The sequence below is a fragment of the Onychomys torridus genome, chromosome 7 (assembly GCF_903995425.1).
Source record: "Onychomys torridus chromosome 7, mOncTor1.1, whole genome shotgun sequence".
In the NCBI taxonomy this organism is placed as follows: Eukaryota; Metazoa; Chordata; class Mammalia; order Rodentia; family Cricetidae; genus Onychomys; species Onychomys torridus.
This window is the reverse complement of record NC_050449.1, coordinates 116542484-116614572: the sequence shown is the minus strand read 5'-3', so window position 1 is coordinate 116614572 and position 72089 is coordinate 116542484. Positions and strand designations below refer to the sequence as shown.

Here is a 72089-nt window from a genome sequence, read left to right as displayed (position 1 = left end):
AAATAAAATTCTGGCAAAGATGCTGTGAAACTGATTTGTGCAGAACTAAGAACATGTTTGCAGTGTGTGTTGTCAACTCAACACAAGTCACGTTAGAAGAAGAAACCTCAGTTGAAGAGTTGCACGGATCAGATTGGCCTATGGCCAATGAGGAATTGTCTTGATTGTTGGCTGATTGTGGTGAGCACAATGTGGGCTATGCCATCACTGAGCAGGTTGTATAAGAAAGCAGGCTGAGCATGAGCCAGTGAGTGAGCCAGTAAGCGATGTTCCTCTGTTATTTCTGTTTCAAACGTTTGCCTTAGCTCCTGCTCTGACTTCCCTCAATGATGGATTGTGACCTGAAAGTATAAGCTGAAATAAACATTTTACTTCCCTAAGTTGCTTTGGGTCATGGTTTTACCACAAGAACAGAATGAAAACTAGGGTAATGTAACCTATACATTTCATTCCTTGGAAATTGATTTTTTTTTTAATGTGTGTGTGTTTGTATCCTAGGTGGAGTGTAGAGATAACACCCGTGCTACCACCACCCGTTCACCATGTCTAAGCGAGGGGCTGTGGATCGAAAAACAGAGACAAGAGACAGCAGGTCATTTGCCTCAGCAAAATGCCAAAAGCCATTCGCTATGGATGTTTACAATCTTACATCTAAGCTGTTAACGCCCAATATGCAGGATACACAAACAGGGAAATTCCCTTAAGCATTCAGGAGGGGAGAGACCGGCAAGGAATCAGCATAGGGAGGACATCAAGGTCAAGGTCAGCAAGCAAGGCAACAGCTACCCAAACGGGGGCCAGGTATCTTCCTTGGAAGCTCTCAATCTGTTAGTTTTGTGGTTTTTTCTGTTTGTTTATTTTATTATAGCTTTTATTTTATTTTTTAACATAATTCTTTGATTCTTTGGAAATATGACATCATGTACCCCAATCCCACTCACCTCCCAGTCCTTCCATATCTGCCCCTCACCACTACAGCATGGCCCCCAAATTAACTCAAAACAAAACAAAAAACCCAAAAATCCACTGTACTTTACCATCCCTCCAATACCTTTTCTTTCATCCTAGTGGCATCAGGAGTGTGTCAAGCAGTATATCCTTTTGTCCAGTCAGTCCCACTTGAAAAATATTCATTTCAATAATGAAATGTGCTTTTTTTCATTTTCTATTTTTTATTTATTTTATTTATTTTTTATATATTTTTTAAACTTTTTAAAATTATATTTGTGTTTTAATTTTACACATCAGCCACGGGTTCCCCTGTCCTCCCGACCCCCACCCTCCTCCCAGGCCCTCCCCTCCATTCCCACCTCCTCCAGGGCCAAGACTCCCCTGGGGATTCATTTAAACCTGGTGGATTCAGTACAGGCAGGTCCAGTCCCCTCCTTCCAGGCTGAGCAAAGTGTCCCTGTGTAAGCCCAAGGTTCCAAACAGCCAGCTCATGCACTAAGGACAGGTCCCAGTCCCACAGCCTGGGTGCCTCCCAAACAGTTGAAGCTATTCAATTACCTCACTTATCCAGAGGGCCTGATCCAGCTGGGGGCTCCACAGCCTTTGGTTCATAATTCATGTGCTTCCATTCATTTGGCTATTTGTCCCTGTGCTTTTTGCAATCTTGGTCTCAACAATTCACGCTCTTACACTCCCTCGTCTTTCACGACAGTTGGACTCCTGGAGCTCCACCTGGAGCCTGGCTGAGGATCTCTGCATCTACTTCCATCAGTTATTGGATGAGAGTTCCAGCACGACCATTAGGGTGTTTGGCCATCTGATTACCAGACTAGGTCAGATCAGGCTTTCTCTCCACCATTGCCAGCCATCTACAGAGGATGTATCATTTTGGATTTCTGGGGACCTCTCCAGCACTCTGCCCATTCCTGTTCTCATGTGGTCATCATTTATCATGGTCTGTTATTCCTTGTTCTCCCTTTCCGTTCTTGATCCAGCTGGGATCTCCTGCTCCCCTAAGCTTTCTTTCCCTCAAATCTTGCCCTTCATTACTCCCACTGTCATCCAGGTTGTTCATATAAATCTCATCCTTTCTCCGTCATTGGGCGATCCCTGTGTCTTTCCTAGGGTCCCGTTTTCTAGATAGCCTCCCTGGAGTTGTGTAGCAGTCTAGTCATCTTTGTTTTACATCTAGTATCCTCCTATGAGTGAGTACATAACCATGTTTGTCCTTCTGAGTCTGGGTTACCTCACTCAGGATGATTTTTTCTAGATCCATCCATTTGCCTGCAAACCTCATGATGTCATTACTTTTCTCTGCAGAGTAGCCAGAACCTGGAAACAACCGAGATGCCCTTCAACTGAAGAATGGATAAAGAAAATATGGACTGAAATGTGATTTTATTTGTATGTTAATAAATAAAGTTGCCTGGGGGTCAGAGCTAATAGCAAGCCATAGCAGAAGGGGGGGGGGGGGGTGTGTGTGTGTGTGTGTGTGTGTGTGTGTGTGTGTGTGTGTGTGCACACCTTTAATCCCGATCACATGACAGACAGATCTCTGTGTGTTCAAGGATACAGCCAGCATGGAGACACATGCCTTTAATCCCAATACTAACCATAGAAGACCTGGAGGTTTGTATAGACAGGCAGCAACGAGGAGGTCATGTGGTTGGGTTTACAACCAAAGAGAAGGCAGAACAGAAAGTCAATAAAAAGACAGATACACAGGAAGTAGGGCTCTTTCTGAGGGGAAGGATGACAGCGCCAGTGAAGAGTAAGAAGGGGTTTTTAGTATAAGTTCTTAGCTACTGCTCTGACCTCTTGGGCTTTTAACTCTGTATTTGGCTCTGTGTTTCTTATTTAATAAGACTGTTACATCTACACTATTGGTATGGTTTAAGGCCTCTGTCATACCATCATCATTGGGTCTTCAAACTCTTCTCAGATATCCTATTGTTGCCCTGAGTCATGGAGATCCTGTGGTCCCTTTGCACATTCCAGCAGGTCATGGATGAGGCATATGTTAGGGTAGGTCAACCCAAGGCCCAGGATGTGGGTCTAGGTGATAGCTAGGCTGGTCAGTCTGGACCACTGGGACCACACCCTCAGGCAAGAGGCAGAGCCATGCCATTGGTGGGCAAGCCTTTGATGAGGGATGGGGCCATCTCTCCCATGGTGGGAGGATCAGCTCTCCCATGGGGTGAGTGGGACCAGTTCCCCAACTGCAGTGTCCAGAGAGGAGTGGGGCCAGTGAGGGGCAGGGCTGGCTCAGCATGGCCCTTGGATTTTAACACACATAGTTCCTGTGAACCCCTATAGTAACATGAGCCATGGACATCAGTCCAGACCCTGTCTGCTGTTGGGCCACAGACTCAGACATGGCCCACAGCAACAACTTGGGCCTGGATTTGTGTGGCTGCACAAGCCACTCAGATTGGCATGACCCCTGTAGCAGCAAGGCTCTCAGGCACCAACATGGCCCCAGGTGGTGGCCCAGACCTCTGGCATTGGCATTGTCTTTGATAGTACCAAGAGCCATGATTGTCAACACATACCCTGGCTGAGGTAGGGCCATGGACCCAGACAAGGTAGCAGCCCTGGCCCAGACAACATTTGCTTTGTCTTTTGAAACAGCATCTGTAAATGAAACTGGTGCTCACCAATTTAGCTAGGCTACCTGGCCAGTGAGCTTCAGGAACCATCCTGTCTCATCTCCCCAACACTGGAATTACAGATACATGTTGATGTACTCCCCCCCACCAATTGTTATGTAGGTTATAGGGATCTGAACCCAGGTACTCATGCTTGCTTGGTAAGTACTTAGCTGCCATGACCGCCTCGATCAGCAAGGAAGACACGACACCAGGCTCTTCTTTCAGCAGTTTATTCAGGACCTTGTTACAAGCGATGTCTCTCTCTCCCCAGGCGAGCCTCTCCCAGCCCTTAAGTAGGCATGGGCTGCCAACCCTGAGCAGCACGTGGGCACTACAAATAGGTCCAGGTGCATGTAAGCAAGCCAGATTCTCAGCCTTAGCCAATTAAGGAGTGGTTTATCTCAGAGGGCACTCACCATCCAGAAGGTGGAAGGCGGAAGCCGGCGCCATCTTTGAGGTGCGGCTGTACGCAGCTCTCTACACTTAGCCAAATGAACCATCTCCACAGCCCTAAAATTTTTACATTGAAATTTAGCATTCCTATAGTAAAAGAACTAAAATGCATTTTACTAATATTAAGATTTTTTTACATATGCTCATATCCATATAACCCCAAGCCAGGACATTGCCAGAACCTTAGAACATGCCTTAGTTTTTCTTCTCTATCACTATACATAGAAGTTGCTGCTATTTTACTTCTATCACCATAGATAAGCTTTGACAAATATAAAGAAGCTCATAAGATGCATGTGATGGTAGTATTTTATTTTTCTTGTACAATATTCCATCACACTAATAAAGCACAATCTCTTTTATTATCAATGTCCTTTCTTGCTCAGAAAGTGCAAAGATGGCCTAAGGCCTTACATGGCAAGAAAGTGAGAATGCTTTTGCATCTCTGTCTCTTCTGGACTTTCTTCTTTTTACTAAGCCAGTAGGATTTGATTATTAGGTCTTCCTATTTTTTTTTTTTTTAGCTATTCTTAATGATCCAATGACTCCACTTTCATAAGACTGACTTGTAGGCAAATCTGTGGGTTATTGTCTTAATTAATGATTTGATGTTGGAAGGCCCCATTCACTGTGGTCTATGCCACCTCTGGGCAGATTATCTTGGATTATATAAGAAAACATGTTGAGTAAGACATGAGGATTAAGCTAGTAAGCAGCATTCCTTCTTGGCTTCTACCTCAGTTCATGCCATCCCCCTCCTTTCTCTCTCTTTCTGTCTCTCTCAGTCTCTCTGTCTCCCTGTCTTTCTCTCTCCTTCTCTTCCCTCCCTCTCCCTTTCTCTCCCTCTTTCCTGCTCTATGTTCCTTTCTCTCTCTGTCTCTCATACACACATGGAGCTCCATGCTGGATATAAAAGATTAGAAATGGGCCCAGCTGGAAAGGAGTTTACAATACACTGGGAAAGAAAAACATAATACAAATGGCATGATGTAATAAAACATAGCATATTAACTAGTACAAAGATAAGTGTAGAATCAAGAGTTTTAAAGTATGACATGCAGCATTGATAAGTGTTAACTTGAACTGAACCAAGAGGAGAAATTTCTAGACCACTTCCTTGAGATACTGTCTCCTTCCTCTTTTCAGCATGAGGGTTTCTTGGCAGCTTTATTGAACATTGAAGGCACTTAACAGATAACTACAGGTTTGACTGAGGCTTGGGGTGAGGAAATAAATAGATGCATAGTTCCTATTCAATGAGCACCTTATAAGTGTAAGACATATGTATTAAACTGCATTTAATTCTTGCAACAACTCTGAAGAGGAACTATTATGGGCTGTAGGGAAACTGAAGCTCAAGAAAGCAGCAAAGGAAACTGCCCAGAGTCATATGACCAGCATCTGAGGGAACCATGAGTTAGTCACATACTGGTGTACTAGAGTGCATGCAGCATGCTGCAAGATGCCAATTTTTCTCTTTGCTTTCACAAAGGGCCATGGAAAAGGCCTGGACACTCAAGAAACAAGGCTGAGAGCCAGGACCTAAGGCACCAGACCACTAGTGCAAGACCCAAGTGGCAATAATAAGGAGGCAAATCTGAGGAGATGGAATGATATAACCAGGTTTTTAGTCAGTCCCAAGGTATGATATGGACTCCATCACAAGCTCAATGTAGCTGAATATTCATCTATTTCAGTAAATTCTTACCTGTCTAGTTCCACATTGCATCCAGAAATACTCTAAACAAGCCAAACTCTGAGCACCAGCAGAGATGAGATTACATGTTGATGTGAACTAGTGGTACTGTCATGACCCATTGTCCTTCTGTTTCAATGGCCCTTCAACTTGGAGAATTCTAACCTCCATTATTCTAGGGAGTCAGACTGGAAAGTCTGCTGGTGTGACTTAGAGGCTCCTACTAGAAGCCAACAGGAATTCTTGATATTATGCTACATGTATAAAGCCATTACTTTCTCTGGGTTGAGGTGAGGGGGGTGTCATGAAGGACACTGGTGATTGTGGTCTTTTGAATCATCCTCTCATCCCTATATCCCAAGATGGCTTTCCACTGACTGTCTCTTCTATGATCTGTGGTCATTCTTTCAGTGGTCAGAATCTCAGTGAGCTATTCTAGAAACTCTCCCACCTTAGGCTCCTACATGAAGGACTTGGTCTCTTTGTCCCTTTTCCATTGCCCAAGAAGGAAAGACCTAGAACAAGAATGTTCCACCAATCTCCAATCTCAGAACTACCCAACTTGAGAAACACTCCTCCTAACCAAAACCTTTATAAAGACTCTGGGACCCTGTAGAGAACACACAAAAGTGTGTACCCAATAGCTCCTGGATGCAGGAAGGAGCTTATCATAGGAATTAATATTTAAAAGGGAGGGGAGTGAAAGAGATGGCTTGTTGCAGAATATTTTTTTACAATGTGTGAAAATGTGCCACTGTGACAGGTTTAATAAAGAGCTGGCAATAGCTAGGAAGGTGAAAAATAGGTAGGACTTTCAGGCAGAGAGAGGAAATTGGGATGAATCTAGGTGCATGAGAGACAACTGGCCAGACACTGAAGAAGCCAGATATACAGTACAAAGGAGAGGTAACCAAGCCATGTGGCAGAATGTAGATTTATAAATATGGGTTAATTCCAACGTATATTAAGGAGCAGCTGAGACATCCAGCCTTGTGAACTGAACAATTACAGGATTCTAGGACTTTCTGTTCACAGCAGCTATTGTTGTATTGCTGAATTAGCTGGACTGCAGCCTGTAAGTCATTCTAATATATATATATATATATGACTAATATAGTGCTTAAGAGCACATATTTCTCTTGTACAGGATCAGAGTTCAGTTCACAGAAGTCTCCTATGTGTAACTCCAACTCCAGGGAATTCAGTGCTTTTTTTCTGGCCTCTGTGGTCACTATACCACATGCACAAACCCACACCCAAATATATACAAATACATACAATTGAAAATAAAAATAAAATCCTGTTTAAAGGGAGGGAGGGAGAAGTCCTAAAGCAGGGAAGGCAGGCAAAGATAAGCATCAGAAAATGGCCAGATCAGCGCCCAGGAATACATACATATCCCTTCATGATGCCATGGCTTCTTTATCTATGTGCCTTGGTTAGCAAGCATTACACACACAGGATTATCTTCTGGGAGATCTAAACACATTTCAATGATGGGGACACAGTCAGGAGGGAGCTAAAGGAGATGTAAAGCTTGAAACAAAGGCCTGAAAATAAAATAACATATCTATGCCCCCTCTATAGCAAAACCCCACAAAAGGAGAAAGAGAACATGATCAAGAATACACAATCCAGAAACCCATAGATTTAGCATAAAATGCCTCAACTGAAGACACAGCAAATAGTTTAAATGTAAGGGCTTGAAATTGAGCCCAGCCAGGAGACAGAAAAGCAAGCTAATACCTCATCCCATGAAGAATCACTAGGCTGTGGTAAGCATACAAATAAGTGGTTTCAGCATGTGAGGGAATTGGAAAATACATATACTCAAGTAAAAGCAAGGTTCTTTCCAAACTCAGCAGCCAAAGATGTTATTATCATCAGATCCTCTGCCCAGAGATAATCAGGCAAATGCAAAAATCTTCCTTGCATAGGCAGGACCTGGAAAAATCCTGTAGAAGTGTACTGCAAGCATTTTAATTCTGGCTTTCTCTAGAAAGGACAAAAAAAAGAATAACTTATAAATAAATTATGTGTATGTGTTATCCTCCAAGGATCCTTTGAACACATTTTGAAAACTGTAGTTAGATAATAGCTACACCTGGTTCCAAAGTCATATAGTACAAAATAATAAACAAGCCTTTATCTCTCTCTTTCCCACTCATCAGATACCATGGGTACTAGTAGTTTATTGGGTTTTCTTCAAGAGATACCAGAGACACCTCAAAGTGGAACTCTACTCAGGAACTTGCTGAAGAATCACTTTGCATTTGTTCACTTTTCTGATCTTCTATCCTATTTTGAGTCTGAACAAAAGATTGTGTAGTGTTTCAAGTAAAACTAGCCAACATTTACACACCCCCAGCAAACATCCTTTCCTCATAACCTGTAATTTGCAAGATAAATTACTAAAGATTTAACTGTTGGAGCTAAATATATACCCACTGCATCATAGATATAGTCAAATAGCCCTTGTGGGAACTTAATTTCCACTTCACCAGCAAAAGGAAGATATGACATTTTCTGCATGCAAGTGCATACTCACATGTACACACACACACACACACACACACACACACACACACACACACACATACACACACCACTCAAAATTCATAACTGACTCCAGGACTCCAGTGGCCCTCAGTAAGCATAAGAATAGGCCCTAGAAGTAAATATCTATCTGTACCGTATAGTGGGTCTGTCCTTAGGTCCCACACCCAATAATAAATTATTAATAAACATCCATATATGACTCTACCTAACTCCCTATTCAGAGTCTGTGGCTATCTCCTGCCCCTAGATCATCTAGCTGACTCCAACATGTCTTACTAGACCCTGAATGAGTGCTTTCTACAATGTACATTTTACTCCAGCCATCTCTCTCCTAGGTGTCTTGAACTCTATGCAGACTTATACCTCACTTGACCATGATATATTCACATAGCAATGTGTAAACAGGTCCCCAGGGGATCAGGTGAAAGTGCAGACTTCCATTTAGTAGCCTGTAGGACAGCCTTTGTTTCTGATTGGCCCTCAGGTCTTGCCATTACGGAATAGCAAAGGTTTAACAAAAGATTCTCAAAATCTAACATAAATAAGAAGCAATCAGTGAGTTTATTAAGACAGCTCCTCCCCCTGAGAGGGGCTGGACCTAGAAGCCTATATGTCCAGCTAGCTCCTAATGACACTGTTGCACCACAACGTCACCTGGAGTAACACTAGTTCCTGGCTTTGTCTGATTCATACTTCCCAGGACTCCGTGGAGGACACATGCACTTCAGAGACATGACATGCTTGTCATAAAGGGGAGCAGATACAAGATACAGCAGGATCCAGCTATATCACAGATAGTTTTCAGGTATGTGCACTGGACTGTCTGAAGCTTGAGCTTGGGGTAGAAAGGACTTTTATCATTTTATCAGTCTCCTTTTTCTTCCCTGTCCCCTCACTAGGCTCAGACCACAATGTGCTGCTGTTCTAGTAGGCAGCCTCTTTGTAGCTTTGTGGTCCTACTCCGTGGCCTTTGTCAATAGCAGCCATCATACAAAGCACAAAGGACACAGGAAAGGAAAGGAGCTGGGAGCCAGAGCTGTGCTCTTCCTGTATTCATAAGCTCTCAAATCCTGCCCCCCTGTGTCTGTTTTGTGCATTTTGCTGTGGCTGAAGGCTTGAAAGGAGGAATTTGTCCCATACTCCACACTGCCCTGCAGTGGGCATAGCCAGGGCAGATGCAGCTTAGCATATGTATACAGTGGAGTGGTACTAACTAGATGAAAGAGAAACCTGTAATGAGCAATGCCTATTCATCTATTTTCTTAGTTGGGTAGGTAATTGTAGAGCTCAGGCTACGCCCTGCTCTAAATTACTCTGAGGGACTAGAGGCTATACAAATCATTGACAGGCAAACAACTAAGGGGAGTGCTCACAAATAGCTAATAAATATGGCAAATTTCTGGCTTCTTCCTAGTCCTTTTATTCCAATCTGATTCCCTCTTTCATTTTGTGCAGGATCCCAGCCTATTCATCCATTCAAGACCACAATCTAACTTTTTTTTTCTGTCTTGCTACTTTAAAAAATGTTGTAATGCAGTGATTCTCAACCTTCCTAGAACTGCAACCCTTTAATATAGTTCTTCATGTTGTAGAGACCCCCAACCATAAAATTATTTTTGTTGCTACTTCATAACCATAATTTTCAACATTTGTGATATAAATATCTGATATGCAGGATATCTGATATGCAACCCCCATGAAAGGATCATTTGATCCCCAAAGGAGTCATGACCCACAGGTTGAGAACTCTTGCTCTAATGGATGATTCCTGAGTATACATACATATACTTCTGTCTTACTTACATCTATCTAGGAAATTCCCTTCAAAGTGACTGTTTTCCCACAGTATCTACCCAGGATATCTCATGTCTACCAACTGATAAGAGAAGTCCTTTCTCTGTTGGGTTTTATCACACCTGGGTATGAACTCCACTAGCAGCTATCTGGTTGCCCCAAGTGAACCTGGGCTGAACAGGGCAAGGCAGAAAGACTGCATAAGGAGAATATGGGTTCCAAATGGAGCTGCTCAGTTAACCAGCTGCCGTGCAGCCGAATCTCTAACTTGGGACTTTTTTTTTTTATCATTTAAATGTTCCTATTGAACACATATCATGTGAGTTATATCCATGAACAGAAGAGAGACTATTCCGGCTTCTCATAGTTCATGTTCATTGGAGAACAGTAAACAAGTAACTAAATTATATTTTTCTATGTTAGGTAGTGATAAGTAAAGCAAGCAAAGGGCCACAATTTCTACTTTAAATAAGATGGTTAAAGACTACCTTACTGAGAAAATACCATATACTTACAAATGAAGGAAGTAAGAGAGCACAGACTCAAGGACTGTGCCTGAGCACACAAGGCTTCAAGTTAAGACATTAAACAGGAACCAGCAGCAGAAACTCAGTTTAAGAAAGAACAGTGAACAAAAATAAAGACAACTCTTTCAAGTAACTATTGTGATGAAGAGTGAGGGAAAGGAATGCCTGGACATGGAAGTAGCATCAAGAGAGAATTTCTTTCTTTGATGTTTGCTTGCTTGCTTGCTTGCTTGCTTGCTTGCTTGCTTGCTTAATACAGAAGCGTGTGTGTGTGTGTGTGTGTGTGTGTGTGTGTGTGTGTGTGTGTGTGTGTGTACTAGGAGAAATAATCCAGCGGGGCATTGTAAAAACTAACAAGACAAAAAAAAAAGTTGGGTTGTGGTCATAAACAGGTAAAATAGGCCAGAACCCTGCACAAAATGAAGGTGAATTAGATTGGGGTTATAGAATTTGTTTATTTAACAGGACTGAATGAAGAGTTAAAGTATACAGTAAAGAGGAACAGAGAAGAAGCTGAAAGTTTAGATCGTATTTTATCAGTGGAATAGGAAGCAAGGTTGTCAGAGGTGATGGTGGAGAATTAAGATAAAGGCAGAAGATTCTATAGACATTAAATATGGGTTTTTAATAGACCCTTTTAAATATGTCTCATCCATAGAGTGACACCAGTTCTTATGATTGTGTGACTTTTCCCAGTAATATCAAATTTCATTGGTAAAGGAAGTTAGATCTAATGAAGTCTGAGATTTTGCTAATTGAGCATGACAAGAACATAAAAAGGTAAGGCAGTTGAGAATTTATGTAGGACATTTGTTTTATTGTCTGTTCTTGGGTTTTAGAATGATGGATTAGAAATATATGGGGAGACTGAAAGTCTATGGAAATTCTGAACATCTGTTCATTCAGGTCCTACTAGTGCCAAAGGCCTTTGGCATCAAGGTGCTACAAAATATGGACAGTGAAGGGAGTGGTCAGGGGCCACAGTTCTGGGAACAGAGACTCTGAAATGCTGCAGATATTGGAAATAGAAAGATCCAGGAGATGATCATGAGGATGGATGAGTTCAGGAAATTCCTTGGCTAGGGACCTGAAATAAACTTGAGCATTGGGGTAGAAGGTAGATAGTGGTCTTAAATCTTCTCATCCTTGTACAGACTTGTAAATGGTGACTCTATAGCTTTTCCTTGAGTGTGGATTGGTTATATGAGTTTTTCTGGTATTAGAATGCAGAAGAAGTGATAGTGACATGTAAGAAGTGTACCTTCAGAGACTCGTACGCTAGCCTGAGGCCACTATGTAACAAAACCCTAAATTCAATATCCACAAAGAGTTAAATTTAGGAACCCCACACACAGCAGAGCAGAAAGGACACCTCAAAAAATGGAAAGAAGATCTGGAGACATTCACTGGAGGGATGGGAATTACAAGCATTTTGGGTGACTTGGGATGTCCATACATGTTGGATTGGTCAGCTTGAACAAAGAAAGGGAGCTGATAGATCATCAACTTCAGACACACATATTCATGAATGGCTTTATAATATCTGACCAATCTGGACCAGTCAGTGAGAAGTAAGTACCTGCTGGCCATTGTCTCAGATCAGAACGGTGAGGAAGAAACCAGAAATTTATCATATTTATTACCTGTTAGCCCTTTACTTACCTGTTTGCCTGTCATGGATCTGTCTAGCCTCTAGTCCCTCAGAGTAACTTACAGCAGGGCACAGCCTGAGCTCTACAATTACCTAACTAACAAAGAAAAATATATGGGTAGGTATTGCCATTTACATGCTTCTCTCATCTAATAGACAACTCTCAACTATATACATATGTCATGGCAAAACTAAGGACTGTACATGTGTATATATACATGTAGGATGGGGTCTGTTCCACCCTCTTGAAATGTCATGGATGATACTTGATAGGGGTTTGGAAAAGAAAGAAGTAACACTACCCAAGCAAAAAGCCAAGGGGCAAAGTCTTTTTTGACCATATCTGGATATTCTTGGAAAAGAGTGCATGAGACACAGGGGCAAAGGCTCATAGAAAGTATATATTTGTGATAACTAAATATAGGCATGCCTTAGAAGTCTTTGGAGGGAGTGCTAGATTTTTCAAAGAAGAAATAGAAGTTTTCATAGACAACATTTATTGCTCCTGTAGTTCCCACATTAGGATGCATGACAGCTCTGGGTTATTCAATCAAAAAGACCTGGGTAGTGAGTTGATAGGAAATACACAAAACTGGCCTCTCCCTGAAATAGAGAGCCCTGGTTGGTAATGTTTGTTGATTTCTATGGTGGCCAGTTACAAGTTGTCCACATGCTGTGTGGAGATGGAACAGATGCACACAACTGACTCTTACGAGCCACAATAAGCATCTGGCATCATCCTGGGCCTGGATACTTCTCATCATCTCTTCCCAGGCACTTCACAAATGAGCAAGCTACAGGACACTATTACTAGAAGATTCCAGGATCTAGAGATATACCTGAGCACTGTGAAAGGGCCCTGGGGCAGACTTCTACAAGCAGCTATTCTCAGGCATGGGAGAGTCAATGGGCCTTCTGTTTCTCCTCCAACCTCAGCCAGGGTCATGTCTCCTTAGCAGCAGTGTGCCCTGGAACTGTTGCAACCTAACAACTTAGAGAGAGCAGATAAAGCTGGGGTCCCTCAGTAGGCAGATGGTGCTGAATATGGCACTTGACAGTGCTGAACTCAACCTGCCTTCACCTTGGTGAGAATGCACAAAGATCTGGGCTCCTGAGGACCACTTTGCTCCAGATGATATTGCTCCCCAACTTTTGTTTACTCTGCTGTAAATCTGCCAACCTAGCTACAAGTCCTGATTGCCAAGCTGAGTGTCTTTCCCCTTCGCACCAGCAGGAGCAGCAGAAAGCAGAAATCTCTGCCTCAGTCATCCCTGACTGCCAGCTGAGTTTCCCAGTGAGGGCTGACAGTGAAGAGGTGAAGTGGGGACCACAGGGACAGAGCTGATAGGAAATGAAGGGCCCCCTCTTGACACTTCAGCAGAATAGTTTCCCTTTTTCTGCCATGTGCCTTAATGTCCAAAGACCACTCACTGTTCAGGTATGGATTTTATAATCAGGAAACATTCTCTAAGGACCCCAGAAGGGAGAGAAATAGAAGCCCAGGGTGACGCAGGATTGATGGAGCAGGTGCAGCATGCTTTACTGATAGGTATTTGGGTCAAATACTAAAACTCTGGTCAGTAACAACTTACTGAAGTGTTTATTTATTTTCTAAGTTTTTAGGTTCTATTTGACATGTGCCATCTCTGCATATTTAAAGGATACAGGGGACATTTCAGTACATGTGCACAGCGTGTAATGGTCAGCCGGAGTAATGGGATGTCTCTGGGTACCTGGATACCTCAATAATCCTCTTTAGCTATTTTGAAACATTCAAGAATGTGTTATCAACCATAGTCACCTTATTGTGCTATAGAGCATGAGACTAGTCCTGCTGTCCAGTTTCAGGACTCAAGCTCACTATCCTTTCTCCACCCTTCCCCCAAACTCTCCTCAGACTCTGTAGCCACAACTTGACTTTCTAATTCTTTAAGTCCAGCTTTCTAGAGACTCCATACCATGATTCATATGGAAGAACTGTCATTGACAATCAAGAAACATCACTTTCTATGTTACCTATGAAGAAACCTGGTAGGGAGAGGAGGAATACAAACATTGTGTTCAGAATATCTGATAATCACAGACTTTAGAGCAGGACCACTGCATGACAGCCAGGTCCCTGATATTCACTGTCTGGGGATGAAGGGACATTTTTCACATAGCTAGCTGCATGACATCTTTGCAAGGTATGCATTCATTAATCTTCCTGGTGTCAGATTAGGAATTTAGGCTCAAAGAAACAGGTTAATTCATCCAAGGTCACAGAACTAGTATGTTTCAACAAAGCCCATATCCCTGTTGGAGGATTCTTCAAAAATCTAACTGTAAAGAATTCAAAATGCACACAATCATACATGGTGTAGAAGAAGTTTCTACGGTGGTAAGCTATCTATTGGGTCTTTTGTTTCTCTCAAGGCAATCCAGGTTAAAAAAATAATACCTCAGATCTCATTTCATTAGAATCCCATCTTCCATCTAGCTCCTATGAGGTGTCACCTTTTGGATCTCAGCATCTCTTCCTCCTTGAGACCATGTTTCATTTCTGTCTCCAGGTCATGCCCTCCTTCTAGCCTTCTCATGGTGCTCACAGAGGGATACTGAGTCAACTGTAAAGCTACCTATACAAATAAAGGTCATGTGATATGAATCAGACTAAGTTAAACAACCAACCTGGTACCTTGAGTCTCAATCTATAAAGGGATAGGTTGTTCTAGTAGGAATTCACTCTCTCAGCTGTAATAGAGTCAGAGAGGGGAAATTTCTTCATTGCAGAACATTCATGGCCCTGTCTATCAAATGATAGTTGTAGCCTGATTTTTAGGCAACAGTAATGGAAGCAAGGTAGGTAGGTGGGTATGAAGCAAGCAAGGAAGGAAGGGAGAGAGAGAGGGAGAGAGGGAGAGAGAGGGAGGGAGGGGAGAGGAAGGGAGGGAAGGGAAGGAAAGGGAAGGGAAGGGAAACCTTTCCAAGTGCTGACAAGGCCATTGCTCCTCTCATTGAGAACCTTTATACAATGGAATCCATGAAGCTGTTAAGGTTTTTTAACTTTTTGCCAAGACTGTCCCTCTTCCTAGAACCTTTGTAGAGACTCCAGGAGCAGAGCCAGCACTTTGATTAGAGGTAGGAAAGTCCAACAGTTGCAGAGCTGATTTTGAGCATCCCAGGTTTCAACCCAGCTCTCATTCTCACCATTCTGTGTCCTGGGTCACAGTTCCCACACTCTGCACCTCTGGGTCATCATCTCTAAAATGAGGATTAAGTGGAGCCTCTAGAGATTTGAATACTAAGTCCAATGTCTAAGCCCTCAGGGTGGGGGGTCACTTAGGAATCCTTAGTTTGCACAATGTGATAATGTCCCCTTTTGTGTTCTTATATACTCACAGCTGAAATCATTGAGTAAATTATTTACACACTTATTTGTTTGTTCTGTAACTCTCTTAGATTACTGGATTAATGTGGGCAGAAAGACACTGGAGTCCCTTTTTGACCATTTCAAATTCAGATTTTGATAAACTCTAGGTACTAGTAAACAGTTCAATTGGTTGAAGAAATGTAACCATTTTCTTGTCTTTGTTTTCCAGAGCCCTATGCATTTGAAAGTGAAGTAAATATAGAGGCCATTTTTCTTGATCTGTAGAAGAGTTTACAATGGATATTTCAGCCATTACAGAGTCCTACTACAACACAGTCACCAAGAATGACTACATTCCCGGTATCTTATGCGTGAGCATGGACGTGCGGGCATTTGGAGTCACAGTGCTGACCCCCCTATACTCGCTGGTGTTCATCATTGGAGTGATAGGCAACATCCTGGTGGTTCTAGTGCTCATGCAGCATAAGAGGCTTCGGAGCATGACCAGCATCTACCTACTCAACCTGGCCATCTCTGATCTGGTCTTCCTCTTCACATTACCTTTTTGGATTGACTATATAATAAAAGGAGACTGGATTTTTGGTAATGCCATGTGTAAGTTCCTCTCTGGGTTTTATTACCTGGGCTTATACAGTGACATGTTTTTCATCACCCTGCTTACAATTGATAGGTACCTAGCTGTCGTCCATGCTGTGTTTGCCCTGCGGGCCAGGACTGTCACTTTTGGCATCATCACCAGCATCATCACCTGGGTCCTGGCCATCTTGGCTTCCATTCCTTGTTTGTATTTTTTCAAGGCCCAGTTGGAGTTCACCTACCATACTTGCAGAGCAGCTTTGCCCCAGGAGAGTCTGAAACATTTTTTGAGGTTTCAGGCTCTAACAATGAACCTCCTTGGACTTATTTTACCTCTCTTGGCCATGATCTTCTGCTACACAAGGATCATCAATGTTCTACACAGAAGACCCAATAAGAAGAAGGCCAAAGCTATGCGTCTAATTTTTGTTATCACACTTCTCTTCTTCCTCCTCTGGACCCCCTACTACCTGGCTGCATTTGTTTCGGCTTTTGAAGACTTCCTATTCACCAGCGGGTGTGAGAGAAGCCAGCAGCTGGACCTGGCCTTGATGGTAACTGAAGCAATTGCTTACACTCACTGCTGTGTCAACCCAGTCATTTATGTCTTTGTGGGTGAGCGGTTCCGGAAGTATCTCCGGCAGCTGTTTCAAAGGCATACGGCCATATCCCTGGCAAAATGGCTACCCTTCCTCTCTATGGACCGTTCACAGAGGGCCAATGCCATGTCTCTATCTACAGGGGAGAATGAGGTTTCTGCTGGCTTCTAATTCAGACCCCTGCATACCAACAAAGATCCATGAGAGAGTGAAAAGAGAGTGTAACTCTCTAAGACAGATACTGTCTGAGGATTCATCATCTTGTAGATCCGAGGGACCTTGTAGATAGCTTAGATATAAGTCAACTCTTTAATGTTTGCCTTGATCTTCTTCCTGTCAGAAAGAAGATTTATGAACAAATTGTGACATTCCAAAGACCGGGTCAATAGGTTCCAGGGAAGGACTTAGGCCCCACAAGAGGTAGAGTTTGTGGCTATTAGGATTATCAAACAAATTAAACATTACTCTCAATAATTGTGGAACCAGTTAAGCCTACAACTGTTCAATGGCAGATCACAGATGCCTCCTCCACTACACCCCCACTGCAGGACTTGAACTCTTGAAAACCCTGGAATTCAAGCTCAAAGTACTTGAGATCTATTGAGGCACTGCTTTATCATTTGGGTAGGAAAGTCCTTAGAGAGAACTTTATATTTGTTAAGGCCAAAGACTTATGATGTGGATATCTCTCTGTATAAATAAAATGCTGATTGGCCAGTAGTCAGGCAGGAAGTATAGGTGGGACAAGCAGAGAAGAGAATTGTGGGAATAGAAAGGCTGAGTCAGGAGATGCTGCCAGCCACCACCATGAGTACCAACATGTAAGATATTGGTAAGCCACAAGCCATGTGGCAAGGTATAGATTTATAGAAATGGGTTAATTTAAGATGTAAGAACTAGATAACAAGAAGCCTGCTGTGGCCATACAGTTTGTAAGCAATATAAGTCTCTGTGTGTTTACTTGGTTGGGTCTAAGCAGCTGTGGGACTGGTGGGTGAGAGAGATTTGTCCTGACCATGGGCCAGGGAGGACTGGAGAAAAATTCAGCTACAAATGATGCCCAACGGGTTGGCAAGAGTTTCCACCTAAAACCTGACAAACAAGATTGTAAAACAGAGATAAAAACAGCTTCCTATTTCTCTTTCTCAAGTTAGTGGCAGCCTACAGGTTTGACCTACTATGGCAGGTTCATGGCATGAGAGCTTGACCTGCAGTGTGGTGGGAAGGAGGCGTCTCCAAGCCACACATTACACTGCTGCTGTGTGGTGGATTTAGCCTTTGCTAATACAAAAAAAAAAAAAAAAAAAAAAAAAGAGGTTTCTGGACTACACGCTGCTTTGATAGAAGCATAGACCCACTATTTCATTGAATTGATGGCTCCCAGAGCTGGCAGTAAATGTACCACCACCATGTTGGGAAGCTGAGGTGGGCAGAGCCACAAGCCACCAGCCACAGCGGCCATTTTGGTCTTACAAATGCTGCAGTTTAAAGCAATAGATTCACAATAAGACAGATTCAGATGGGATAAACTTCTAAACAGTTTACAATGTATGTAAAAATGTACATATGCTGTGGATATAGCTCTGTATAAATAAAATGCTGCTTGGCCAGTGGCCAGGCAGGAAGTATAGGTGGGACAAGAGAGAAGAGAATTCTGGGAAGTGGAAGGTTGGGGGAGAGACACTGCCAGCCGCTGCCATGAGAAGCAACATGTAAAGACACCGGTAAGCCACAAGCCATGTGGTAAAGTATAGACTAACAGAAATGGGTTAATTTAAGATAGAAGAAGTAGATAACAAGAAGCCTGCCACGGCCATACAGTTTGTAAGCAATATAAGTTTCTGTGTGTTTACTTGGTTGGTTCTGAGCAGCTATGGGCCTGGCAGGTGAGACATTTGTCCTGACTGTGGGCCAGGCAGGAAAACTCTACCTACATATGTAGGCTTGAAAGAAAATACATGCAGTTATATAAAGAAATAGATAGTTTTTAAAAATCAAGTCTTTAAAGGGAAATTAAAGGTAGTATAAAAAATAAGCCACATAAAGATGGATATTACACAGAGAATCTGGATTCTGTTTTCTTTGGGATTTTTTTTTACTGCAGAAAGACATTTGATTTTAAAAAACTGTTAAGCCAATATGTATATTTTAAAGACACCTTGACTTCAAAATTTGGATCTAAGGATATGTTGCTTTGGAAAGGAGGCTCTGCCTTTGTTTCCACAGAAATCCAGAGGCTATGGATTTGTTCCAGATTAAGATACATCAGGTTTGACCAGACAAGACCCCCTGAAAGGCCTCTGGTGACACCCTGGCCCAGATGATCCAACATCCAGAACAGTTTCAAGGCAACTGGCTCAGACAATACACCCTCACGAACTACTCCATAATCCTAAAATTTTCTTTATGTCCCCATAAGATACAGAATCCCCCTCCTGCAGGAAGTAGTAAAAGAATCTATGCCCAAATTCCCAAATATACCAAGCTGGCTTTGGAGATGGAATTGTCTCACTCCTTCTCTAAACCCAAGCATATTATTTAAATAAATAAATAAATAAGTAAATAAGGTTAAAAGGTTCTTGTGTCCCATATCAGAAGAGCCCTCTGGTGTGGGACAGAAAAAAGTCAATATTTTTATAAATGCAATCTCTTTCTAAAGAAAAAAAAAGTATAATATAGATAATGATAGGATAAAAGGGTAGATTGTTGAACCTACTTTTAAAGAGCAACAACTTGTTTGCAATATATATATTCTTGTTTGAGGTATTATGTTTATGTAACTCATTTAGATTGTAGTGGATAATTAAGAAATATAGATTAATAATTAGTCTTCTATAATAGTTAAACTTATAGTCATATTGTTTTCTAGGTATATATAGATATAATTCAATTAGGTAGCTAATCTTCAAACACTTCAAACACCTACAGAATATGTCATTTAAAATGTTTTGAAAAATTTTTTGGACTATTTGTTTATTTATTGGTTCTTGAGATGTTCACATAATATATTTTGGTTATTTTTACTCCACCCCAACTGCTTCCAGATATACCCTTTCCCTATCCACACAAATTTGTATCCTTTTTTTTCATTTTTTTAATTATTATGTGTTTTAATTTTATACATCAGCCATGGGTTCCCCTGTCCTCCCCCTCCCGCCCCCATCTCCACCTTCCCGACAGCCCCTCCCCTCCATTCCCATGTCCTCCAGGGCCAAGACTCCCCTGGGGACTCATTTAAACCTGGTGGATACAGTACAGGCAGGTCCAGTCCCCTCCTTCCAGGCTGAGCATGTGTCCCTGTGTAAGCCCAAGGTTCCAAACAGCCAGCTCATGCACTTTTTCTAGATCCATCCATTTGCCTGCAAACCTCATGATGTCATTGTTTTTCTCTGCTGAGTAGTACTCCATTGTGTATATGTACCATATTTTCTTATCCATTCTTCAGTTGAAGGGCATCTAGGTTGTTTCCAGGTTCTGGCTATTACAAACAATGCTGATATGAACATAGCTGAGCAAATGCCTTTGTGGTAATGATTGAGCATTCCTTGGGTATATGCCCAAGAGTGCTGCAGCTGGGTCTTGGAGGAGATGGATTCCCAATTTTCTAAGGAAGCGCCATATTGATTTCCAAAGTGGCTGTACAAGCTTGCATTCCCACCAGAAGTGGAGGAGAGTTCCCCTTGCTCCACATCCTCTCCAGCATAAGCTGTCTTCTGTGTTTTTGATCTTAGCCACTCTGACAGGTGTAAGGTGGTATCTCAGAGTCGTTTTGATTTGCATTTCCCAGATAATTAGGGATGTTGAGCAATTCCTTAAATGTCTTTCAGTCATTTGAACTTCCTCTGTGGAGAATTCTCTGTTTAGTTCTATAGCCCATTTCTTAATTGGACTGTTGGGCATTTTGATGTCTAATTTCTTGAGTTCTTTATATATTCTGGATATCAGCCCTCTGTCAGATGTGGGGTTGGTAAAGACCTTTTCCCATTTTCCCATTCTGTAGGCTGTCGCTTTGGCTTGTTGACTATGTCCTTTGCTCTACAAAAGCTTCTCAGTTTCAACAGGTCCCATTGATTGATTGTTTCTCTCAGTGTCTGTGCTATTGGTGTTATATTTAGAAAGTGATCTCCGGTGCCAATGTGTTCAAGGCTACTTCCTACTTTCTCTTCTATCAGGTTCAGAGTAACTAGATTTATATTGAGGTCTTTGATCTACTTGGGCTTAAGTTTTGTGCATGTGACAGATATGGATCTATTTGCAGCCTTCTACATGTTGACATCCAGTTATGCCAGCACCATTTGTTGAAGATGCTTTCTTTTTTCCATTGTACATTTTTGGCTTTTTTGTCAAAAATTATATGTTCATAGGTGTGCCGGTTAATGTCAAGGTCTTCAATTCGATTCCATTGGTCCACATGTCGGTTTTTATGCCAGTACCAAGCTGTTTTTATTATGGTGGCTCTATAGTAGAGCTTGAGGTTGGGGATTGTGATGCCTCCAGAGGTTGTTTTATTGTAGAGGATTCTTTTGGCTATACTGGGATTTTGTTTTTCCATATGAAGTTGAGTTTTATTCTTTCCAGATCTGTGAAGAATTGTGTTGGTAATCTGATGGGGATTGTGTTGAATCTGTAGATTGCTTTTGGTAAGATTGCCACTTTTACTATATTAATCCTGCCTATCCATGAGCATGGGAGATCTTTCCATTTTCTGACATCTTCTTCAATTTCTTTTTTCAGGGACTTAAAGTTCTTGTCATATAGGTCCTTCACATGCTTAGTTAGAGTAACCCCAAGGTATTTTATATCATTTGTTGCTATTATAAAGGGTGATATATCTCTGATTTCCTTCTCAGCCTGTTTGTCTATTTTATTTAGGAGGGCTACTGATTTTTTTTGAGTTGATCTTGTATCCTGCTATGTTGCTGAAGGTTTTTATTAGCTGTATCAGTTCCTTGGTTGAATTTTTGGGGTCATTCATGTATACTATCATGTCATCTGCAAATAGGGAGAGCTTGACTTCTTCCTTTCCAATTTGTATCCCCTTAATCTCTTTATGTTGTCTTATAGCTCTGGCTAGAACTTCAAGTATTATATTGAATAAGTATGGGGAGAGGGGACAGCCTTGCCTTGTTCCTGATTTTAGTGGTATTGCTTTGAGTTTCTCTCCATTTAATTTGATGTTGGCTGTTGGCTTGCTGTAGATTGCCTTTATTATGTTTAGGTATGTTCCCTGTATTCCTGATCTCTCCAAGACCTTTATCATGAAGGGGTGTTGGATTTTGTCAAATGCCTTTTCTGCATCTAGTGAGATGATCATGTGGTTTTTTTCTTTGAGTTTGTTTATATGGTGTATTACATTGATGGACTTTCGTATGTTGAACCACCCTTGCATCCCTGGGATGAAGCCTACTTGATCATGGTGGATAATTGTTTTGATGTGTTCTTGGTGTCTGTTCGCCAGAATTTTGTTGAGTATTTTTGCATCAATGTTCATGAGAGAGATCGGTCTGTAGTTCTCTTTCTTTGTTGCATCATTGTTTGGTTTAGGAATCAGGGTAATTGTAGCCTCATAGAAGGAGTTTGGTAATATACCTTCTGCTTCTATTGTGTGGAACAATTTAAAGAGTATTGGTATTAAGTCTTCTTTGAAGATCTGGTAGAATTCTGCAGTGAAACCATCTGGTCCAGGGCTTTTTTTGGTTGGGAGACTTTTAATACTGATTCTATTTCCTTAGGGGTTATTGGACTATTTAAATGGTTTATCTGGTCTTGATTTAACTTAGGTATGTGGTACCTATCCAGAAAATTATCCATTTCTTTTAGATTTTCCAGTTTTGTGGAGTAGAGGCTTTTGAAGTAGGACCTGATGATTCTCTGGATTTCCTCATTGTCTGTTGTTATATCCCTCTTTTCATTTCTGATTTTGTTAATTTGGATGCTCTCTCTCTGTCTTTTGATTAGTTTGGATAAGGGCTTGTCTATCTTGTTGATCTTCTCAAAGAACCAACTCTTTGTTTCATTAACCCTTTGTATTGTTCTCTTTATTTCTATTTTATTGATTTCAGCTCTCAATTTGATAATTTCCTGGCATCTGTTCCTCCTGGGAGACTTTGCTTCTTCCTGTTCAAGGGCTTTCAGGTGTTCTGTCAAGTCACTAGCGTGAGATTTCTCCAGCTTCTTTATGTGGGCATTTAGTGCTATGAATTTCCCTCTTAGCACTGCTTTCATAGTGTCCCATAAGTTTGGGTATGTGATGCATTCATTTTCATTGATCTCTAGGAAGTCTTTAATTTCTTTCTTTATTTCTTCCTTAACCCATTGTTGATTCAGTTGAGCATTATGCAGTTTCCATGAGATTGTAGGATTTCTGTAGTTTTTTCTGTTGTTGAAATCTAACTTTAAACTATGGTGGTTTGATAGAACATAGGAGGTTATTCCAATTGTTTTGTATCTGTTGAGATTTGCTTTGTGGCCAAGTATGTGGTCGATTTTAGAGAAGGTTCCATGGGGTGCTGAGAAGAAGGTATATTCCTTTTTGTTTTGGTGGAAAATTTAGACTTTCTGGACAGTGAGTCATGTCTGCTCCTGGCAGCACTGATTTACTTCAGAGAGGAGGATGGGCATCAAAGACGCTCTATATGGATTTTATCTTCTTCTTAGCAAAAATAGCTGTTTGGGCAAGAAACTGTTCTTGCCTGGACTGCTTGACTGACTGGACATGCAGGACCCATGGGAAGGTGACCACTGAACTTTGCTTGGCAAAATGGTGCTTCAGGTTCCTGCTTTCGAGAGGAAACTGCCAGACATTCTACAGGACACAGAAAAATGACTGGGAGACTCTAGATCTGTGGACTGAAGACAGATGCCCCAACTTTACAGAGGAACTTTAGATTATTGTCCAGCTGCCAGCTGTCTCTATCTACTGTCGCAAGACTCCCGAAAGTTGCTTGCATCCTTTTCCCATTTCTCAGGTAGTATTATATCCTTCTGAGATCTTTGATGTAGTTGAAGACTAGTTAGTTATAATTTCCTTAGTTAGGATAAGAGATAAGTTAGATATGAAATCTTAGACTCACAAATATAAGATAGATAGGATATCTTCTTTAATTTTCCCAAATACAAATAGACTAGATATTATAAATAGACTAGATATTGTAACTGCAATTCTTGCTTGATAATTGTTTTGTTATATGTAATTTTACTATGTGAAAGTTAAAACCTTCCTTTAAAAAAAAAAGAAAAGGGGAAGTTCTGTGGATATTGCTCTGTATAAACAAAATGCTGATTGGCCAGTAGCCAGGCAGGAAGTATAGGCGGGACAAGCAGAGAAGAGAATTGTGGGAACAGGAAGGCTGAGTTAGGAGATGCTACAAGCTGCTGCCATGAGTACCAACATGTAAGGTACTGGTACCATGAGCCATGTGTCAAGGTGTAGATTTATAGAAATGGGTTAATTTAAGATGTAAGAACTAGATAGCTAGAAGCCTGAACCATTAGGCCAAACAATTTAATAAATATAAGAGTCTGAATGTTTATTTTATAAGTGGGTTGCAGGACTGGCTAGGCTTGGTGGGAGCTGGAGAGAAACACTCCAGCTACAGACTTATGGCAAGTAAATAGGAAAGGACATTCACCTTCCCTGTTTATATTCTTCTCCCTAAGGGAAGAGGCCTCTTAGTATATATTATAACATAATATAATTAACATAATATAGTATGTGTACTGTATATTAACCTCTATGTTACCCTTTCTAATTCTGCAAGTCCTCTGTATCTAGTCTAGAAAAATACTTCAAAGTGCTTTGTCTTTGCTTAACAGCAGGGCCAATATGTGTGACGTGAGAAGCACTCTGGAATAATTTTACCATGCTTAACCATGAAACTCGGTTCACCTAGTGGTTCCATTTTCAGTGGCTGCCTCCTGCTTTCCCCAGGAGACCTCCTTTGGTGTGATAACTTCATTTACAACTCTTATCTCATAATGGAAAAGAGATAGACTTTCATTTTGTAATGCTTTATTCATCACAAATGACTTTTTATCAACTTATTACTTCATTAATTTTTACACTATATTGAATAGGAATCCCTAAAATTTTGGAGAGTTTTGTTTGTTTGGTTTTGGGTGGGGGATTATTTTTGTTTGGTTGGTTGGTTCATTGGTTTAGGTAGCTTCAGCTGTCCTGAAATACATTCAGAAGACCAGGCTGGCCTTGAACTCATAGAGATCCACCTGCCTCTTCAGTGTTGGGATTCAAGGAGTATACCACTACTGTCTGGCTACAAATACCTAATTTTGATGTAATAAATTTCATCTTTTTAAAAAAATTTGCTTCTACTATTTAAACATTGTGTAAAGGTTTCATAAGCCCATCTTTTCTAATTTGTCCTATATTTTTTTATGTTACTACAATATTTCATTTCTTTTTAGGTCTTTAATCTGACAGGTAACTATGATATGCTACTCAACTTCTCAGAAATTTATTCCAATCTTTGAAGAGTAGATGATAGTGGCATTTACCTGATGGAGATGGCATCAGAATAACTGACAGTATACACAAAGTCCTGATGTGAGTGTCTGCTACATAGTATCATGCAAATGACTTTGACTATATAGTTAAAATATTTAGTTATAATATTTCTGTAAGTTGTAGAGTATGTGAAGATGTACCAAAAAAATAAAGATTATTCTAATTTTAATTAATGTTTCAGAAACATCAACCAGAAAAAAATGAAACTTTACTTTTACATAATTAGAAGGCAGTGTCAGCAAGGGCATTAAAAAGTCTGGACATAGACTAATTTTGTTTCTTCTCTGTATAGTTTCTATGCAGTGCATGGATTTGGTCTTTACAGCTTTGTGTACTCTAAAATTGCCCAATATTTGTTTTTAGTCTTTTTACTTCCCATTCTCACTTTCTAGAGTAAAAGCTAATTGTCTAAAAAGAGCTGGTAGACTGTTGCTCTGTGCCACATCTGGATGCTATCTTCCTAAAAGCATTTCTCAGGATGTTGCTTGTCCCCTGCCATACCTCCATAATGAGGAATCCATCAAGCATCACCTTAACTAGAGTGACACACCAGCTCTCTTGCCCACCTGGAGCATCTTGGTCCCTTCATTTTCATGGGCAAATATTCTTTGCCCTGTGTATTAGTGGCTTTTATAATCACTATGACAGAATATCCAAAAAAAAGAAACTTAAGAAAGGAAGGGTGTATTTGGTTCACAATTTGAACTCACAGTTCTTCATGATAAATGTGTGAGGTGGCTGGTCATAATGCATCCAAATAAAAATCAAATAGAAGAATGCTAATGTTACAACTGCCTTCTCCTTTATATTTAGCCTTGAACCATAGCCCATGGAATAGTTCAACCAATATTCAGGAGTGCTTTCCCACCTCGGTTAAATCTCTTTAGAAATGGCCTCATAAACATGTCCAGAATGTTGTATTTAAAGTGACTCTAAATCTCATTGGGGTGGAAAGATTAGACAGCACAAGTCTATCCCTTATCAAATTGACAACCTTGGGCCCTAAAGTCTCATATTGAACTCATAATATACAGTGAACTTTCCATATCCACAAGTCTCCAGCATCTTAACAAATAGAAAATTGTTCAAAACTGTAAATTCAGAGTCTCTTATATGTCTTAGTCTACCTCTTATGTGTAAGCCCCCTGTAAAATAAAAAAGTGAGTTATACCTTTCTTACAAAAAACTTTATATTACATATAGAAATATAAATTATATATTAAATTATACTATAATACACAGGTAAAGTTTTTGTAAGGCCTACTGGCTCCCCAATAAGCACACAGAGACTTATTATTAATTATAATTGCTCAGCTAATAGTTTAGGCTTGTTGCTAACTAATTCTTACAATTTAAATTAACCCATATTTCTTATCTACACTCTACCATGTGGTGGTATCTTTTTTCAGCATGGCATTATCATCTTGCTTCTCTCTGAGTCTTGCTGGCAACCCACCCTCTTTCTTTCCCATGCTCTCTTTTCATCCACAAGTCCTGGCTAACCTTTTCCTGCCTAGCTATTAGCCAGTCAGCTCTTTATTAAATCAATGAGAGTAACAAATATTCACAGTGAACAAAAAGATTGTTCTACAGCAATAGAAAGGCTTGATATGGTTTTAAGTAGAAGAAGAAAGGGGGAAATTTTGGATTATAAAATCACTCCCCCCAAAAACATATTTTTATCACTTTTTCAAAATTGGTTGATGTATCTTCCAATATACAATGGTATAAAGTAAACATTCCAATTCCAAAAGTTTAGGAAAAGAGAATAAGGAGAGAAGACCAGACCAAAGCAAGACTGAAACCCAGAAGGGAAAACACCAAACGCTGCAGCTCCATATCTGGTACCTAAAACACATGATGGAATCAACTGATCTCTAACAGCCCTGGGAATCCCCAGTTCTATAACTTCTGGGCTGCCTCTGCCCTATGCCTATAGTTTTCCTCAGTGCACATACCACAGTACTGACATTGCCGTCTTCCTGAGGTCTACACTGAAACTCAGGTTTCACTTGCATAGTTTAGTATATGACTTCTCAAGGACTCCTTTCAGGAAATCTGATCCTTTCACATATTACCTGGCCTCACAAGCCTATGTAAGGCATTATAAGGAGCCAGAAACACAGGGACCTTGTTTGCTTCTTTGGGGGTGAACTGAGTGATGACAGTTTTATAGATAAGGAACTGAATCATGAAGATGAATCAGGCTAAGAACGCAAGGAAATTCAAGAGAATGTGGGGAGGAAAAATGGCCTGTTACTATTGTGGGCTAAGATTCAGGAAAATCTATGTTTACAACCCAAACGTACCCTAAGTTCCTTGTGATCTATGTACAGCAAGAATTTATTTGATGACCTTTTATCTATGTTTTATCTTATTTGCTTATAAAACTGTACTTTAGAAACCACCTCAGGATTTCATTTACTAAAGGAAAGTTCCTGAACTGATGAGATAGTTTCATGAGTAAAAGCACTTGTTACACAAACCTGAGTTAGGTTCCAGAACTCATGATAGAAGGATAGAACAAACTCGTGGAAGTTGTCCTTACATATACTGTGACATATATACACCACTCCCACACAAACACATAACATAAATATATGACATTTTTTAATGTATAAGGAGAAAGTTTCTTAGATGAGAATAAGTATACTGAAACATTTTTACTTAATTTTTTCCATCCCCTGAACAATGTGACTCTAAAAGCTACTACAAACCCTATAGACAGCTAATGGCAAGACACTTATGGGGCTAAGGATATAGCTGAATTGAGTACTTGTCTAGTATGTACAAAGCCGTTGGTTTGATCCTTAGAACCACATAAACATGACATGGTATCACATGCTAATAATCCCAAAACTCAGGAGGCAGAGGCAGGAAGATAAGGAATTCAAAGTCAACCTAAGCTATGTGCAAATGTCTCAAAACACAAGATTGAGATGAATCCCTGGATAAAATGCTTGCAGCACAAGCATGAGAACCTGAGTTCTGATCCTGAGAACCCATATAAGTCCATGTAAGTCCCATATAAGTAATGTGCATCTATGATCCCAGTTCTCCTACAGAAGGACAGGAGACAGAGACAGAATCTCTGGAAGCTTCTGAGTCAGTTAGCTTGGTATATCCAGCAGTGAACAACAAAGAGACACTGTCTAAAGCAAGGTGGAAGTCAAGGACCAACATTCAAGGTTGCCCCCTGATGCCGTGCCCTGGTCATATCCACACTCACACACATGCCTGTACATGTATATGTGTGCTTAAACATGTGCATGCACACACACACAGAAAGAGATTAAAAAACTAATAATAACACATTTTCCACAGTGATTGCTAACCTGACTGAGCATACAAAACACACCTATGATTCCATAATCCCAGAAATTGGGAGGATCAGGCATGAATATCATGAGTGTGAAACTGGCCTGAGCTATATTGCAAAATACTGTCTCAAAAATGTTTCTTTAAAAGACAATTTAATGTGATTATTCCCTTCTGTTGAGCAGTCATGCCCACTATAGGGCATGTCCTATTGTCCTATTACATGTCTGTCCTCCTCTGTGTTTAATTCTATATACCATGAGCATGTTATGTCAGGAATAAAACGACATACCTGTGTCTCTCCAAAATGTCAAAATTTATTTAATAAGCAATAAAGTTGTAAGTCATATCAGTTTGTTGACTATAATTTGCCAAATAACCCCAATATTGCTTTGAAAGCTGATGTTATCAATAACAATAATACCAATAACTCCTTCATCCCAACAATGTATGTGTTCATACGTATACAGTTACTTGTGTGTTTATGTATGCACATGTGCATACACACATGTGGAGGCTAAAAGACAGCCTCAATATCCTCAAATACCATCCACCTTTTCAAAAATTCCTTTTATTTTATGTATGTGAATGCCATGGGGTGAGGGGCATGGAGACCAGAATAGAGTTTAGCATTGCTTGGAGCTAGATTTACAGGTGGTTGGTTGTAAGCCACCCGTTGTGGGTTCTGAGAACTGAAGAACAGCAAGCGCTTTTAACAACTGAGATGTTTTTTGAGACAGGGTCTCTCATTAACCTGGATCTCACTAACTAAACTAAGCTAGCTAGCCAGTGAGCCATAGGGATCTGTCTCCTCCTCCCCAGCACTAGGATCACAAACTCATGCCAATACTCCCAGCTTTTTTAAAGTGTGAGTTCTGAGGGATCAACTCATGTCCTCATGCTTGCAAGGTGAGCACTTTACTAACTGAGCTCTCACCCCAGCATTTTAATTCCATGTTAATTATTAAGATCAGCTCTCAGATCACACATTAACACAACACAACAATATACAAATATTCAGTTACAGAACAGAGAAGAAAGTGTTAAAGAGGCTTCAGAGTTCAGACAGGCTATCCTGAAGTGTGAGGTAGAGAACTAATACAAGTACAAGGAAAAGTCTAAAGGGACCAGATAAAAAGCCTTCACTGTAGTCTCATGCTGTGGATGTCACTCTGAGTAAATAAAGTTCTGATTGGCCAGTGGCCAGGCAGGAGGTATAGGCAGGACAAGAGAGAAGAGAATTCGGGGAGGTGGAAGGCTGGGGAAAAGAGACACTGCCAGCCGCTGTCATGAGAAGCAACATGTAAAGACACTACTGGTAAGACATAGCCATGTGGCAAAGTATAGACTAACAGAAATGGGTTAATTTAAGATAGAAAAAGTAGATAACAAGCAGCCTGCCACGGCCATACAGTTTATAAGCAATGTAAGTTTCTCTGTGTTTACTTGGTTGGGTCTGAGTGGCTGTGGGACTGACTGGTAAGAGAGATTTGTCCTGACTGTGGGCCGGGCAGGAAAACTCCAACTACAGTCTCATACCTGTTCAAGGGCAGAAATACCAAATGGAGGTCTAAATGGCAAGCCATTTGAGATTCAGATTAAAGTGGACTGTGTCACTAAGCTTAAATTGGAATGAGAACAGAATTAGGGGTCCTTTACTGTGGCAATCTTCTTGGACCAAGCTCAAGATGACTGGCTAGGTAATTAGTCAGCATGCTTGCCATATATCAGACTCAGGGTGTTCTTTCTTTTATTGTACAAGGTAAAGGGATTCCGTCTACTGTGGCTGATAAGCTCATGTGTCTGGTATTTTTGATATGATGTGGTATGTTCTCAAGTTGTTATTTATTGGTACAAATAAACAATAAGTTTGTGCAGCCTGGTATGCTGGCAAATAGTGATTGCTTACTTATATAAACATGATGTGGAGTCATTCTTTCTTGGTATTTATGCTCAAAATGGAGTAACTCCAGCCAAGGCTGTGCTGTATAAAATGACATCCTGAAAGTTGATACAACATAGAGAAACCAGAACAGGCTCAGCCTGTTCTCACTATATGAAACATTTTTGTTCTTAAATTCAAACTCTGCTTCAAACCAGCTCATGCTGAAGTCCTTTTCTGTAAGTTATTCAAGATCTCAGTCTCACCTGAATAGAGGTCTCTGAAAAAACTCTTTAGCCTGCATAACCTACAGTGTGCAGCTATAATCTCACTGACCAGTGAACATTTTCAAAGCACTTTCTAAAATCTTGCTTTGCAGTGAGGAAGGGAAGAATAATTCCCACTTCAAAGACACACAAACAAATGAGAAAAATGATGGTTGCTGTGTAGAATAGTGCTGTGATGGAAGCACTATTGTTCAGAATTTATTCTTTTTTATTGAAAATAGATTTTTTTCATACAATATATTCTGATTACAGTTTCCCCTACACGAACTCCTCGCAGTTCTTCCCCACCTCCACTCCTATGCAGATCCACATTCTTTCTGTCTTTCAGTAGTAAACAAATAAGCCTCTAAGGAATAATAATAAAATAAAGTAAGATAGAAAAAAAAACAAACAAGTCAGAATAGGACAAAACAAACTAACAGAAGAAAAAAAAGCCAAAGAAAAAGCACAAGAAACATATAGATACAGAGACACACATGTTACACATAAAGGAATCCCATAAAAACACAAAACCAGAAGCAGTAATGTATATGCAAAGGGCCTACAAGGTAAATAAATGATTAAACAAATGCCCTCCAAAGATGTCACTGAGATCATTTTGAGTTTCAGCATGTGATCCTACCCTTCAGGATCTGTTTCTCCTGTGAGACTCTTTTTTCATTTCCAAGTTTTGTTTTTGGTTGGAGATAGATTCCAGGTTAGGAAGGGGGTTGTGCGTTCACTTCTCCTTTTGCCTCTAGGACCCCATCTGGTGAAGACATGTGTAGGCCCTGTGCATGTTACCACAGTCTCTGAAAGTTCATATGTGTGTTGGTCATTCTGTGGTTAGAAAGCCTTGTTTACTTGGGGGTCTTCCAATCCTTCTGGCTCTTACATTTGTGCTTCCTCTGCCACAGAGTTCCCTGAGCCCTGAGGAGAGGTAGTTGATGGAAATGTTCCATTTAAGGCTGAGTGTTCCAAGATCTCTCATTCTCTTCACATTATCTGGCTGTGAGTCTCTGTATTTGTTCCTGTAAGCTGCAAGAAGAAGTTTCTCTGATAGTGGCTGAGTCATTTTATTGCTTTGTTCCTTCACCACAGTGGTTCTCAACCTTCCTAATGCTGTGGCCCTTTAATACAGTTCTTTATATTATGGTGTCCCCAATCATAAAATTATTTTGTTGCTATTTCATAACTGTAATTTTGCTACTATTATGAATTGCAATGTAAATATCTGATATGCAGGATATTGGATATGCATCCCCTGTGAAAGGGTCAATGGACCCCAAAAAGGGTCACAACACACATGTTGAGAACCACTGCTTTGACAAAATAGTAGTATTTTGTTTTCCCCTTCATCCCTGTACAGGTTCTTGGCTACCAGAGCAGTGTTAGAAATGGGTTTCATCTCATACACTAGCCTTAAATCAAAGCAGATCTTGTTTGGTTACTTCCACAAGCTTTGTGCCACTATTGCACCAGCGTATCTTGTAGATGGGTCACCATTGCAGACTAAAAGTTTTGTAGCAGTGTTGGTTTTTACCTTTCTCCTCTGTTAGCATATAGAGTACCTTCCAGTACTATGAACATTAGTCCATAGGGGTGAAGACTCTAAGTAGACACCAGCCATGTTCAATGAGTTGTGTAGGTGTTGTCTTCAGCAATAGGGTCTTACTACCAGTTTGTGGAGAACAACCAAAGCTTTGGCAATAGACTGGGTTGTTTGGGAGTACCAATGGGAGCTCTTTGCCCAACAACTCAATTATATGCAAACCTTCCAGGTACTGGAAACTTCATTTGGTGACAAGAGATGTCCAGCTGTGATTCCGTCTTCCCTTTATTTGGTGATTTCATTTAGATCAACTTCACATGTATATATTTTAGGAATTTTCTACTGTATTATGTTTCCATGTGATCCCTTGAATGGCCCTTAGTTTTTGATGTCCCTCTACATATTCCCCCAATAATTCCCTCTTCCCTCCCCTTCCACATTTGATCCTCCCAGCCCAGCCCAGCCATCATCTATCCATAACTATCTATTCTTATTCCCATTCCCAGGGAGAGTGTTGTCTTCCCCTAGTCCTTTACTCTATACATAACCTCTGTGGTTATGTTGATTGTAACTTGCTTATCTGCCAGTGGCCATGTCAGAGTAGCAGCAGGTGGTAGTTGAGGTTCAGAGAGTCAGCCCATCAGGAAGCAAAGCTCCAATAGGTGACTCTCAGATAGTCAAGACCCCAAGAGCCCCAGAATGTCTTGCTACTGCTGTGTCTTTACATGTTTGCCAATGCCATTTTTCTCTGGTATCTGGTGGCATGGTGTGAACGGGTGTGGAGAGATCCCCACTGCCTTTAAAGTAGTGTGATTATCTCATAGAAATAGCCCATTCTACTAGGCATTTTTTACCTGTGGAGTATTATGAAGATTTCCTCTAAGCTGTACTGTTTAACTGAAGCAATGATTTTATACAATAATAGTGTTAGTTTAAATAGGGCTTTGATGATTAAAGGTCTTTAATAAATATAATGCTGTATTATGATAGAGGTTAGCTCAGTGAGGAAACTAATATAGGTAAAAGCAAGATATAGTGTTGCCTCCCACCCCTGATAGAGCAAGGGCTACAGACAATAGAAAATAACAATGAAGTGTCATACAGCTGGTTTCCCATGAGGAGTTATATAGACTAGCTTAGGTTAATGATTATTAAAGACAATTGAGTTCCAGAAGCCCAGCTAGCTCAAGTTCTTTCAATCTTAATGTTGAGAGAGGTGTTCACAGAGTTTGGTGTTCATTATAGCTAAAACGAAGCTTTAAAATATAACTTAAGGTTAGATTGAGATGTTTCTGTTAATAGCTTTAAGGTAAAAACCCTAAAGAAATGATTAAAAGTTTAGAAGGGCACATAATTGAGTAAGAGAATCCTTGAGGTCAAATAATAAGAACAAAGTAGCCCAATTATTAGATGATGTACCTTTCTTACTAGGATTGGTTGGTGATCAAAGATGATAATTAACTCCTTGTACCCATTCTGCCCACAGCTTCCTGATATTAAAAAAACAAAAACAAAAACTGTTGACAAATGGGTATGAACCCTGTGGATTTAAAGTAGAGAAGACTGATTGTTTTTCATATATAAAAGTTTAGGTTTGTGCTGTGGGATGTTCAAGTATGTCAAATATGTTGCTCTGATTGGTTAAAATAAAACACTGATTGGCCAGTAGCTAGACAAGAAGTATAGGTGGGACAGGCAGAGAAGAGAAGTTTGGGAAGTGGAAGGTGGAGGCAGAGAGAGCTGCCAGCTACCTCCATGACAAGCAAGATGTAAGGTACAGGTAAGCCACGAGCCATGTGACAACTTATAGGTTAATAGAAATGGGTTAATTTAAGAGTAAGAGCTAGACAATGGTAGGCCTGAGCTAATGGCCAAGCAGTTTAAATAATGTAAGCGTTTATGTGTTTATTTTATAAGTGGGCTGTCGGACCAACAGGGCTTGGCGGGGGCTGGAGAGAAGGTCTCCAGCTACAGGTTTGTGATTCTTTTAAGATTCATTATAAGATTACCTTTTGAGATAAGTAATAAAATAATTGATCCTTTCTTTGTAACCACAAAATGAATGAAGCCTTCCAGCAAAAGAACTAGCTGAGAAAAACGCCTTGCTTGCTTGCTTACACTCTGTTAATCTATTACAAGTTGCTTGGATCTGAATGTGTGTGGGTTCTTGGGACAACTTGTTTTTCAATTGTTTAATCATGTAAGGGATGTAGAAAAACATTTTCTACCTGTATTCATTATAATCTTTCACCTGAAAAACAGAATGTAACCACACTGTAATTTTTATATTGCCTGAAAGATTTTGCATATATAAGCTATAAGGGAAAAAATAAAATTAGTTAGAAGGAAGACATCAAGAGAGAGACAGGAGGGCAACATCTGGAAAAAGATAGGAAAAAAATAAAGAGTAGGAGAGAGAACACAGAAAAACCATAGAAGTAAATGTGTATGTTTTCCCTATTTTTGGTGGCCCTGGAGAGTTAAATTTAGGTCCCCTCATAAGCTCCTGAGAATTAAATTTTACTCCTTCAGTTAGAAAATTCAAGTTGAGTGATAGTCTGCTGATTCTGTTGGCTCCCCCTCAAACCCTGAGCTACTGAAGGCTAGTGGTAATTACCAATGTCTTAATAGCTAACATCCATATAGAAGTGAAAACATACCATTTTTCTTTCTGGGTCTGAGTTATCTCACTCAGGATGATTTTTTTCCTAGCTCCATCCATTTACCTGCAAATTTCATTTTTCTAACAGCAAAGTGATACCCTATTGTGTAAATATACCACATTTCCTTTGTTCATTCATCTGTTGATGGACATCTAGGTTGTTTCCAATTTCTAGCTATTATGAATAGAGCATCAGTGAACATGGTTGAGCAATTATCTCTGTAGTTTATATAGAGTCCTTTAGGTATATTCCCAAGAGTGGTATAGCTGGATCTTGAGGTATATTGATCCCCAGCTTTCTGGGAATGCACCACTCTGATTTCCATAGTGCGTGTACAAGTTTGCACTTCCACCAGCAATAGATGAATGTTTTCCTTACTCCACATCCTCATCAGCATGAGTTGTTTTATTAATCTTGACCATTATAACTGGTATAAGATGAAATCTCAAAGAAGTTTTGATTTGCCTTTCCCTGGTGGCTAAGGATGAATATTCCTTTAAGTGATTTTCAGCCATTTGAGATTCTGTTGGTGAAATTATTAAGGCAACTCCATGTAGTTAAAACGGAGGTTTATTTTTTTTATTTTTTTTTTTTTATTTTCAGTTTCTACATGCTTACCAACACAGGATGCTTTATTTATTATGTTTGCATCAAAATGTCTTTCCCTAGAAGACATTGCAAATAATTCAACACTAAAATATTTTGAATCATCCATGGTCTCTTCAAGTAAACTGATCTGTTAGACATTCAGATAAGCCAGCTAGTCTTCCAGAGAAGGAGTGAATGCATGTGTACATTTTACAAAGAAAGCTAGTTTTTAGGACCTAAGAAATACAATAGCCTCTTCTAGAAGAGAAAAAATAGATAATATTGATTAAAACAGGTTTAAATTCTTGAAATTCATTTCTACAGAGAACATCTTTCTGCTCATTACTGATAACAGGGAGCTGATATTAATTAAATCTTACCCAAATAAGATAACCAGCCAAGCAGGTGAAAAGAAAGTTAAAAGGGAATAAAAATGAAAGAACATTCTATAAAGAATCTATTCCTCAGTTTGTCAGTGATGATAGGAGCACATGTGGCAGAATAGCCTTGTCACAAATTAGAAGTTGTAACTGTGTTACAGTTTTGACATTGGAAAAGGCACATTATTCTCTAATAAAGGCTAGACTGTGATAATTTACCATTTGAAGGAATATACCGGGTTCAAGTCTAATTGTTACTCAGTGAACACCTTTTTTAAAGAAAGGCATACAAATACAGATCACATCAAACACTTTCATTGAGAGGTTGACTCATACAAGTTATGGTGGATGGTCTCAGAAGAAGCTTTCCTGTGTATGAGAAACAGAACTACAGGCCTTTTTGTATAAGTTCCTATATATCTTGTCCATGCTGTTTTCAAAGATGGGTTGGTGGGATTTCCCCTTAAAAGAGCCTGCTCTGTTGGGCCAGTATTCGCCATCATCCAAATGGAGAGAGCTGGAAGGAGCTATTTATTCAGGGTCACTGTCATAGGCAGAGTCTCTATATAAAAGACCTCTTTTCAATTCCAGTTCTTCCTCTTTCTCTGGGTCTCTCTCATCACATATATGTCTTGCATGAGCCTGATGTGATTACAAGATACCTTTTACCTGGTCATGGATCTCATCACAGTTTGAAGGTGAACACCAATCAGAGTGGAATCTTTCCCTGAGAGAGGCTCTATTTAGCACAGGGCTTGGACAATGCCTTGGTGTTGTTGAAGGTGCTGAATGATCTAGTAAGGTCCTTGCAGAATGCTGGGGCTTACTACATGTCCTTGGGCTCAGATATTCCTCACATCTTTCAAAGGGATCCTCAAAGTCTCTCCCATGTGGTGTCCTGATAACCTTATAATCCTTAGATCTGCAGCAAAAGTGAGGGTGATGACTGTGCATCCAGGCCCATCCGTCTCATTCACAGTCTCTGCCAGGTGAGCCAAAAAAAAGTATCAGCCCTGGGACTTGGGGGATAAACATGTCTAATCACAAATGAAGGCTTATCTGTTTCCTTTTTGAATTCATAGGGTCACAGATTTAAATAGGCCAGCTGCCGCCTGGTGTCTTTGGAGAGCTCACACATCCGTCTCTTTGTGTGGGGAGGAGAGTGCGACTTTGAAGATATTGTAGGCTGTTCGTAGTTCTTGGTGTTTATAGAGTATTTATTCCTTTCAGGTGACTTGGACTTTCTCTTCTGTGATCTTGATGATCTGCATTATGGTCTGCCATGAGATTTTTCAACTGGTGCTGAATGGTAAGTAAATTTATCCTGAGTGCGGCACTTCCTTGAACTTATCAGACATTCTGTGATCACTGATGTTGTAGAAAATTCCAGCTGTGGAGCAATTCCTTAGTCCAGAAATCCTCCTCATGGTAACCTGGCAGTTTGAATCATGGTGTCCAGAAACTTGGTTTGGACTCGGGAACATGAAATCTTGTATATTTTCATCATAGGTAGACAGTGTTTCTCCCACTGGTGGAACTAGTTGTATCAACTCAACACTGCTGTATCATACTCAAGATGTGAAACCACATCTCCAGGGTCTATTTCTTTGGAGAACACCTTTTCAAACACCATTCTGGCATTGAAGACCAGTGGAAAAGTGGCTGGGACACATTGTGTCTTCTTGTATTGGCCAAACACACAGATGCTAAGATAGATGTCCTCCTTGTCTTTCAGCACCACTCCTGGACAAGCTACAGAGCAGATCTCCAGTGCCAGGGAGCATCTGCACAGGGTGGTGCTGTGGGGAAGGACCCCCAGCCTCCAGCCAGAGTGCAGTGGGAAGACATTGGGCAGGACGGGGACAGGGAGAAGATGAAGTGGCAGTGACAGCTGTGGCCCCCAGGCCAGGGTCTGCGGTCTAGCCTGGGTCCCACCCAAGCAGCAGCCAATGGAGGTTTATTTTGTGGGGTAATTTACAAGTGAAGGGATAGGTATTAGAGTCTAGGAAAGGTATAGCACAGTCCGGTGGTGTTCTCTGGAGAACACTGCTTGGTCTACCTCCAGTGTCCAGGGCCCAGGAACCAAGAGTGCTTCCCCATCTGGATCTTGGGTCTTCAGGGGTCCTCTCTCGGCTCTGCCTACACCCCGAAGCCTCAAAGGGGTTGGTATTTCCAGGTCAAAGCTGGAATGGCTCCCCTTTTGAGAATTCTGTTTAGATCTGTACCCCATTTTTAAACTGGGTTATTTGTTTCCTTCATGTCCTGTTCTTTGAGTTTTTATATATGTTGGATATTGGCTCTCTATATGATGTATAGTTAGCTATAATCTTTTCTTATTTTATAGACTGCCATGTTGCACAAATGATTGTGTCCTTTGCTATACAGAAGTTTTTCTTTCATGAGGTCCCATTTGATAATTGTTGTTCTTTGTGTCTGTGTGCAAGTGCCTGTGCTTACTTACAGGTTAAGGTCACCTGAAATGGCATTGAGGAATGAAACCAGGCTCAGATGGAGTGACCACAGCATAACTGAAGCTGTGACAATTCTATGAAGAGCAATGAAACTTTTATACCTTTATCAGAAACAGAATATAATGGTAATTCCCAGGATCAATACAGTTGTAGTTGCCAGGATACAATGAAGTTTGCAAGCTATACAGGGTATACAAGATTAATGTCTAAAACCAATTGTCCTGTCAAGTTTCCATGCTTGCTTGACTACTAAGGGAACATACAGAGAAACACAAAGAGGCCTGAATGCTTTGCTGCCTGAGGGAGTGCATCAGTCTCTCAGGAACTGGAAGGCACATTGTGCCCCAGGAGCCATGGACTCTGACCTGAAAAAAAAATATGACAAATGCCTCTCAAGGCAGCTAGGCTAGGCCAACTCCATGGTTCCTAGCATCTGTACAATCAGTTCTCTGTTCAAAAAGTTTTTTCCTGTGCCAGTGAGTTCAACTTATACCCCACTTCTCTCTTCTATCAGATTCAGCAAATTTGGTCTTATGTTTAGCAGATCTGGTCTTTGATATATTTGGAGTTGAGCTTTTACAGGGTGATAAGTATGAATCTATTTGCATTCTTCTATATGCAGCCATCCAGTTTGACTAGCACCTTTTGTTGATGATGCTGTCTTTTTCCAGTATATATTTCTGGCTTTTTATCATTGTGCCAAAGCCTCTGATGTTCTTCATGTACCCTTTCACCTCCTGCCCCTGCTATGAGCCTAAGTGCTCAAAGTTCTCATTTGTCAGAATGGGACCTAAGACTCAGAGAGGTGTAGGTACTTGCAGGGCTTTGCATTTGGACCATGTTTGGCCAATGCATACATAAATCAAGAGTATCATGAAGGGAAGAGGAGACTATAGCCATACCACCTTGAACATATCCAATGTTCAGGATATGTTCATGTGTGGTTCTTTAAGACAGAGTCTCTCTATGTAGTCGCTGCTATCCTGGAACTCACTATGTAGATCAAACTGGCCTGGAACCCACAGAAATTCTCCTACCTCTGCCTTCTGAGTGCTGAGATTAAAGGTATGCACCACCACACCTGTCAGAAAAGGAGGGGGAAACAGCCTATACGCTCATGCCAGATATCCTAGAGAGGAAATCATTCTGTGAGGTTTGGTTGGGAAGAGATTTGGGAGCAGAGGAGAGGTATGGGGAGCAGTTAGAGTACAAATAGAAATAATATCAGTATAGAACCCCAAAGAGAAGGGGATGCCTTTCTAGGTCCTCATTCTTCAGCCAGATGATTTTGAGGAACAAGACATGGGGTTCTGGTTTAGACCTTTCCATTTGCAGTGTTAAAAAAAAAAAAAAAAAAAAAAAAGGCTCCTCACTGACCACAAGAACTCTGTGACCAGCCCCCACATTTACACGCCCACACTTACGCATTCAATTGCTCCATGAGTCCTGGGAAACAGCTCACTGTCACTCACATAGTCCAACTCAACTCCACCCAACCACACACTACACAAACCTTGTAGGGCAGAGCTCCTTCTGAGAAGTCTAAAACTTTACTGGAATGGTAGCAGAGAGGACAGAGAAAGTACCTATAGTGAACCAGGACCCCAGGAATTGGCCACTGGTGGACATCGTGGTGCTTCATAGGCAGCCAACCATACAAAAAGAAGAACTTTACATCCTTCTTGTCATTTTGAAAGACTGTAAAACCAGAGTCAAATCTTCATCATCTCACAGGAAGCCAAGAACGTACTTGTTCAGGACCTTGAACAATGAATTCATAAAGACTCTCAAAGGCCCAGAAACAAAGTCTGTGCAGACAAAATCCTTTGGAAGCAGAGTAAGTAATGCTTGTCTTTTCTATGCTGTTAGTGACCATGAAGGGCAATCTTAAAGGCATGAATAGGTGTAGCTCAGGGATCCTCAGCAGTGGGCAAGGCTTTGAGAACCAGACATATCCTATTTAGCCTATTGCTGTATCTGTGCAGTTAATACTCAAGAAATGCTGAATATGGTGGATGTATCCCTAAGGCTGGATGTTCAGATATAAAATTTTTTTCTAGAAAGTGATCTTGACAATTTGTTGTTGATAATTAAGAAAGTAAACCTGTATAAAGAGACAAGAAGTGCCTTTCATGGAAGGTTATTTTAAAAGATACCCTTGCCAAACTTCCTGACATAAAGACCAACAAAATATGGTATATGAAGAAATGGCAGCAATAGAATATAAATTAGAAAAATCATTGCAAATGCAAAAGTGACAAAATTCTGAACCAATTTTTTAATATTAGAACTAAAATCACAAAACTAGGACAACTATCTTAGAGGAGATAGAAAGTCACCACCCAGAGGTAGCAGATGGACAAATGGAATCTTGTTGTATTCTACATCTGCTGTCTTCTAACATGATGTGAGTTGGTTTTATGCAGAAGAGAAATGGGTAGGACTGGTACTAGCAAATTCATATTTTGCCTTTCCTTCCATGGGTTGGGAAAAGGTGGGACAGCTACAGATTTTTCAAAGAATAAGAAACCCTTAGGTTTTGAAAGCCATTCCTTTCTGATCTTAAAGTTCTTTACATACCACACAGCAAAAAAAAAACCTCTGGAATCCCTAAACCATTGAGACCATGAACTGCTAGAAAATAAGGTGCAATGGCCTGACATTAGGATGCATGACAGCTCTGGGTTATTCAATCAAAAAGACCTGGGTAGTGAGTTGATAGGAAATACACAAAACTGGCCTCTCCCTGAAATAGAGAGCCCTGGTTGGTAATGTTTGTTGATTTCTATGGTGGCCAGTTACAAGTTGTCCACATGCTGTGTGGAGATGGAACAGATGCACACAACTGACTCTTACAAGCCACAGTAAGCATCTGGCATCATCCTGGGCCTGGATACTTCTCATCATCTCTTCCCAGGCACTTCACAAATGAGCAAGCTACAGGACACTATTACTAGAAGATTCCAGGATCTAGAGATATACCTGAACACTGTGAAAGGGCCCTGGGGCAGACTTCTACAAGCAGCTATTCTCAGGCATGGGAGAGTCAATGGGCCTTCTGTTTCTCCTCCAACCTCAGCCAGGGTCATGTCTCCTTAGCAGCAGTGTGCCCTGGAACTGTTGCAACCTAACAACTTAGAGAGAGCAGATAAAGCTGGGGTCCCTCAGTAGGCAGATGGTGCTGAATATGGCACTTGACAGTGCTGAACTCAACCTGCCTTCACCTTGGTGAGAATGCACAAAGATCTGGGCTCCTGAGGACCACTTTGCTCCAGATGATATTGCTCCCCAACTTTTGTTTACTCTGCTGTAAATCTGCCAACCTAGCTACAAGTCCTGATTGCCAAGCTGAGTGTCTTTCCCCTTCGCACCAGCAGGAGCAGCAGAAAGCAGAAATCTCTGCCTCAGTCATCCCTGACTGCCAGCTGAGTTTCCCAGTGAGGGCTGACAGTGAAGAGGTGAAGTGGGGACCACAGGGACAGAGCTGATAGGAAATGAAGGGCCCCCTCTTGACACTTCAGCAGAATAGTTTCCCTTTTTCTGCCATGTGCCTTAATGTCCAAAGACCACTCACTGTTCAGGTATGGATTTTATAATCAGGAAACATTCTCTAAGGACCCCAGAAGGGAGAGAAATAGAAGCCCAGGGTGACGCAGGATTGATGGAGCAGGTGCAGCATGCTTTACTGATAGGTATTTGGGTCAAATACTAAAACTCTGGTCAGTAACAACTTACTGAAGTGTTTATTTATTTTCTAAGTTTTTAGGTTCTATTTGACATGTGCCATCTCTGCATATTTAAAGGATACAGGGGACATTTCAGTACATGTGCACAGCGTGTAATGGTCAGCCGGAGTAATGGGATGTCTCTGGGTACCTGGATACCTCAATAATCCTCTTTAGCTATTTTGAAACATTCAAGAATGTGTTATCAACCATAGTCACCTTATTGTGCTATAGAGCATGAGACTAGTCCTGCTGTCCAGTTTCAGGACTCAAGCTCACTATCCTTTCTCCACCCTTCCCCCAAACTCTCCTCAGACTCTGTAGCCACAACTTGACTTTCTAATTCTTTAAGTCCAGCTTTCTAGAGACTCCATACCATGATTCATATGGAAGAACTGTCATTGACAATCAAGAAACATCACTTTCTATGTTACCTATGAAGAAACCTGGTAGGGAGAGGAGGAATACAAACATTGTGTTCAGAATATCTGATAATCACAGACTTTAGAGCAGGACCACTGCATGACAGCCAGGTCCCTGATATTCACTGTCTGGGGATGAAGGGACATTTTTCACATAGCTAGCTGCATGACATCTTTGCAAGGTATGCATTCATTAATCTTCCTGGTGTCAGATTAGGAATTTAGGCTCAAAGAAACAGGTTAATTCATCCAAGGTCACAGAACTAGTATGTTTCAACAAAGCCCATATCCCTGTTGGAGGATTCTTCAAAAATCTAACTGTAAAGAATTCAAAATGCACACAATCATACATGGTGTAGAAGAAGTTTCTACGGTGGTAAGCTATCTATTGGGTCTTTTGTTTCTCTCAAGGCAATCCAGGTTAAAAAAATAATACCTCAGATCTCATTTCATTAGAATCCCATCTTCCATCTAGCTCCTATGAGGTGTCACCTTTTGGATCTCAGCATCTCTTCCTCCTTGAGACCATGTTTCATTTCTGTCTCCAGGTCATGCCCTCCTTCTAGCCTTCTCATGGTGCTCACAGAGGGATACTGAGTCAACTGTAAAGCTACCTATACAAATAAAGGTCATGTGATATGAATCAGACTAAGTTAAACAACCAACCTGGTACCTTGAGTCTCAGTCTATAAAATGATAGGTTGTTCTAGTAGGAATTTGCTAGGTCAGATACACTAATCTTGGCATAGAAAGATTTTTTTTCATCAAAGAACATGCATTGTCTCATTACCAACTGAAAGTAGCATCTTCTAGTTTCTAGGACAACAAGGTAAATAATAATTTTCTATAGGTATGAATGTTTTGTTTTTATCCGTGACTTTCATGGAGACTCCAGTGGCAGAGCCAGCACTGTGATTAGAGGAAGGAGAATCCAATAATTTCAATGCTAGATTTGAACAACACACTCAAGTCTTTCTATCTTAGCTCTTATTCTGTGTCTTGTGCCACATTTCAGAAACTTGAGGCAATCTGGATCTCTGTGTCATTACTTGTAATACCTTGTACCACACTATAGTATCCCATGGCAATGTGCACCTCTGATTCATCACTTCTAAATGATATCAATTTGCCCCCTTAATAGGTGTTGAACATTAACTCAGCAGCTTGGGGTCACTTAGAAATCCTTGGTTAGAACCACAAGGTAAGGTCCTCTTATGTGTTTGAACCATTGATCTTCTTACACAGTCACTCTTTAAATAGTTATATGAATTATTTGCACACTCATTTGTTTGTTCTGTGCCCCTCTTAGACTATAAGGTCCATGTGAGTAGAAAATGCAAGTGCTCCTTGCCCTCCATTTCATCCCTAGGATTTTGTAATTACCAAGTTTCAATGAGCAATTTATTGGTTGAAGAAATGTAACCATTATCTTGTCTTTGTTGCCCAGAACCCTCTGTCTTTAATAGAAAAGTAAATACAGAAGCCATTGTTCCTGACCAGTTCCTGATGGAGATTTCAGCTACCACAGAAGACTACTATACAACCACAGAATTTGACTATGGGGACTCCACCCCATGTCAAAAGGCTGCTGTAAGAGCCTTAGGGGCTGGACTCCTCCCCCCCCCTGTACTCCCTGGTATTTATCATTGGAGTGATAGGCAATGTTCTGGTCGTTCTGGTGCTCATGCAGTACAGGAGGCTTCGAAGCATGACCAGCATCTACCTGTTCAACCTGGCCATCTCTGATCTGGTCTTCCTTTTCACTTTGCCTTTCTGGATTGACTACAAGCTGAAAGACAACTGGGTTTTTGGTGATGCCATGTGTAAGATCCTCTCTGGGTTTTATTACCTGGGCTTATACAGTGAGATATTCTTTATCATTCTGCTGACAGTTGACAGGTACCTGGCCATTGTCCATGCTGTGTTTGCCCTTCAGGCCAGGACTGTCACTTTTGGCATTATCACCAGTATCATAACCTGGGTCCTAGCCATCTTGGCCTCCATTCCTGGCTTATACTTTTTCAAAGTCCAGTGGGAGGCCACTCACCATACCTGTAGCCCTCATTTCCCCTATGAGAGCCTGAAGCAGTGGAAGCGGTTTCAGGCTCTGAAACTGAACCTCCTTGGGCTAATTTTGCCTCTGCTAGTCATGATAATCTGCTACACAGGGATCATCAGCATTCTGCAAAGACGACCCAGTGAGAAGAAGGCCAAAGCCGTGCGCCTGATATTTGCTATCACGCTTCTTTTCTTCCTCCTCTGGACCCCCTATAATTTGACTGTATTTGTTTCTGCTTTCCAAGATGTTCTGTTCACCAATCCATGTGAGCAGAGCAAACAGCTGGACCTGGCCATGCAGGTGACCGAGGTGATTGCCTACACTCACTGCTGTGTCAACCCAGTCATTTATGTCTTTGTGGGTGAGCGGTTCCGGAAGTACCTCCGGCAACTGTTTCAAAGACATATGGCTGTACCCCTGGCAAAATGGCTGCCCTCCCATTTTGTGGACCAACCAGAAAGGGCCAGTTCCATATCTCCATCCACAGGAGAGCATGAGCTCTCTGCTGGCTTCTGATTCAGACCCCTGGGTGTCAACCAAGGTCTAGGAGAGAGTGAGGAGATCGTGCATGGCTCTCCAGGACAGATACTGGCAGCTGTCACAATGAGGATTCACAATCTTGTAGGGTGAGAGGAAACTTAAAGGTGGCTTAGATATAAGTCATCACTTTAATAATTTCCTTGAATGTCTCTCTGTTGAAAAGTAGATGAATGAACAAAGTAGGATGTTCTAGAGGCTGGGGTAATGGATACCAATGAATGGCTTGGACCCAACAAGAATTAGGATCTGTGGTCATTAACAAACAGAGCTGAACTGAACTTTTACTGAATCCCACTCCTAATGATGTGATATTCTGAAAAAAATTCAAGAAAGTATTGTAATAGAAAAGAATTTTGCATACTTGTATATTGACATACATTATAAAGCATAAGATGTTATATCAAAAATGTAAACTGTAACAAACTGAAGTTAATTTATCCAGTTATTTTAAATAATTAGCAAAGATACAAATAGATTATAGAATAAATGCAATAACATTAGTATACAAATACTCACCACAATAAAAATACATAGTTCTTTTGGTTGCTAAAATTGGTGAAGAAATATTATTTCATTTTGTTAATGAAAATGCATAGTACAGGAGCAAATATGGCAAAAACAGTCACAGACGTGTGGTTTGAAACAAATGCACATTAGTGAAGTATTTCTGAAAAACAATTTTAAAAGCTCAATATTACTAAACAGCTAAGTAGTCCATTTTATGGTGATATTAGCAAATACTAGTAAGATGGCATATCATTTCCTATTTAAGAAATATTAAATGTTGGTCAATATGACATGTGACACAAACAAATATTTTAAAGAATTTGTATTGATATGTATATGTTAATAATATTATTAAATTAAGACGGAAAATAAAAAGCTGGCAAGATGCTCAGCTGGTAAAGTCACCACCAAGCTTGACAACCTGAGTTCAATCTTAAGAACCCACATGGTGAAAGGAGAAAACTGACTCTAACAAATAGTTCTCTGATCTCCCTATGTTCACACATAAATAGACACACACACACACACACACACACACACACACACACACGCACACACAAATAAATTAATGTAATAATACAAATATGAGATTCTTTCAGTTCACATTTTAATATGAAAAGAACAAAAATAAAAGGCTACACCAATTCATTTTCCTTTGCTATAATAAATTCCCTTTATACATGATAAAGATTTATCTAGCTTGAAGCTTTGGAGGCTCAAAATGACATCCATCTCTGCTCAGCTCCCATGAAAGCTGCATCATTACATCACCACACAGGAAAGGCTTCATGACCAGAGCACAGGTGAGAAGGCAAAAATCACATAGAATGACAGGAAGCTGAAAAGGTAAAAAGGCCCATCTCTTGTGGGGACCACCCACGGTCCTCTGAGAATTCCCTGCCAAGAGTAATAATCACCTCCCACTTGGCTCAGTGATGTAAAGGTCTTACACCCATATACTGAGAATTAAGACACCAACATGAGTCCTTGAGAAAACAGCCAGTAGTTATAGGTATGGCAGAGTTTGATCCAACAGATAGATAATTGTGTATGTAAGACATCACAGGACCTGAGACTTGTTTCCATCTTTTCAACATAGCACAGCAGCCTTGGCTATACTTTCTTCTAAATCTCACATTAAATAGCTATTTGGGGGCTGGAGAGATGGCTCAGAGGTTAAAATTTCTTGTTTCTCTTGCAGAGGACCAAAGTTCTATTCTTAGCACCCACATCAGGCAGCTCACTACCACCTGTAAGTCTAGTTCTTGAGAATTGAATACCTTCTTCTGGCCTCCCCTACTACATACAAATGGTACACAGACAGACAAGCAGACACACAGATATATTTCTCATTTTAATTTAAATAAATAAATAGCTATATTGCCTATGCTGTTCTGGAACCCCACAGGAAAGGAAGTCTGGGGAATGTAGTTCTAATTGAATTAGATTGATATACAAACCTTCCACAATGAATGATTTTTTTTTCTATCCACTTCTCAACACTGTCCGACTTTCAACACAGCAATATCATAAGGAAAACCACTTTTTGTGAATAAAGAGAAAGAATGAATGAAAGGAAAGAAAAATGAAAGGAGAAAGAGGGAAGAGATGAACTTACAAACAGGTTTTTCTTAGAAGAAAACACAACATGAGCATTCCAAGATGAGGGTATGATATGAACAAATCCTAGCAGCATGACACCCTTGGATTATGGCACAAAGTTTGGTATAATCCCCACAGTATATAGAGGAGCTTGGGTGCTAGGGAATGCAGAATGGGCTGAAGAGCTGGACCATTGGCCTGGCAGGATTTCATGATAGACAGAGTCTGAATTTCCTGGTTGACTTACAACACACATTGAAAACAAGCTCTAAAAGAACAGGTGTTTGGCTGTGGGTCTCTGCATCTGCTTCCATCAGTCACTGGATGTAGGTTCTATGATGACAATTAGGATAGACACCGATCTGAGTACAGGGGAAGGCTAGTTTAAGCACCTTCTCCACCATTGCTATGAGTCTTAGCTGGGGACAATCTTGTGAGTTCCTGGGGTTTTCTCTAGCTGCAGATTTCTCCCCATCCCCTTAATGGTACTTTCTGTCAAGATATCTCTTTCATTGTTCTCCCTCCCCATACCCCCATGTTTCTACCTCTCATGCCCTCCTATCTCCTCCTCTCTATTCCCTCCTCCCAGTTTCCCCAGGAGATCTTAGCCTTTTCCCCTTCCTGGGGTGATCCATGTGTATCTTCTCTCTTAGTGTCTTCTTTAACTAGCTTCTCTGGGGTTGTGGATTGTAGCCTGGTTTTCCTTTGCTTTGTGTCTAATATCCACTTATGAGTGAGTACATACCATGTCCTGGAGCTCAACTGAAGAGAGGGAGGAAGGATTATAAGAGGAAGAGGGGTCAGAATCATGAAAAACCACAGAAATAGCTGACCCAAGCTAATGGGAGCTCATGGACTCTGGACTGACTCACAACCACCTGTAACTATAGTTCTAGCTGGGGAACCTGAATGGTACCAAACTAGACCCTCTGAATGTGGGTGACAGTTGTGTGGCTTGATGTGTTTGTGGGTCCTCTGGCAATGGGACTAGGACTTATCCCAGGCACACGAACTGACTTTTTAGAGCCCATTCCTTATGGTGTGATGCCTTACTCAGCCTTGATGCAGAAGGGCGAGGCTAAGTTTGTCCCCAACTTAGTATGCCAGCCTGTGTAGACTATCCAAGGGAGGTCTTACCCTCTATGAGGAGGGGACGGGGTGGGATGGGGGTAGGTGAGGGGAGTGGGAGAAGAGGAGGGAGGGGTAACAGAGGTTGGTATATAAAAGGAAAAAATTAAATAAAAAATTACAAAAAATAAAGGACAGGTGTTTACAAGTCAAAGGCCTGGAGTTGGCATTTTGATGTCTTTGAGCCTTCCTTTACAAATAGGTATTTAAAATAAAAGTAGTTATAAAGACATTGAATAAAGGTTCTATCAAGTAGTGACAGGAAGTCAAACTGGACTGCCCCTCTAGACTCCTTTCACTGTTCTCCGTTCTCCTCATTTCCCTGTCCTTACCTCTTCCCACTTTGTAACAAGGTATTTAAAGCTATGCACACCCATAGCTGCACATACATTCTAATAGCTATTTCTTAAACACATCTGCCCCAGGACTGAAAAGGAAACTTAGGTTCATTTCTCTGAGTCAGTGTCACAAATCTGTGGCTTCAGTCCCATGCATTGCTCTGATTCCTTCAGAAAGCAGCATTTGATATCTGAGTTCCTGCAGAGACAAATGGTTTGCTCTTTGGCATTTTCTTAATTTCATATTTGATTCACGAGCAGGAAGAAAAATAAAGGAAGGTGAGTCACCTTTGTAATTTAAATTTTGAGTCAGTCTATGTGAAATTACAAATGTTTGAGCAAGTTTTACTTCTCTTATCAAATGTTTTTATCTCTACCAAAAATCAAAGCTGAGCATTATCCTGAAAGTAAATGTGATACATGAAACTAAACATACCCACAGAAAAGCTGCAGAGTCCATAGCTATTTAAATGTTTTAGGAGATCTAGAAACCCTGTAAGAGTTCCACCTTCATTTGTAACAGGAGTAGATAGAATGCTTCTTTCTGTGCATGTTCTGCTCACTGAAAGTAAAACGGGGGACAACACTAAGGATGTTAATATCATTAAAGATTCAATATCCTGATAGAGCCAGGATAAAGCAGTTCAAAACCAATGATGTGGCCTTTCCCACCTCCATGACTTGGATTTCAGTGGGAGCTTGTAACTGAATGTGTTTTGAGTATTTATATGAGAGAAACTGACAAATGCTCCAAATCAGGACCTTTTTTGGAAAGTCAGGGTCTTACCAGTGTCACATTATTTATAATATCCTCATTAAATGAAGTATTAACCTCCTATCAATAATAACATAGAAAATCATTACATAATCATTACATGGATGCACAAAGATGAACTTGGACCCTCACTTATATCATATACAAGAATTAACTCAAACCAAGTCATAGCTTTTGCCTGCTTTTGGGATTCTTTTCCTCTTACTAGATTGCCTAATCCAGCCTTGATATGAGGGTTCATGCCTAGTCATATTATAACTTGTTATATCATGTTCAGTTGATATCCCCGGAAGGCTTGCTCTTTTTTGAAGGGAAACAGAAGAGGAGGGGGTCTGGGTGACAGGGAAGATCCAGAGCAGGGGTACTGGGAGGAATGGACGGAGGAGAAACTGAGGTCAGGATGTAATACATGAGAGAAGAATTTTTAAAAGAGAGGGAAAAGAAAACAAACAAAAAAATGAGTGATAGATTACTTAAATGTAAAAGTTAAACAATGAAACTTTTAGAAGAAAACAGTTAAGCAAAGTTTTAAGACTTTAGGCTAGGCAAAGTTTTCGTGTGTTCATATGTATATGGGTGCACATGTTTAGGAAGGTTTATGTGTGTGCATGTGCATGGAAGTGAGAGGACAACCTTGGGTGTCATTTCTAACAAACCCTCCATTTTATTTTGAGATAGGATCTCTCACTGGTGCTGAACTTCCCAATTAAGCCAATGAGTCCCTGGGATTACAAGTACATGCCACCAAACCTATATTTTTTTAAAGATGGTTGATGAAAATCAAACTCAGGTCCTCATGCTTTCAAAGCAAGCATTTCACAAGCTGAATGACATGCATATATCTTTAAATGTTTGTTTAAAGATTTGTTAAACAAACAAACAAAAACAGGAGGTCACACCAGTCAGAAGAACATATGAATGACACACCTGCCAGATAAATTGCCCAACTCCCTAGATTCTGTTCTCAAAAACCCATTCCAGCATTGAAGCCCTCCCACATCATCATCCTCCCCACCACCAGCCCTTTTTACTGCCTCCAGCAGTGTTACCTGCTCAGAGGCAGGCCACACCAGTCAGAAGGACAGAGACTCCCTGCTGCAACAAAGGTCAAGCTAACCACAAGAAGGCCAGCCACCAACTTGGACAGACACCCTACTTGATCAGAGGTCATGCCAGTCACCAGAAAGCCACAAAGACTAGGAGGCCAAATGGGAAACAGAAAGCAAGGAACAAAACACCCATCCAACAGAGACAAACTCATAAATTTGAACCTATACCTAATCATCCCAAACCCAGATGTCTAAATACCAGTGTAAGAATACAGTTAACAACAGCCAGGGCAATATGACACCACCAGAGCCCAGCTATCCTACAATAGCAAGACCTGAAATATTCCAATGCAGCCAAAGCATGAGGAAAAGAAAACAATCTGAAAAACAATTTTATAAAGATGATAGAGGTTCTTAAAGAGGAAATGAAAAACTCCCTTAAAGAAATTGAGGAAGAGAAAAACAAACAAAAAAAAATGGAGGAATCAATAAATCCCTAAAAGAATGCCAAGAAAGCCAGGAAAAATAAACAAACAGGTGAAGGAAACAATTTAAGACTTGAAAATGTGAAAATCAAAATAGAAACAATAAAGAAAACACAAACTAAGGAGTATTAGAAATAGAAAATCTGTGTAAGCAAACAGAAACTACAGATGCAAGCATCACTAACAGAATACAAGAGATAGAAGACAGAATCTCAGGAATTGAAGATTTGACAGCAGAAATATATTCATTGGTTAAATAAAATGTTAAATCCAAAAAACTCCTAACACAAAACATTTAGGAAATCTGGGATGCTGTGAAAAGAAACAAACAAACAAACAAAGACTAATAGGAATAGAAGGAGAAATATCCCAGCTCAAAAATCCAGAAAATATATTTAACAAAATCATAGAAGAAAATTTTCCTAACCTAAAGGATATGCCTGTAAAGGTACAAGAAGCTTACAGAACACCAAATAGATTGGATCAGAAAGAAAGTCGCTGCATCACATAATAATCAAAACACTAAGCATACAGAGCAAAGTAAGAATATTAAAAGCTGCAAGGCAACAAGGCCAAGTAACATATAATAGTAGAGCTATTAGAATCATACCTGACTTCTCAATGGAGACACTAAAAGCCAGAAGGACCTGAACAGGTAGGTATCTTGGAGACCCTAAGAGACCACAGATGCCAGCCTAGACACTATACCCAGCAAAACTTTCAATCACCATAGATAGAGAAAACAAGGTATTTCATAACAAAGTCAAACTTAAACAACATCTAGCCAAAATCCAGCCCTACAGATGGTACTAGAAGGAAAAGTCCAACCCAAGGAAGTTAACTACACTCATGAAAATAAATAATCTCACATCAACAAAACCCAAAGAAGGGACACACACACACACACACACACACACACACACACACACACACACACTACCACCAACAAAATAATAGGAATTAACAATCATTGGTCATTAATGACTCTCAATATCAATGGAATTAATTCCCCAATAAAAAGACACACAGGCTAACAGAATGGATATGAAAACAGGATCCATCTGTCTGCTGCATACAAGAAACACACTTCTATATCAAAGACAGACATTGTCTTGGAGTAAAGGGTTGGAAAAAAGGTTTTCCAAGCAAATGGAACTAAGAAGCAAGCTGATGTAGCTATCCCAATATCTAACAAAATAGACTTCAAATAAAAATTAATTACAAAAGATGGAGAAGGACATTACATATTCATCAAAGGAAAAATCTACCAAGAGGACTTTTCAGTTCTTAACATCTATGCCCCAAACACAAAGGCAACCACATTTGTAAAAGAAACATTACAAAATCTTAAATCACACATCAAACCTCACACATTAATAACAGGAGACTTCAATACCCCATTTTCACCAATGGACAGGTCATCCAGACAGAAACTAAACAGAGAAATAAAGGAACTAATTGACACATACTCAGTCATAAAGCAAGTCTCGACAGACACAAGAAAATGGAAACAACCCACTGTATCTTATCAGACCACCATTGATGAAAGCTGGATTTCAAGAATAAGAGAAAGCCTAAAAAGTCATGGAAACTGAGCAACTCTGTAGTGAATGACCACTGGGTCAAGGAAGAAATAAAGACAGAAATTAAAGACTCTCTAGAAATCAATGAAAATGAATGCACAACATACCCAAACATCTGGAACATAATTAAAGCAGTGATAAGAGGAAAGTTCATGGCACTAAGTTCCTGCAAGTAGAAATTAGAGAGAGCTAATACTAGCAACTTAACAGCATTCTTGAAAGCTCTAGAAAAAAAAAGAAGCAAACATACCCAAGAGGAGTAGATGGCAGGAAATAATCTCAAACTCAGGGCTGAAATCAATAAAATAACAACAAAGAGAACAATACAAAGAACCAGTGAAACAGAGAGTTGGTTCTTTGAGAAAATCAACAAGATAGATAAACCTTATCCAAAGTTAACTAAAAGTCAGAGAGATAATATCCAAATTAACAAAATCAGAAACAAAAATGGGGACATAACAACAGACACCAAGGAAATCCGAATACTTCAAAAACCTATACTCCACAACAATGGAAAAATCAAAAAGAAATGCACAATTTTCTCAATAGATACCACTTACCAAAATTAAATCAGGATCAGATAAACAATTTAAATAGACCTATGACCCTTAAGGAAATAGAAGCAATTATTAAGAATTCTCCCAACCAAAATGATCCCAGGGCCAGGCAGTCTTAACTCAGAATTCTACCAGACTTTCAAAGAAGATATAATACCAATACTCCTCAAATTATTCTACAAAATAGAAACAGAATGAGCATTGGAAATTCATTTTGTGGGGCCATAGTCACCCTGATATCCAAACCACGCAGATTTAACAAAGAAAGAGAACTGCGAATCAATTCCCTTCACAAGCATTGATGCAAAAATAGTCAATAAAATACTCACAAACAAAATCTAAGAACACTATGAAAAGATCATTTGCCATGACCAAGTGGGCTTGATCCCATAGATGCAGAGATGGTTCATTATATGAAAAAAATATCTATCAATGTAATCCACTATATAAACAAACGAAAAAAAAAAAAAAAAAAACATGATCATCTCATTAGATGCTGAAAAGGCCTGTGACAAAACCCAACACCCCTTCTGATAAAAATCAGGGAGAGATCAGTAATACAAGGACCATACCTAAACATAATAAAGGCAATATACAGCAAGCCAGTAGCCAACATCAAATTAAGTGGAGAGAAACTTAAAGTAATCCCACTAAAATCAGGGACAAGACAAGGCTGTCCTCTCTCTACATATTTAGTCAATATAGTACTTGAAGTTCTAGCTAGAGCAATAAGACAACTAAAGAAGATTATGAGGTTACAAATGGACAAAAAGGAAATCAAAGTATTACTATTTGCAGAGATGATAGTATACACAAGTGACTCCAAAAATTCTACCAGGAAACTTCTACAGCTGACAAACACCTGTAGTGAAGTGGCTGGATACAAGATTAACTAAAAAAAAAGTCATTAGCCCTCCTGTACACAAACAACAAACAGGCAGAGAGAGAAATCAGGGAAACAACACCCTTCACAATAACTGCAAATAACATAAAATATCTTGTAGTATTTCCAACCAAGCAAGTGAAAGACCTGTTGATAAAAACTTCAAGTCTTTGAAAAAGAAGTTTGAGAAGATATCAGAAGATGGAAAGATCTCTCATGTTCATGGATTAGTGGGATTAATATAATAAAAATGGCCACCTTACCAAAAGCAATCTACATATTCAATGAAATTCCCATCAAAATTCCAACATAATTCTTTGTAGACCTTGAAAAAAGCATTCTCAATAAATGCTGCTGGTCTAACTCGATTTCTGTATGTAGAATAATGCAAACAGATTCATATCTATCACCTTGCACAAAACTCAAGTCCAAGTGGAACAAGACATTAACATAAAACCATATACACTGAACTTGATAGAAAAGAAAGTGGGGAATAGCCTTGAATACATTGGCACAGGAGACGACTTACTGAACAGAACACCAACCCAAGTCTTCTACAAGAGTAGCAAGTATTCTACCCAACAATGAAAAACAGTAAAATTCTAGCATCTGTTATGTGGTATAAGAGACTCAGAAACATGCTAACATAAGGATTCAGCCACAAGAAACCATCTCTTACATGACTTCATTCATGTCCAGGCAAAGTCCAGACAGCAAATATAGAGACAGAAAATAGATCAGCTTGAAATAGCCTGGGGGGGGGGGGGGGAAACAGACTAAATTGTGAAGAGTATAAGTGAAACTTGTTAGAGGGATGGCAAACACAAACTTAGGGTGATGATTGTATTAAGTAACATTAAAATACCACTGTATCTTATGCATGAAATGAATATATCTTATGAAATGCAGAACACATTTCATAAAGTTGCTAAAATTTATGAGATTTTTTTAAATATTTTTTTTCAGTTGTGTGGTAGGTGTGAGTACATGCAATGCTCCCAGAGGCCTGAAGAGGATGTTGTATCCCCACAAACTGGAGTAATAGGCAGTTGTAAACCTCCTGACATGGATACTGGAAATCAAACTCAGGTCCTATGCAAGAGGAGTACATCTTCTTAACCATTAAGCCATCTCTCCAGCCCCTAAAATGTATATGATTTTTATTCCCAAAGAGTATTTGAAACTTATAGAAAGTACTGACAAAGAAAGAATTCTACATTTCTAGTGCTCAGTGTTTAATTTGGTTTGTGATAATTATGCACTATATGTGATTTATGTCACCATTTTATGCCGAGCATTTCATTATAAAAACTTCATAAATAGTATTTTTGTCAAGTATACAATATTCCAGTACAATATCATCAATTATCATCTCCTTAAAAAGTTCCAGAACTTAAAACATAGAATATTTTTGCCAAGCTAACAGGACTTAGAGCTATCAAAGTGTAGATGTTAATGTTCCCAGTAATGCTGGTAAAGACTGATATACATGTATAACTTCCAAAACAGTGTCTTCTATTATATTATGCTCTGTGCAGAGAGAAACAAACACAAACACCACCCCCTCCTACTTCCTCTGGAATGCTTCTCCACAATACTTAGTCTTCAAAACATGAACGCCCTCACAATTAGTTCACATATACTGGGTCAAGCAAAACTGCAGTCATCATCTATTTAATAAGGAATTCATGTGGGATCTTCTATTTTAATGAACATGATGACTAAATAATAGAGTAACACTTAAGAGCTTTTCAGAGCTTTAAATTAGATGTTTTCTTCCATCTGACACGTAGTTGTTTTTTTAATTTGTGTGGCTTTTAGAAGATAACTTTGTTTTCTCCAATTAAAAGTGATACAACTGATATTCCTCAAGGGATTTCTCTCTTGGACATCCCACTCTCAGAGATGTTTCAGTAGAACAGTTGTTGCAACAGGAAACAAAGCAAATGTGTACCCAGTATTAAATTGCTACAGTCTAGTCATCTGACACATCTTACAGCAGTGTTGTGAGTTAACACCATTACATTTGAATACTTTGCACTCCCTACACTCTACTAGACTCTGCCTCTCTGTTGTCTGTAACCATCTATTTGACCTTCTGTAGTGGGAACCTATTCTTGTGATGACAGCCATTCACAGTATGCCCAAGAATGAGCACCTTCTGCCCTCTTAGAAAGACACTGGCTAAGTAATGGCCTGTACAGGTAACTGGGTCTTAAACAGAGATAACAGAAGGGACTTTACAGCTAGGCTTAAGTCAAAGATCTTGAGATTTTAAATATATAGCAAAACTAGCAAAGAGAAATGTAAAGAAGATTGAATTACTGAAAAGGAGAAGGCAAAGCATCCCAAAAGCCACTGCCAAGGAATCCTGCCAGACAAGAATAACTGAAAGAAACAAAGAACAGATTTTCCTATGGAGTCACTAGAAGAAGCCAGCTCTTTTCACCCCAGTAACAGTCATTTGAGACCTCTGACACCCACATTGTAGGAGAGTACATCTGTGTTATTTTAAGACCTCACTGCTGTAGGATGGTCTTCCTGTATGCTGTGAATATGTGTTGCTACTATTTGGTTAATATAGAAGCTGTTTTGGCCTATGGTAAGGCAGGATAAGAGCCAGGTGAGAAATCCAAGAGAGTCACAGGAGAAGAGGGTGGAGTCAGGGAGACACCAACTAGCCACCCAAGAAGCAAGATGCCAGCAGATTAGTAATGCCACAGCCATGAGGCAAAATATAGATTAATAGAAATGGGTTGATTTAAGATGTAATAGCTAGCTAGCAATAAGCCTGAGCCATAGACCAAATAATTTGTAATTAATATTAAGCCTCTGAGTAATTATTTTATAAAAATGGCTCCTGCCCAGGAGAGACCCAGAGGGACCAAGAAACTTCAGTCTAACCCCACATCTATGTGAGATGTTATAGTAGCTACAGGAAAATAGTATAAGAAGAAATTCTTATAGCCAATCATCCAACCCAAAGGGAGTTGACACCTGTCCCTCATGCCTTTCCCATATGGAAGCCTGATCCCCAAATGTCGTCATGGTCTTTATTTTGTTCTTGATAATGTTGTTTTGTTTTTGAGACAAGTTCTTACTATGAAGCTCAAGCTAGCCTCAGGTTTGTTGTATAGCCTATTCTGGCCTCAAACTCACAATGGACTCAAGTGCAGTGATTATAGACATTGACTCTAAAGTTTGGTTGTATTTTTCATATTTAAAAACCCATTTCAATCTGGGTTCGGTCCTCAGCTCCGAAAAAAAAAATTAAAAAAACGAAAATATTTCAAGAATATCTTTATAACCACTAAGATAGATGTTACAAGATTAGGTTCACTTGCAGTTTTTCAGTTCCACACAAAAGCTTAGAGAGTCCACAGAAGGTTATTTCCAGGTCAGGAATCCCCCTATGGTAGGCCAAAAGAAGGTCATTGTCCCTCTGTGCTCCTCTAGCAGCTTTCTTTCCTCTAGGAACCTGCTTTCTCCAATAATTCTCAAGGTTAGTCTTCACTAATTCTAGGCCAGCCAACCTTGGACCGACCTACACCATGAGAACTGGACAGCAGACAGCACAAAGAGCAGCTGGGGAAGATCAAGATCAACCCCTATATCCATAAGCAATGAGAATCTACTAAGTGAAATGAGGTTGCCAGGTTCTACAGGTAGTAGTCATTGTATGTGTTTCCTAACTGGTTGTTGGTCTCACTGAGATATAACTTAAACATAGGGTTGCTTTAATTCTTAAACGTTGGTTATCCAAGTCACTTGTTTTCTAAGCCCAGAGATAATCAGATCCTTGTGTTCAGTTTTCTAGCAAGTGTCTCAAAATTGGTTTTGATTGACTTAGTTTACTATAGGTTTTTCCCACTTACAACCTAGTCACAAAAGTTTTCTTTGAACTGCTGTCCAACATAGTTCTTACTTTCTGGTTCTGTTGCATGGCTGATTCATGAACAGAAGCATTAATTTACTTTCTTTCCTTTTAAATTTCATCTGTTAGTCTTGGTTCAGTGGCCTGAACTATGAAGATCTTTCTGAACCTCCCTTTACTGCTGTCATTTATCTCTGCATTCGTGTTCCCACCTGATCCTTCTCAAATTGATAGTATATGGTGTATGGTACCCTATTTTGTAAAGGACTATAAAATAATTACTATAAAAGAACTACAAATTTAGCAAGTACTGTTAAGCTTTATTTATTTTCCTGGTAAAGCCAAAGATCAATACTCTAGACATAAAAGTAGCACAAAATTCACTAGAAACCATTGCTCAGAAGTGGTTAGGCACAGAGGTCTGTCCCAGGTCATGAAGTATGAAATGTGCTCACATGAAGACATAGCTGTGTGAAATGAAAAGAACAGGAGGACTCTGCATGAATCTTTAAGAAAGAATAGAAGAAAAGGTGCCTAGAGAACAGAACTATCTACATTTGAAGAAAGCAAGGGTGGAAGAGTTTTGAGGATGCATTGTAATTACTTCCACAAAGTTTATCTTGTTATCAGAGTCATATTCCTTTATGTTTGAATAGTCCTTGTAAAGGAGCCTGTATTTTAGTTTCTGTGGCATGAAGGAGAAAAATGACCCTTCAAAGAGGAAGCAGCATCAGTAAAAGTTTGATGTTGATGAAATTCAAGCAGCTGGGCAGCAGTGGTGCGCGCCTTTAATCTGAGCGCTCAGGAGGCAGAGCCAGGCAGATTTCTGTGAGTTCAAGGCCATCCTGGTCTACAAAGTGAGATCCAGGATGGGCACCAAAACTACACGGAGAAACACTGTCTCAAAAAAAAAAAAATTCAAGTAGTGGAGGGAAAAATAAGTTGTATTTAGGGGTTGGGGATTTAGCTCAGTGATAGAGCTAAATCAAGGCCCAGAGTTTGATCCTCAGCTCCAAAGAAAAAAAAAGTGGTATTTAAGACTCAGCTTGGGCATGTAGGCAGGTTTTCTTGCATCCAACAGGAGTCAGCAGGATGGCCTAAGAGAAAAGCACACTTATTTCACTATGTACAAGACACTTCTGGGAGGCTAGCAGATGTGTAGGTAGAGGGGTCAACAGATGCAAAGATGTGGAAGTGAAAAAAAACTGGTTTCACTGAAGGAACTGAAAGTAGCCCACAAGGACAGGAACAGAGCATCGGTTGAATGAGGAGGAAGAGGGAGGAGACTGGAGTCAGCAAGCACTAGACTATAACACATTTTTTTTTTTTTTTGGTTTTTCGAGACAGGGTTTCTCTGTGTAGTTTTGGGTAGCCCAGGCCTCAAACTCACAAAGATCCACCTGCCTCTGCCTCCCAAGTGCTGGGATTAAAGGCGTGCGCCACCACTGCCCAGCTCATAACACTCTTAGGTCTGCACCAAACTCAATCAGCAAATGAGTCAAATTTAAGAATGACATAATCTTATTTCAAGTTTAGAAGGAACATTCTGGATGCAAACCAAAAAATATTGAGGAGATAATGCAGGAGAGAACTGTCAGAAGAAAGTTGTGGACTCCAAGAAATGAAATGATAACAACTCAACCTGGAAAACTGGCAAGGAGGAAGGAGGCAAATTGGAAAGCACTCAGGAGGAAGAGTCATCAAAGCTGTATGATTAGAAAGGCATGGGCAGAAATACTAGCAATCTGTTCCTGGCATTTTACTGGAAGGCATTGTCATGGGCTGAGATGATGAGCCCATGGGGAAGAACATTGTACTGAGCTTGATTCTGGATGCATCATACTTGCTCATCCATATCTAGAGATAAGCTTCCAAATGGTCTTCTAAATGCCAGCATTTGATAACCAGATGGTTTCAAATAAAATGTTTAAGTTTCTTGCTCTTGGAGAACTAGAATACTGGGCCACCCTAAGTTTGTAATTTCCAGCCAGAGGTCAATAGGTAACAGAGTACACACACAGTCTGTCTCTTGGTCTTTGTTGTACCAGTCTGGAGCTAATACTGACTTTTAGAAAACAAAGAATATCCAACAGAAATCATACATGGCCCATGAAGCCTGTATTCATTATCTGTTTCTTCACAGAAAAGGTTTGCCAAGCAGGCTGTGGGCATGAATCTGCCTTTTGGTGGCATGTCCTCTTTGGCTTCTTGATCTTTCCAACACTTGCTTCTTTCCAAGCCTGCATTACTTGAGCTCATTATTCTTAATCCTGACTTAGAGTGGCGAGATGAAAAAGGGCCAAGATAAGACAAGAAAAATTTTTAGGGAAAGGCAGAGATAAAACAGTGAAGTAACGGAGAAGTAGAGGAAAACAAAGAGAGGGTTGTTTATTATTTTCTGAGGGAAAGAAATTAAGTATTTCAGGAGACAAGTGGAGGCTCAGGGTTGTAACAAGAATCTTAAAGGGTCTTATTAATAAAAAAAATGTGGGAGCCAGATATTGGGGTGAATGCTGAAAGACCAGAGAAACAGAACAAGCCACATCCAACCTCACCTTGCCAACTTCTCAGCTGATCTTGTTTTCTCAAACTGGAAGCCTCTGTGTCCTCAGCCAAATAGATCCCAGCTGAACAGCTGCTAAAAGCCTAAATAAAAGCTTAACAAGACTCTAGTTCCTGGTCCTCACACCTTATATACCTTTCTGCTTCCTACCATCACTTCATGGAATTAAAGGCGTGTGTCACCATGCCTGGCTGTTTCCAGTGTGGCTTTGAACTCACAGAGATCCAGATGGATCTCTGCCCCCCAAGTAAAAGGATTAAAGGTGTGTGTGCCACCATTTTCTGGCCTGTATATCTATCTAATGGCTGTTTGTTCTCTGACCCCAGATAAGTTTATTAGGGTTCACAATATATTGGGGACACAATATCATCACACAGGGTCATTAGATGCTGAAAGGGCCTGTGACAAAATCAAACTCCCCTTCATGATAAAAATCAGGGAGAGATCAGGGATACAAGGAACATACCTAAACATAATAAAGGCAATATACAGCACATCAACAGTCAACATCAAATTAAATGGAGAGAAAATCAAAGTAATCCCACTAAAATCAGGGACAAGACAAGGCTGTCCTCTCTCTCCATATTTAGTCAATATAGTACTTGAAGTTCCAGCTACAGCAATAAGACAACTAAAGGAGATCAAGGGGATATAAATTGGCACAGAAGAAATTAAAATATCACTAGAAGAAATCAAAGTATCACTATTTGCAGATAATATGATAGTATACATAAGTGACTCCAAAAATTTTACCAGGAAATCCCAACAGCTGACAAACACCTTCAATGAAGTGGCTGGATACAAGATTAACTAAAAAAAAAAAAAGAGTCAGTAGCCCTCCTGTACACAAACAACAAACAGGCTGAGAGAGAAATCAGGGAAACAACGCCCTTCACAATAACTGCAAATAACATAAAATATCTTGTGGTATTTCCAACCAAGCAAGTGAAAGACCTATTGATAAAAACTTTAAGTCTTTGAATAAAGAAATTAGATGGAAAGATCTCTCATGCTTATGGATTGGTAGGATTAAATTGTAAAAAAAAAAAAAAAGTCACTGTTGTGATATATTGTGTACCCTAATAAAGCTTTCCTGAGGATCAGAGAACAGAGCAGCCACTAGATCAGACATAGAGGCCAGGCAGTGGTGGCACACACCCTTAATCCTATCATTTGGGAGGCAAGGATCCATCTGGATCTCTGTGAGTTCAAGACCACACTGGAAACAGAGTCAGGCAGTGGTGGCACACACCTTTAATTCCAGTACTGAGAAGCACATGCCTTTAATCCCAGGAAGTAAAAGCAGAAAGGTGTAGAAGTCATGAGGAAACAGAGACTAAAGCAATTTAGCTGAGACCCTTTTAGGTGAGGACTCAGAGGTTTTCAGTCTGAGGATTCATGGAAATAGGATTGGCTGAGGTGTTAGCTAGGTGAGGTTGGCTGTGGTTTGTTCTGCTTCTCTGATCTTTCAGCTTTCACCCCAACATCTGGCTCTAGGTTTTTTATTATAAGACCCTTCTAGATTTGAAAACAGGCCACATTACCAAAAGCAATCTTTGAATCCAACACAATCCCCATAAAAATTCTAACACAATTCTTTACAGTCTTTGAAAGAACAACTTTCAACTTCACTTTATCTCATAACTCTGACATCTCCAACATCTTGGAGTCTCCAAGACAATCCAAATTTCTCCTTCACAGTTTCACCGTTTTCCTGAGCTTCCATTCAAGGACACCCATGACACATGCCTTGCCTCAGTGGATTTCCCTGGTCATGGAGCAAGATTCCTTAATTCCTTTCTTTTACCCTTGACTCTAAAGCCAGAACCATATGGTCAAAGCTGACAAGTACTACTGCTTGCTGGGTCTGGAACATGGCCGCCTTGTTCAATTACATCTTAACCAACTTTCACTGCCTAAGCTTGGCTGTTCTGAAGCTGGATCTGTAGACAGGCAAGCCTCAACTCAGAGATCTGCCAGGCTCTGCCTCTAAAGTACTGGAATTAAGGTGTGCACCACCTTACCTACTCTAAGTTTTTCTTTATTCCTTTTAGTAAGTTGGAAATTTAGCTGGGTGGAATCTTATCCTGGCCACTAGTACCTTTACTCAACTTCTTAATCTGTTTATCTCCTTGAATATAGGACTCAGTTCTAATCCATTTCCTGGTGATCCTTTCCTCCTTAATTTTTACATTTTGTATTTTTACCTGCTTAGTTTGTTATAAATCTTTTCATTATAAATCTTCATTAAAGTTAGCACTAACAACCATACAACAGAGTCAATATTAGGCTGTTTTGAGATTTCCTTTGCCAACTGAGTTAATAAAATCTCTTCACTTTAGCCTCAGGCAAACTTTTTGGACAAGGGTAAAAAAAGCATCCACATTTTTTCACCAAAATATTATAAAAACAATCTCTAGGCAACATACTAAAATTCTTCTCCTCTTAAATCTCTTGAGCCCACCCCCCCACAGTTCAAATCATTCTCATCATTACTTCCATGCTCCTACTAGTATGGCCCATTAAGCAGTACTTAAACCATTCTAATGATTTCCTAACCCAAAGTACAAAAGTCCAAATTCCTACAACAAAAACATGGTCAGACTTATCACAGTGATACTCCAGTCCCTAGTACCAACTTCTGTCTTAGTTAGGTTTTCAATTGCTGTGAAGAGACACCATGACCATAGCAACAAAAGAACACACTTAATTGAATGGCTTACAGTTTCAGAGATTTAGTCCATTGTCACCATGTTGGGACAAAGCAGCATGTGGGCAGACATGATGCTGGGGAAGGAGCTGAGAATTAATATATCTTGACCCACAGGCAACAGGAAATGGTCTGAACATGGCATAACTTGGGCATAGGAGACCTCAAAGCCTGCCTTTGCAGTGACACATTTCTTCCAACAAGGCCACACCTCCTAATAGTGCCACTCCTATGAGCTTATGGAGGCCAATTACATTCAAACTAACATGACAAAGAAGCCAAAATTTTACAGTGGAAAAAAGAAAGCATCTTCAACAAATGGTGCTGCTCTAACTGAATGTCATCATGTAGAAGAATGTAAATAGATCTGTATCTATCACCCTACACAAAGCTCAAGTCCAAGTGAATCAAAGACCTCAATGTAAGACCAAATACACTGAGCCTGATAGGAGAATTTGGGGAATAGCCTTGAACACATTGGCACACAGTACAACTTCCTGGACAGAACACCTATAGCACCAGCACTAAGATCAACAGTTAATAAATTGAACCTCATGAAACTGAAAAGCTTCTATAAGGTAAAGGTTTCCATCAAAAGGACAAAATAACAGACTAGTGAATGGGAAAAGATTTTCATCAACTCCACATCTGACAGAGGACTAGTATCTAAAATATATAAAGAACTCAAGAATCTAGACATAAAAAAAAACAAATAATCCAATTTTAAAATTGAATATAGACCTAAATAGAAAATTCTCAACAGAGGAATCTTGAATGGCTTGGAATCACTTAAAGAAATGTTCAACATCCTTAGCCATCAGGGAATTGCTCTGAGATTCCATCTTACACCTGTCAGAATAGCTAAGATAAAAAAATACAAGTGATAGTTCATGCTGGTGAGGATGTGGAGCAAGAAGAATACTCCTCCATTGCTAATGGAAACACAAACATGTACAGCCACTTTGGAAATAATATGGTGGTTTCTCAGAAAATTGGGAATCAAATATACCTCAAGACCCAGCTATACCACTCCTGGATCCATACCCAAAGGACTCTCTATGATACCACAAGGATACTTGCTCAACTATGTTCATAGCAGCTTTATTCATAATAGCCAGAAACTGAAAAAAAAAACAAAACATGGATTTCCCTCAACCGAAGAATGTACAAAGAAAATATGGTACATATACACAATGGAGATTTTCTCCTCTGTTAAAAACAATGAAATCAGGTAATTTGCTGGCAAATAGATGGAACTAGAAAAAATTATCCTGGATGAGGTGACCCAGAAAGACAAACATGGTGTGTATTTGTTTATAAGTGGATATTAGCTGTAAAGTATAGGATAACTATGCTACAATATACAGTAAAGGAGAGATGCACAAATCTCGCTGTGAAGGGGAAATAGAATAGACATCATCAGTGGATAGGAAGAGAGGTCTGGATTGAGGATAGAAGTACGAACAGGAGGGATAAGGTAGAGGAAAGATGGAGGGAGAAAGTACAGGAAATACAACTGGAATAGGGGGATCTCTGGGAAAAGCTAGAAACCTAATGCAATGGAAACTCTCAGGAATCTATGAGGGTGACCCTAGCTAAGACTCCTAGCAATGGGAGATACAGAGTCTGAACTAGCCATTTCCTATAACCAGGCAAGACTTCCAGAGGAAGCATTGGAACACCAATGCAGCCACAAACCCTCCAACCTACAATTTCTCCTGCTTACAAGGCATGCTGCAGTAGAGGTGGTGGAGAAGTTGTGGGAGTGGCCAACCAATGACTGCTCCAGTTTGAGACCCAGACTATGAAAGGGAGCTCACCCCTGACACTGCCTAGAGGGCCAGGACCCAGAGGTGAGGTATCCCAGGGACCTGGATAGAACCAAACACAACTGGCAAAAAAAAAAAAAAAAAGAAAAAGAAAAAGAAAAAGAAAAAAAAGTCAGTTAAACAAATCCTAAAAACACTCTGCTATACTCACAGACTGCTGCCTAGCCCAATGGTCATTAGAGAGGCTTAACCCAGCAACTGATGGAAACAGATGCAGATACCCACGGCCAAATATTAGGTGGAGCTTGGGGAATCCTGTCAAAGACGGGGAGGAAAGATTGTAGGAGCCAGAGGGGTCAAGGACACCACAAGAAAGCCCACAGAATCAACCTGTGCTCATAGGGGCTCACAGAGACTGAACTGTTGGTGAAATTATTAAGGCCACTCCACATAGTTAAAAGGGAGGTTTATTTTGTGGGGTAACTTACAAATGAAGGAATAGGTAGGTTGTAGGGTCTGGCAAAGGTATTATGCAGTCCAGTGATGTTCTGTGGAGAACTCTGCTCAGTCTACCTCCAGTGTCCAGGGTCCAGGAACCAAAGAGATCCCTCCCATCTCAATCCTACATCTTCAGCATCCTCTCTCAGCTCTGCCTTGTAGGCGTGGCCACTACCTAAGCCTCAATGGGGGTTGGAACTTCCAGGCCAAGGCTGGAATGGCTACCCACTACACTGAATCAACAACCAGGGAACCTGCGTAGGACTGACCTAGACCCTCTGCAGATATGTTAGTTACAGTTACGTAGTTCAGTCTTCTTGTGGGACTCCTAACAGTGGGAGCAGGGGCTGTATCTGACTCTGTTGCCTGCTTTTGGGACCCTTTCCTCCTACCCGGTTGCCTCATCCAGCCTTAATAAGAGAGGAGGTTCCTAGTGTCACTGTAACTTAATATACCATGGCTGGTTGATATCCATGTGAGGCCTGTGCTTTTCTGAAGAGAAATGGAGGGAGAAAAGTAGATGAGGGGAGATGCAAATGGGGGAAGAACTGGGGTGGGGAGGGGAAACTTCTGTCTGCATGTAAAAACAAATCATACATACATACATACATACATACATACATACATACATACATACATACAAAAAAGAAAAGAAACCCTAGCTAAGACAGCCACTTGGCTGGGCTACACAGTGAGTTCCAGGCCAGCCTGGTATGAGACCTTATCTAAACAAAACAAAAAACAACAGCAAAAACAAGAACCCTTTCATCAAATCTAATTGTGTTTTGTTTTGTTTTTCGAGACAGGGTTTCTCTGTGTAGCTTTGCACCTTTCCTGGATCTCGCTTGGTAGACCAGGCTGGCCTCAAACTCACAAAGATCCGCCTGCCTCTGCCTCCCAAGTGCTGGGATTAAAGGTGTGCGCCACCACTGCCAGGCAAATCTAATTTTTAAACTAATGCATTTAACAGGTGTTATACAATGCACTTCATAGATCTTGTTGTTGTTTTGATTTAGTTTGGTTTTTTAAGTGTCTTGCTATGATTCTCCCAGGCTGTCAGGAAACTGGAGATTCTCCTCCCTCAACCTCCCAAGTACTGGAATTTTCTCCCAAGTACAGGTATTTCTGGTACACCTAGTTGTGCCTTGAGTTTTTTATAAGAGTATTCAGGTTAACTGACCATTATGGGTTGTGTAGCAATGTTTTCACATTTCATCTCAAACAGCAAATCAACTGACTCGAAGGTACTTCGTTGTGGTGGTATTGTGTTTCCCAAAATATATTGTGCACCCTAATAAATTTATCTGGGGTCAGAGAACAAACAGCCACTAGATAGACATAGAGGCCAGAAAATGGTGGCACTCACACCTTTAACCCTAGCCTTCTGGAGGGAGGCAGAGATCCATTCAGATCTCTGTGTGTTTAAAGCCACACTGGAAACAGCCAGGCATGGTGACTCACGCCTTTAATCCCATGAAGTGATGGCAGAAAGCAGAAAGGTATATAAGACATGAAAACCAGGAACTAGCTGGTTAAGCTTTTAGGCTTTTGAGCAGCAGTTCAGCTGAGATCCATTCTGAATGAGGACTCAGAGGCTTCCAGTCTAAGGAAACAGGATCAGCTGAAGAACTGGCAAGGTGAAGCAGCTGTGGCTTGTTCTGCTTCTCTGATCATCCAGCATTCACCCTAATAACTGGCCTTGGGTTTGTTTTTATTAACAAGACTCTTTAAGATTCATTCTACACACCATGATCCCACCCTATAAGGTGAGGCAAGGAGGGTGCCTGTTTCATTAAACTTGCAGATTCCATAGTCTCTATGTGACCTTGTACACCTGCTTTACCTTCTCTTAGCTCTGTAGTTCTCTTTTGGAAAGCAAGTTTTGACAGTGGGAATAGTTTTAAAGGAGACTCAGTTGCAGAGAGGTTCAGAGAGAGATGGTTTGGGGCAGTCAGCAGGGACTGTTTGTTGTTGTTGTTGTTGTTGTTGTTGTTGTTGTTTTGTTTTGGGTTTTTGTTTGTTTCTTTCTTTCTTTCCCTAATTGGAGCAGTGGGAAAAAGGGAGGCTTATTCCAATCTGTGGTCCTCAGCCTAGCTTTACAACCAGCTTTGTGATTCAAGCAGATAATACTCCCTTTCTGGGTTTCAATTTCCATATATGACATGAAATCATTGGAGTTAATGATCTCTAAAGCTTTTTCCAACCTTGATATATGTGAAGCCCAGGTCAGAAACTTGTAGATCAGGCAACAGTAATCATGGATAGCTTGGTTTCAGTTATTCAATTTATTCCAAGATAAGATGATTCAGTACAAGTATCCTATCTTTAAGTAGCTTCTACCTCATCTGCCAAAGACTTCTTTTTAATCCCCACCTCACTCATCTGATTATTTTAGAGCATGTTTTTACAAAATACCCTAAGACTTAATAGCTTAAAATAAAAGTAGATTCTATGTTAACTGGCTGGTTCTCTCCACAAGGTATTGACCAGGGTGCTAGGAGGATGGAAGACACTGGCCTCCCTCACAGAGCTGCCAGTGGTTTATGGCTGTCTGAGCAGGACCTCAGCTAAGCTGCTGATGAGGAACTCCATCCTCTCTTTATGTCTCTAGACTGGACTTATAGCTGAAGCCCTTGATCTCCAGAGGGAGCAGGTGAGGTAGAACACAGAAACTGCCAGGCCAGGACCTAAGGCTTGAAAGTACCAGTGCATCAATGCCATCCTTGGCCAAAGCAGCAATGGCACCAGCCCAAATAGGAGGAAATGAAAAACATATCCAGTGCTTTCATGTACACAGTGAAGGACAATGGAACTGATGGGTATTGTGGAATAGTGTCCTCCAAGCATGACATGCCTGTTTGATCTCTTGAAGTCTCAGCAGCTGTGATTACCCACAGCAAAGCTGCACAAGATTGATCCCATTAACTTTCCATCAAGGAGAAAGGGGTTCAGGAGGTCCTGCCCCTCCCCAAAGATTTATAGGCAGTTAACAGTTACTGAGAGAATTTTTCTTCAGTAATGTTGTCTATCTGTAAGTTACCCATGCTCCTGCCAGTAATCCCTCACTTATGCTCCTAGAAGTCTCCCCAGTTGAACCCATTGGCTTACCCAGGTACTTTTAGGTAGAATCATTTCTTTGTTTCTATGGTTGTTTCCCTATCTGGAGTGAATAAACATTTGTTCACATCTTCTCAGAAAAAGTCCACTCAACAAGGGAGAACACCCTTGGCAATGATCTACCACTGAGTACAAATTCATCATCTGTAGTTTATCAACTAGAAGACCTCCACAGGACTTCCCATCTAAGGCATCCCACTTGAACAGGTGAAAAAAAAAAATCCCTAATACCTGAAGAGTTTGCGTCCTTGCAATTTGATCTAGGAGGAATCTGAACAAGCTTTCCTGTTGTCACTGTTCTGTTCTACCACATGATCACCATTGAAGCCTTGACTGTAATAATAAGGTAAGGTCATCAATGTTCTGACTCTGTCCAGATCACTCCAGCAGGGTCACACTCTAGCCTCTAAGACTGCAACTTCTTCAACTCACATATGCTCAGTCATTGGCCCAGAACATAGCTCCTACTAAAGTTGCTGTTGCAAATGGCTGTTGGCCTCATTGAGTGTGACTAGAACCCATCCCAAACACTACAGCCTTGAATGTAGTTCAAGATGCCTTTGTTCTCTCATGTTATCTTCCTAGGTTTTAGGAAAGGTACCTTTAAGAACTTCCTCAATACTTCAGTGCACATTTACTAAGTACAAAGATATTCTCATACACAGTCACAGAATAATGATCAAAACCAATAAATCTAGTTTCCATCAGATTCTCTGTTCCAAAGTCTATGTGCTAGTGCCCTGAAACTGTCTTCCTTGAGCTCTGTCTTTCCATGTCTAACCTGAGTAAGGACCTTGAACCCAACTGTTCCACCCATCCATCAAGCTCTCTAGTCCCTCTATCAAACTCTCTAGAACCTCCATTAAGCTCTGCTTTCCTTCTCAAGCTTTTCTACCTCTCCAACTCACCTTCCCATGGAGAAACTCTTGCTTGCCCTGTTTCATGGTAGAGCCAGAGGCACTCAGAGCCCTTCACCTTCACAACCACACCTGCTGCTTCCGTGGTTAGTCTCCTGGATTTCTTCTTAGTCCTCCCTGAAGCATATATTTACCACTCTAGCAGAAAGCCTGCTGAACAATCACTGAGAGTATTCTCTGCTGTTTCCTATGACTTCTCTACAGCAGGAAAACATGGTTCTAGTAACTCCATGCTTGTTCTCCTTTTATAGTAACCACATGGCAGTCATGATAAAAAGAAATTTCTTGAAAAGGAAGAGAGCATAATGTAATCCTGCCTTCTTTCCATGTATAGGTCCAAGGATGCATTTTACATGAAGAAAGCCTTGGTGCTTTGTTAACATGCTCGCTCTCGCTCTCTCTCTCTCTCTCTCTCTCTCTCTGTCTCTCTCTCCCTGCCTTCCTCTCCTATTCTTCCCCTCTCTCTTACCCTCCCTTCTCCCTCTCCCTCTTTCTCACTTTATTCGTTTTGTTTTTTGTTTTTTTGTTTTTGTTTTTTGTTTTTTTTAATGAGATAAGGTCTCACATTGTAGCTCTGGCTAGCCTACATCCTCCAAGTAAGCCAAACTGAGCTAGAACTTGCAACAATCCCCCTACCTTTGGCCTCCCAAGGGCTGGGATTATAGGCATAAGCCACCACACCTGGTCTTTTCACAGTCTCTAAGATGCAGACTGTCCCACTGTCTTTCACACACAATCGGGCTAAAATGCTCATGTAACAATGCACCATCTGCCCTCATCTTCTGATATGGAATTCTTCTGCTACATGCAGAAAGCTACTTCTTGCTATGACACCCACCTGATAAGCCTTCCCTGAGTACTTAACTTCTACCTCCCTCATGATCCTGTGTGGTGACATTGTGTTCCCCAATATATTACGCACCCTAATAAACTTATCTGGGGTCAGAGAACAGAACAGCCATTAAATATAGAGGTCAGAAAATGGTATCACAGACACCTTTAATCTTAGCATTCCAAAAGCAGAGATCCACCTGGATCTCTGTGAGTTCAAGGTCACACTGGAAACAACCAGGGATGGTAACTCACTTTAATCCCAGGAAGTGATGGCAGAAAGCAGAAAGGTATATAAGGAGTGAGGACCAGGAACTAGAGCTGGTTAAGCTTTTAGGGTTTTGAGCAGCATAGTTCAGCTGAGAGGCACAGTCTGAGGTGGCAGGATCAGCTGAGGAAATGGCAAGGTGAGGTAGCTGTCGCCTGTTCTGTCTCTCTGAACTTACAGCATTCATCCAAATACCTGACTCCAGGGTTTGTTTGTTTTTTTATTAATAAGACCATTTAAAATTCGTGCTACAACCCTGGCCTCACCACCATGCTGGTCATCCCCGCATGGCTGGCCCCAACAGCTGTTCTCACTCTGTAGTGTAGAATCACTTCTGGGTCTGCCTTCCCCCACTAATCTGAGCATTTACTGAAGGCAGCACCTGTGTTTCATTTCTTTGTCCCCATTACCAGACACAGTGCAAAGAGATACCCAAACATCTGGAGGTTAATAACACAGCTGTAAAGTCAAACCCCACTTTCACCTGAATTTCTCTTCTAAGACTTATTTACAAAGGCCCTTTTCCATGGCAAACCATGACAGCTGCCTGAATACTTTCTCCCTCTTCTTCCTCATAACCTCTTACTTTGCTGGGTTTGACCCATGTTCTAAATATCTTTAATTTGGCTCAAATCCCATCACTCAAAGTGACTTTGTGGTCTAGGCCAGTGACTTTACCTTTCTACTTATTTTTTGAGTTCAAGTCTTCATCTTCTTCAAACTTCATCTACACATGCTGCAAACCTTGTCACCCCCAGGATCTGCCTTACCAAGCAGTCTTTGCCATCACCCTTTCTGACCTGAGATTCCTAAAATTCCTATTCTCAAATATCTCCTTACCTCACACTCACATGTTTTCTTTCCCATGGAGCACCCTCTGGCAGCTCTGGCCCACTATTTTCCCTGAATATTATCACCTTTTGTTGGCATGGCTTAATTTTTTATCTGATCAAGCCACCAACATGCCAATACCTTCCACTGACCACCTGAGAGGCAGTGCAATGGCCTCACTACTCTGTGCACATCCTGTTTCTACTAACATGCTTGTCTAGGGGAATGCAGCCTAGCTCTGTCTAAACATTGAACTCCTCTTGGTTTGCCAAACCTGCTAGAGAAATGTGTGAAGGTACCACAAATTCATGATGTCCAATTTTACCCAAGAGGGCTGGACTATAGTTAGGAACCATGGACTTCTATGTAATAGAAAACAGGCTGGGCTCTCCTCTCCCTCCCTAGTCAATGCTCAAGCAAACAAAAGTTGAAATTCCAAAATCTCCTAACATAATGCACTAGCTTTTTAGGACTTGGGAGAGGGGAATATCTACCTGTTTGCCTGTATGTTTGTTTGTCTGTTTTGAGACAATGTATCCCAAACTAGCCTTAAACTTACTATGTAATCAAGGATGGCCTTGAAC

The 72089-nt window shown here is 40.4% G+C and overlaps 2 protein-coding genes and 1 pseudogene across 2 annotated transcripts; 2 read left to right on the top strand and 1 right to left on the bottom strand.

The window, feature by feature from the left end:
- The first annotated feature begins 15930 nt into the window (after nucleotides 1-15930).
- On the top strand, nucleotides 15931-17001 carry LOC118586646 (C-C chemokine receptor 1-like protein 1). The gene has a single exon (XM_036191766.1). It carries the CDS (start codon nucleotides 15931-15933, stop codon nucleotides 16999-17001), a length of 1071 nt encoding a protein of 356 aa, XP_036047659.1.
- A 19356-nt stretch (nucleotides 17002-36357) lies between these two features.
- Nucleotides 36358-41563, bottom strand: LOC118587679 (annotated as a pseudogene).
- On the top strand, nucleotides 40117-45196 carry LOC118587929 (C-C chemokine receptor type 1-like). Its single transcript, XM_036194113.1, is given in 4 exon segments — nucleotides 40117-40311; nucleotides 43763-43822; nucleotides 44069-44238; nucleotides 44240-45196. Coding segments are annotated over 2 exon segments (1068 nt in total). The 5' UTR covers nucleotides 40117-40311; nucleotides 43763-43822; nucleotides 44069-44127.
- The last annotated feature ends 26893 nt before the right edge of the window (nucleotides 45197-72089 follow it).

Coding starts and splice junctions, on each gene's coding strand:
- LOC118586646 (XM_036191766.1), top strand. CDS start 15,931: ATGGATATTTCAGCCATTACAGAGTCCTACTACAACACAGTCACCAAG.